At 40.3% G+C, this 72,089-nt stretch overlaps 3 protein-coding genes across 7 annotated transcripts in view; all 3 read left to right on the top strand.

Moving 5' to 3' along the window:
* The window catches only part of LOC143122626 (guanylate-binding protein 4-like), a 32,544-nt gene extending 4,927 nt beyond the window's left edge, over positions 1 to 27,617 (top strand). Inside the window, exons 1-11 of one of the 4 annotated variants that reach the window (XM_076283409.1) lie at positions 15,436 to 15,646; positions 16,190 to 16,408; positions 16,525 to 16,602; positions 19,438 to 19,487; positions 20,641 to 20,750; positions 21,433 to 21,641; positions 21,778 to 22,020; positions 22,546 to 22,826; positions 24,058 to 24,270; positions 24,705 to 24,807; positions 25,612 to 27,617. In XM_076283409.1, the coding sequence (XP_076139524.1) occupies positions 16,216 to 16,408; positions 16,525 to 16,602; positions 19,438 to 19,487; positions 20,641 to 20,750; positions 21,433 to 21,641; positions 21,778 to 22,020; positions 22,546 to 22,826; positions 24,058 to 24,270; positions 24,705 to 24,807; positions 25,612 to 26,048 (1,917 nt within the window). In that variant the 5' untranslated portion in view covers positions 15,436 to 15,646; positions 16,190 to 16,215 and the 3' untranslated portion in view covers positions 26,049 to 27,617. Of the gene's footprint in view, positions 1 to 57; positions 267 to 1,185; positions 1,429 to 2,121; positions 2,403 to 3,114; positions 3,328 to 3,437; positions 3,541 to 7,620; positions 7,913 to 9,073; positions 9,183 to 9,612; positions 9,844 to 10,447; positions 10,825 to 15,432; positions 15,647 to 16,189; positions 16,409 to 16,524; positions 16,603 to 19,437; positions 19,488 to 20,640; positions 20,751 to 21,432; positions 21,642 to 21,777; positions 22,021 to 22,545; positions 22,827 to 23,061; positions 23,987 to 24,057; positions 24,271 to 24,704; positions 24,808 to 25,611 lie in introns of those variants that run through there. The other 3 variants (XM_076283431.1, XM_076283425.1, XM_076283417.1) reach the window with 3 other exon arrangements.
* A 6,897-nt stretch (positions 27,618 to 34,514) lies between these two features.
* LOC143122593 (guanylate-binding protein 2-like) lies at positions 34,515 to 65,734 on the top strand. 2 transcript variants are annotated; one of them, XM_076283387.1, is made up of 13 exons: positions 34,520 to 34,798; positions 45,028 to 45,246; positions 47,328 to 47,405; positions 48,715 to 48,764; positions 49,880 to 49,989; positions 50,242 to 50,450; positions 50,665 to 50,907; positions 52,543 to 52,823; positions 54,267 to 54,479; positions 54,639 to 54,741; positions 60,369 to 60,493; positions 60,750 to 60,995; positions 65,398 to 65,734. In XM_076283387.1, the coding sequence occupies exons 2-13, from the start codon at positions 45,054 to 45,056 to the stop codon at positions 65,632 to 65,634; spliced, it is 2,088 nt and encodes a 695-aa protein (XP_076139502.1). In that variant the 5' UTR covers positions 34,520 to 34,798; positions 45,028 to 45,053; the 3' UTR covers positions 65,635 to 65,734. The 2 variants fall into 2 exon arrangements, with proteins under 2 accessions (XP_076139505.1, XP_076139502.1); XM_076283390.1 differs by lacking the exons at positions 60,369 to 60,493; positions 60,750 to 60,995; positions 65,398 to 65,734 and adding an exon at positions 56,099 to 60,355 and having other exon boundaries at positions 34,515 to 34,798.
* Positions 65,735 to 69,314: 3,580 nt separating this feature from the next.
* Positions 69,315 to 72,089, top strand: part of LOC143122579 (interferon-induced protein 44-like) — a 17,974-nt gene continuing 15,199 nt past the window's right edge. Inside the window, exon 1 of the mRNA XM_076283380.1 lies at positions 69,315 to 69,456. The gene's annotated coding sequence lies outside the window, so the exon portion shown is untranslated. The remainder of the gene's footprint in view (positions 69,457 to 72,089) is intronic.

Raw genomic sequence — 72,089 nt, 5'->3', positions numbered from 1 at the left:
TAAAGCTAAATAAATTCATTAAAGTTACTACAGCTACTTGTCCTCAGCCAATCACAGTTACGTGGCGGAGCTGACCGAACAGATCCAGGTAAAGTCCGCAGGGGCCAATAAACAGGACAACGACGAGATGCCGGAGGAGTGTGAGTTTGTCCGCTTCTTCCCCAGCTTCGTGTGGGCTGTTCGAGACTTCACTCTGGAGAGGAAGATCGATGGTCGCGATGTGAGTGAGGATGAATACCTGGACTTTGCCCTGCAGCTTAAGAAAGGTTTGTCTCATTGAATAAGTAAGGGATAATGGACGACACGGTGGTCTGTTCACAGAAGTTAATGCACGGTCGAGGTTGTAAAACGGCCCCGACGTGAAGCGGAGGGCTGTTTAAACCTCGTAGTGCATTAACTTCTGTGAACAGACCACCGTGGAGTCCATAATCCCGCTTATTCCACTGTTGCCACTTGCGTTGTGTTCATTTCCTGTTACAATTTAAACGTTTTAATCGCTAAAACTCTCTTGTTTGTAGAAGTAATTTCTTCCGACACATATCAACTAATTTCTCAACTCACAGGACAAACTGCCGTTACTAGTTCTAAATGGATGGTTGCTACGGCCAAAGGCCAGTCGTTAGTTCTATCTCTCCCGCTGTCAAGCGGGCGTATCCCAAGATTCTGATGAACTTTAGCTTTGAAACATCGCTATTTTACTTAGCCTGCTGTCATCCATCTAGCTAAAAGCCACCTCCGTCATATGCTACAATGTTGCAATGTTCTGATCGTCTGCATTTTACAGCTCGGATGCAACGTGACAGTTCATTTAAACTTCACGAGTTTGGCGAATTAATATAGGCTACAAGTGTGATACGGCCAAAAAAATGGATCTACTTCATAGGTGTGCAGATAACATACATGTACGGTTAATGGTCGTTCTAAATTACGTGGGCCAATGGGAAATTCAACCAAGCAGTGGAATAACACAATGTAGATTTGTTTTGTTGACAAAAGGAATTACAGTTATTGCTATTCTTTTTTAAGTGCAGCATGTTGTTTCACCTAGTCATACACGTCCTGTGTTAGTTTGAAATTATATATAGAAATATATAACACACTATTTAAATATAAAGCTTTCATTTTAAACAAGTTGAGAGTGAATTCAGTTTCAGTCTGGATGTCAATCTGGATCTGGATCCACAGGTTACGGTCCCAAAGTGGTGGCCTACAATCTCCCGAGGGAGTGCATCCGGAACTTCTTCCCAACCCGGAAGTGCTTCACCTTCCCGTTCCCGACGGAGGCGAAAAATATGACGCGCCTGGATTCCATGGCTGAGGCCGACCTGGACCCTGACTTCCTGAAAGTAGCTGACCGTTTCTGCAGCTACGTCTTTGCGGAGTGTCGTGTGAAGACTGTGAAGGGAGGTCACACAGTCACTGGCAGCCGTGAGTCACAGAGTCTTTCTTTGTATTTATGGAAGCCTGTTTCCGTCAGATGGAAAATTAACTGACAGCCCGGCCATGTGTAAACAAAAAGGATGTTATGGGGTACACTGACTATATCATTAATGCATTCTCGCCACCTACTGGTGAATAGAGAACACAACAATCCTGGTTTGCGCATAGCCTCGTTTTGATTTACAATGGCCACCGTGTTGTAAATCAAAATGGCCACCGTTTTGATTTACAATGGCCACATTGTACACATTTTGAATACTAGAACACAGCTGGAAATATGTTAGGCCTAATAAATCTACTCATGTTTAAAACTTGATGTCTTTCAAAGTGCAAATACATGAATCAATTTTACACTCAAAAATTAAAATGTTACTACCATACTACTGTTTTGGGGAATTTAAATGTATGTGAAAGCAATTTTCTAGTGTCACTTATACCTTGAATCCATTCATTGAATTTGAGATCTAGATTGAGTGACCACCCCTTGCCTTCCACTCATGGTCTCTACAGTTCAGCCATCTAGTGAAGATCTATCTATATTTGCAAATTTACACTCAGAGCTTAAAATGTTATTATGGTACTACTGTTTACAAAAATCTGAAATGAATGTTCTTATTTTACTTATACCCTGATACAATAGGATTTGAGATCTAGATTGAATGATTTGCACATTGTCTGTAGGGTTCAGCCATCTTGTGAAGATCTACGTGGACACCATCAACAGCGGCAAGGTTCCCTGTCTGGAGAACGCAGTGGTTGCCATGGCGGAGATCGAGAACCAGACGGCTGTGAAGGAAGCTTTCCAGCTCTTTGAGCAGGGCATGGAGAACCTGAAGAAGAAGTTCCCAGTTGATCTCGGACCTCTCTCGGCGGAACATCAACGCCTCTCTGCCATGGCAACGCAGGAGTTCCTGAAACGTTCCTTCAAGGACGTGGAGGGGAAGTACATGGCACAGCTGCAGGTGAGTGTTGATGAAAAAAAACCTTTTTTTATCAACCTGCAAAGTTGTAGGCCTGGCGTGCAGTGTTTTGTTTGTTTGTTTGTTTGAGTATTTATTTTGATTTATTCATTCAGGAATAAATTGAAAGACTTACAGTGGTATACAGTATATACAGTGGTATATATACCGTTTCCATCAATATGTGCTCCTGGCTAGAGAACCCATTCTCCTTACAAACTCTATTGTCCAGTTGCAATGGTGTGCTGAGGCCACATACCATTTCAATTTCAATATCTTATATGTCCAATATGGGCAATCTGTGTTACACACCAAGCAAAAGAACACATAGCAGACATGATGCACAGTAATGTCCTGTGTATTAGCCACATTGGGTATAAACCGCAGGGCAGCATTTTATGCAAGTAAAAAAAAAAAAAAAAACATATTAATATCATATCAACTGCTCTGATGTATTAACCTCATAGCTGAAGCAATTTTGCAAAATCAATGTTTAAACCTCGGCCAGTAGTTGGGAAATTACAACAACAGAACACAAAATATTTGACATAAACATGTGAACGAAGTAACTTGTAAAAATACCTATACCTAACCTATAGTACTAAGTAAATTTTTTTTAAAGGACTGTTTTATATTCTGTTTGCCATTGACTATATATATTCTAGTAGTCATGTTGACTGATTGAAAGTGTATCTTATGGCTCCTCCTCTAACAGGAGAAAGTGTCAAAGCTCTATGAACAGCTGGTCAATGAGAACATGGACGCCTCGGAGAAGCAGTGCCGGAAGCTTCTCTCTGATCTGTACGCGCCTATGGCTGGCAACATTCAGCAGGGCATCTATTCCAAGCCAGGCGGGTACGAGATCTACTGCCGCGACCGAGACGCCATGGTGGCCAAGTACCGGCAGCATGACAAGAAGGGCATGAAGGTGAGTGCCATGTGTGTGTGTGTGTGTGTGTGTGTGTGTGACTGTGTGTGTGTATGTGTGTGTGCGCGTGTGTGCATCCTCTCTAACTGTATGTCCTGTGCTGTCCCCAGGGGGAAGAGATGTTGGAGGAGTTTCTCCAGCAGAAGAAGGCCGAGGCCAACGCCATCCTCATGGCAGACGAGAGACTCACCGAGGCCGAAAAAAAGATGGCTGGTAAGTAGGGCTGTCAAACGGTTACATTTTTTAATCATGATTAATCGCTGAATTCCTATAGTTAATCACGATTAATCACATATTTTATCACATGATTAAAATTCTATTATTTTGCCTTTCTGAACTTTCCAGGAGTCCATATTAACAATATAAGGCAATTATTGTGTATCTTGATTGGGATTTAAATGAAAGCAAATCAAGTTACTTTATTAACTTAACTTTAAGTAAATACTTTATACTTTTTGCGTTCCCTCGCAATACATTTTTGAGTTCCCTCGCAATACTTTTTGTGTTCCCTCCCGAAATATTGTGCTTGACGTCATTAACATGTGAATGTGTTTTGAACGACAGTGCTTGCTACCATGTTTAACAACAACTGAGCTAACATTTGGAGAAACACCCAGTCAGCAGTCAACAGTCAGAGCACGCTCTCCCTCGATTCTGCTGCTCCCTCAGCGAGCCGCCCCACATCCCATGTCGAATTGGACAAACGATACTTTAAAATCCTCACTTTAATGTTACTTTGTGAGGCTGGTAACTATAGTTATGCCAGTTCATAAGGAGCCTCACAGCTGTGCAAGTTGCAGCAACTATTTCTCCCCAGCTCTCCCCCCACTAGATCCCACTCACTAACTGTGCGCTCTGATATAACACTGACTATGAACTTAATATGATATTAGGTACTCTGCGGTTATAAATTATGAATTCAACTAACGCGCTGACAGCGCTGCGTGAATGGGGACTGAAATGTACGAATGCCAAGTTGAAACTGCAAAGCAACGAAAAAAAATGATCCTGAGGAGCACAAAAAGGTATTGCGAGGGAATGCAAAAAGTATTGCGAGGGAGCGCAAAAGTGTTGCGAGGGAGCGCAAAACTATTGCGAAGGAACGCAAAACTATTGCAAGGAACGCAATAGTGCGGTCTAAAAATATTTACCAACGTGACCCTTCCTGGACTCTGTAGCAGCCAAAGAGGATTGTTTATAACAGAACAAGTAACGGTGAAAAAATATTTGGCGGCACACCATTAATGCGTCAGCCTAGGCTACTACTCTTTGGCCGGCTCGTAAGCCCAAACAAGTGTGTAGCATGCCTTTATGTAGCCTACTAACGGCACATCATCATAAAGATACATTTAATCTGCATCACGCCCCATTTTAACGGAAAACAAGTTAACATTATATCATTGATTCCAATGGGAAAGACAGCTAGTAATCACACGTTGACGTTACATCTAGTTACTAATTCACAGGACATTCAATCATTTTACAAACACAGCAGTTATGAAGAATTATGTGTATGTAACTTACTCATGCCGAAACTATGTACGTTACCAACCTAATTTCTTTCCAATACCCCAATGTTGAGGACAAATTTAGCACGTAGCTACACTTACCATAGCTTGCTACCTAGCTAACTGTAGAACTTCAGTAAAACATAGCCAATTATCTCACCTAGTTGTTACGTTCATATTACAAGTGATAGAATGAATGTGTGACTTGTGTTTAGTTGATGTTATGACATGTAAAGTTAAGCTTGCCGAACTTAGTTATAGTCAGCCACGGGCAGTTTGACTGTGCCTACATTCTTGACACTCCTGTTAGTAAACTGGAAAGAGCAAAAAATAGGAACATAATGGTCACATTAATCCCATAAACACACAGATAACTCTTACACCAACCTTATTTTGTGCCTTTTATTCACGTTTGTTTCAAGATTTACTTTTTGCTCCCCACTTCAATGCAGCATAGGTTTCCATTATATCCAAACAGTCATCTTTCCCCTAAAAGGGGACGTGTACGTGCAGCACACACAACGTTCCATTCCATCCGTCCACCATTCGTCAGTGCGTATTGTCAGAGCCCGTCTACGGAGAGCCTTGCCACTCCGTATTAAGTCCCATTGTACCGAATTTTGGTTGCAGTTCCACCATATTTCCACTGGGGGCGATCGCCATGAGTGCAGAATGAATGGGAGTCAATGGAGCTAGACGGCTAAATTTGTCTCTTTCACCTGATTGTCGTTGACAAATCTCAGATTTGATTGTAGTTTGTAGAACTTCAACATGGGTTATAGGTCAAAAGTTGAATGAACGAGTACTTAAGTCCTTTTGATTTCTTACAGTTTGGGTCGTTGTTGCCCATAACACGCTAGCATTGTGCTAATGAGTGACGTCATTGACACGTTTGAAAGGCTTTTTAGAACAATTAAGTGACTTTAAAAAATATAATACTCCACCAAGTGTATTTTCTTTGCCTCCCCTTTCGAATACAATGTTCAAATTACTTGAAAAAAAATTATATCCCGAGAAAAGTGGATTTTGAGGGGTATAGCTCCATAGACCTCCATGCATTCTGCACTCGTGGACGAGCGCCCTCATGTGGAACCACAGAAGGAACTGCAACCAGTTCAGAAACGGGAAGTTTTCCGAGAGTGGCAGTTCTCCCCTTATTAGACATTCTCTGGTATTGTTTAGTTTTCGGTCTAGCTAGATCCGGTGTGGTGTGGTAGTTGTTCTAACGTTACTAGTTGTTGCAACAGCCCAAATAGCAAAATCAGATTGGCAGATAGCGGACCGCTGGTGGTATGCCGCCGGTGGCGTGCCACTTGTGGTCCGCCTCTGGACCACCATCTCTTTAAATTTAACTTGTCATGAATATTTAGAAAAGTTCATGAAATGACATATGGAGTATAACTGAACAAATGAAAAAATGTTTAGACCAATAGTGGCAAAATATTGGCCAATTTGTCTGCAACCCGCCAGCGGACCGCCAGAAAACCGATGAGCAAAATGCCAGCGGACCGCCAGCTATGCCTCCAATGGACCGACAGTGGTCCGCCAGACTCTTGCTAGCATGTGAAAAAACGACAAAATTTGTCAGACCAAAAAGAATGTTAAAGGTTTACGTTAACGCCATTAATAACGCGTTTAACTGACAGCACTACTGGTAAAATGTCCGCCTCGCCTGGTTAGCACCAGATCTTATCTCAGTTGAAATTGAGATTGGGTCTGGGCAAGGTTCATTCACCTCCCTTTTCCAAGGGGCGTCACCAGAGATCAAAGCATATGATATGCAAAGCAACGAAAAAAACAACATCCCAAGCGTTTTTCAAAAACTGCAATGTCATCATGTTAAAGAAGAATTCCGGTGTGATATTGACCTAAAGTGTGTTGAAACATGATACCGAGTGTTAACGTTTGTCTCATAGCTCACCTCGGCTTGTCCCCCTGCACTCAGAAATCTGGCGCTAGTTAGCCAATGCTACCAACAGTTTTTCGTTGGGGGTGCCTCGGGCATCGGCCTAGCCATGCAAATAAATCACTGTTTTACACAATTTACGAGGCTCAAAGTAGCTCCATACTTCATTGACATTTAAAACGAGACATTGAGAACTTTGAAAGAGCACTGGTAGTTTATTTACAAGACGATTTATACAGACAGTACCTTAAGGAATTTTACCATTCGACGCCATCTTGAATTTTTCAGCTCTGTCTGTTTCAGCCAATCACAACTAAACTGTGACCTCAAGAGCCAATCAGAATGAGCAAATACCTTGATCCTATAGTTGCATGCTGATGTGACTAAGTTGCTGTAAGATGGGCCTTATACCTGTTGGACATCTAGAGTTTATCTGACTTTGGAATCTGCCAGCAACATTAATAATTGTGAAGTCACTGATGATGATAGAGCCCTGTCATTATGGAAATGCCAACAAATGTTGTCAAAACTACTTGTCATCCTTTCTTGGAAGCTTGAAAGTATTAAGTACAGGGAGCTGCTAGGGACTAGAAAGTAAATGTAGATAATGCCAGTGTCCATTATCAATGTGTGTTTTGTTACACACATACACACACACACACACACACATACTCATCCAAAAAACTCAAGAAACCAATGGGACAGTAACCCCCTAAAAGCCCCTATGAACTTTCCCTTTCTCCCACCATTACCCCCCTCTCCCTCTTATATTTTCTGGACCAATGCACCGACCCCCCTAATCAAACCCTTCTGACCTAAACCCCAAAAACTGGACCGGCACTGTGAACCCCCACATCACTCCTCTCCCTCTATCCTCAGAGGCCTGTGAGCAGGCGGCGGTTCAGGAGCAGCAGGCCAAGGTGGCGGCGCAGCATCAAGAGGACCTGCAGCGCGCCCTGGAGGACGAGAAACGCAACCAGGAGGAGCGCCTGAGACGCATGGAGGAGAAGATGGAGGAGGAGAGACGCCTCCAGCGTGAGGAGCTGGACCGTGCCCTGGAGAGCAAGCTGAAGGAGCAGCAGGAGATGATGGAGAAGGGCTTCAGGGACAAGGCCGAGATCATGAGCCAGGAGATCGAGCATCTCAAGAAGGAAAAGGAGAAGCAAACTGAGCCGGGGTTCTTCAAGAAGTACTTCATGCCTGTGGCCAAGCTCGGCGCAAACGTCCTCTCCGCTGTCCTGCAGTTCAAAGCAATGGGCAAAATGTTGAAATAGACCCGTTTACAACTTTGTTTACGCCTTTAAATTAGGGTCTGAGAGTCTGAGTCCATTTATCCCATAAAACATAATTTACTTTGACATCTGGGCCGAACTGTTGAACTGTTGATAAAAACAGAGAATAAAGTAAGTTATGTGTATGATCAGTATGTGTTTGTTCCCTTTGTATCTGCTTTGTCCTCTGAATCAGCAGCAGTTCAGATTGCCTTTACTATCGTATTATTTTTTTCTGCTCTCATGGTGAAGTGGTACCGTTATCAAGTCTAGTATAATTTTTTTTCTCCTGTCACGGTGAAATGTGGTGCCATTATGAAGTCTATAACTATTTGCCGTTGACACACTTTTTTGTTTTATTTTTTATCACCTTTCACTTCTGTGAAACAAACCTGGTTTGGAGGAGCAGTTCAGGTTGCTTCTACTATATCTTGCCTGTCATTCCTGTTTTATGTTGCAAAGCTGTCTGCACAATAAGCCATTAAGTAATTCAATTGATTTAACTGATTGATATTGCAGTGTTAAGTCCCAGCTTCCAAAGTCTACATTTGCACATGTAAACGTTCTCTGCCGGCACAACACATTTTAATAAACATGTTGAACCTCAATTTGGATTTGTATGTGTTTGGGAAGATAATTTAGTTTTTTGTTTTTTGCTTTTATTTACTTTTTTGCTATTTGTAAACTTAAATTCATTTTCATTTGGACTGAAGAGATTTAGATGAGGTTCAGGCGGCTCCTTTTTTACCATGGAAGATGTAAAGTAGTGTCACCACAGATGTGCTGGGCCCATATGGAAACCTTTCATCAAGAATTCAAGGAATTTGATTGGCTCTGGTTGAAGGGTAATTGACTTAATTCTTTGATTTGGAACAATTGTCACCCTCCTCATGAGGCAAAGTTGAAACTGAAAACAGGTAGTGGTAGTAATGGAGTTGTGGGCTGTGACTGGTTGGTGATATGGGATGTTTTGCACTTACTGGCTGTAAAGAAGAGTGAGGGGAGCTGTGATTGGACAAGTGTTTTTTTTTCCTTTCCTCTACAGAGGAGGCGCAGAAGATGGCGCTGCTGGAGCAGGAAAACAGGAAGGAGGAGGAGAAGAACAAACGGCTAGAGAGCCTCCTGGAGGAGGAGAAGAGGACTCATGAGGAGAACCTCAACCGTCTGAACGTGAGTGTGTATGTGTGTGTTTAGTTAATCTGTGTTTGTATTGTAGTGTATGTGTGTTTCTAAAACTGATAGTTCCGGTCTTTGATTGTGATTGGCTGAATCATGTTCGATGCTGTTGTAAAATCCAGCACAAACATACACCTTGACCGCATTCCGTTCTATATTACTGCGCTACCACAACTTGATACTCCGTTAGCGTGTCGTGCCTAACAACGCCCCTTAGCATTTGTAGAGTCAGCGTAACCTACAGTACGGCCTCTCGGGCTTATTGCTTAAGTTTGTGTGTGTGTGTGTGTGTGTGTGTGTGTGTGTGTGTGTGTGTGTGTATTTGTAGTGTTTATGTGACTGCCTGTGCTTATAATTGAAAACATTTAGTAGTGGATTATAAATATCTCCTCTCCAACCCACCATCCTCCCTCCTCCTCCTCAGGAGAAGCTGAAGCAGGAGTATGCGCTGCTGGCGGGTGAGCAGGAGAGGGCGCTGGAGAGCAAGCTGGCGGAGCAGACGGTGCTCCTCATCCAGGGCTTCCACCAGCAGGAGCAGGAGCTGAGGGAGCAGATCCAGCAGCTGAGGAAGGAGCAGGCCCAGAGGGAGGCCGAGGAGGCGCGCCTGCAACAGGAGGAGGAGCAGCAGCAGAAATCTGCTCAGGACACCATGCAGGTAGGAGGAGCAGGATCAGAGAGGTCGGGTGTATCGGGGTAAATTACTAGGGCAGGTATAGGGGGTACTGGGGTAGATTATATTACTAGGGCAGGGGGTACTTGGGTAGTATAAGGGGTACTGGGGTAGATTACTAGGGCAGGTATAGGGGGTACTGGGGTAGATTAGATTACTAGGGCAGGTATAAGGGGTACTGGGGTAGATTACTAGGGTATGGGGGTAGATTAGATTACTAGGGCAGGTATAGGGGGTGCTGGGGTAGATTATAGGGAGCAGCAGAGAGTTGGTGGAGGAGGTGGAGGTTTTATAATTTTCTGTGCTTGTTTTGAAACAGTTTGATCGTGTCACTATCAAATAGAGGACACTGATAAAGTTATATTTAAATGTTGTGATCTTCATGTTCCATTAAGTGCAAAGAGGTGTTTGATTTGAGACAACACTATTCTGTTTAAAACCCTCCACGAGTAAGCACACAGCACACAGGGCACTGCGTTAAAGTGCACTGGCGGAAATGTGCCGTTTGAGACGAGAGAGAGTAAGACTAAAACCAGTGAGTGAACTACAACTAAAAACAAACTGTAATAACGTTGTGTACCCACTCCAGTTGTTTGGCAGGGTCATGGAGATGTACTACAAGTTCCAGCAGAAGAGGGAGGATCGACTTCTCCAAACTGTTCTGGCCCAGAAGGAGAAAAACGCCTACAAGATGTCGAAAGACACGGCACAAATTGGGGAGGTTCCAGAGGTGCCAGTGGTGAGGAAGGTGCCAAAGGTCACGGAGGTCACTGGGTCATCAGAAGATCTTCCAGCTGGACAGGAGGAGGATTAAGATTTTTTTTTTTTTACTAAAACCAATTATGTGGTATAGAGATTTATAGATTTGCCAAGGTACTTGTGGTTAATGTTTGTCAATATATTTCTACACTGCGTTCAAAATTATTATGCATTTTTTTTTTCAGATTTTCCTAAATAGTTGATGCAAATTACAGTCAGTATAATTTCCAAGTCATCAACCGTTAGAGTATAATTCCAATTTTATTGAATTGGAGGTTTCCCAATGATGACAATATTTTTTTTTTTTTTCAAAAATAAAAAAAACTCAAAATGCACTGTTCCAAATTATTATGCACAACAACACATTTTATAGATTGTAAAGAACAAAAAATGGTAATTTGTTGAATTTGCAGCATTAGGATAGCCTGGACAATCCAGACCCTGATAATCTAGAAAGATTAAGGGTCTGGCAAAGAACAATGTAATGGCGCAACTCGAGGGGCGACAACAAGCATGCATTTAAAAATCTCACTGCTCGCAACTGGATAACACTAGACCATGTTTACTCTGAATGATTTCGGACTTGGACGCAATCGGATAACACTACGACCAATGTGTACTGTCCTCCAACGTTGCAACGCTGTCTTCATCAGTTTAGCTGGTTCCCCGGAATGTTGGAGTAAAAGTAACGTGCATCATTGCTCTTTGCCAGAGTGTCTTGCAGAGACAATTCCTTTGTGCTCTCGCGAGAACTCTGGATTTTCAGGGTAGCATTAGGAGGTGATATAAATTAAATCAAAAGTTATTTCAATCAAAAACATCTTAACAGGACGAGTTACACGTTAACATAGGACCCCTTCATTGATATCACCTTCACAATTCTTGCATCCATTGAACTTGTGAGTTCTTGTAGAGTGTCTGCTTTAATGTCTTTGCAGAATAGCCTCCCAGAGCTGCCAGAATGTCAGAATAGCCTCCCAGAGCTGAAGGAAATGTCAGAATAGCCTCCCAGAGCTGCCAGAACGTCAGAATAGCCTCCCAGAGCTGCTGCTTGGATGTGAACTGCCTCCCGCCCTCATAGATCTTTTGCTTGATAATGCTCCAAAGGTTCTCAATAGGGTTGAGGTCAGGGGAAGATGGGGGCCACACCATGAGTTTCTCTCCTTTTATGCCCATAGCAGCCAATGACCCAGAGGTATTCTTTGCAGCATGAGATGGTGCATTGTCATGCACAAATATGATTTTTCTACGGAAGACACGGTTCTTCTTTTTCTTAAGTGGTCAGTCAGAAACTCTACATACGTTACCGAGGTCATTTTCACACCGTCAGGGACCCTAAAGGGGCCTATACCAGCTCTCCCCATGATTCCGGCCCAAAACATGACTCCGCCACTTCCTTGCTGACGTCTCAGCCTTGTTGGGACATGGTGGCCATTCACCAAACACACCTACAAACACTCATTACTTCTTCCAGCAGGTGGCCTATCAGATGTCAAGAATGTCACAAGTTTTTAAAAACCTACGAGTATTTGTCAAATTGCACATTTTGTCAAATAACAAATTGCTGTTTTTGTTGTTGTTGTTACTGTTACAATTGCATTAGCTTGCATCTAGACATTGACAATTATTTACCGATTAAGTAGGCTCTTTGGCAGTCTCCCGTGACTAACCTGCAGTAGGCTATAGGCTGTTATTGAGCAAACAATTCCTTGTGCATGCGTAATAAGGGGCGGCTACTCGAAAGTGAAAGTGCGACGTCAGATGTTGTTTGCCATGTCCAAAGTGAAAGGGTTTGATTTGTGTTCAAAGCCTTCAGAAGCTAATTTCAGTTTCATGTTGCTCATGCTGCAGTAGGCCTATAGGTTGAATACATCAGTAAGAGGTCATTTGAAACTCAGAGATTCGGTGGTTGTTTTTTATATCATTCTCATTGCTGCAATGCCTTACATTAACACACTTGTTATTATTCCAAAGTAGTTGTTAAATTCTCCCTAAATGAATCAGACTGCAGTTTCAAAGATCATAGTGACTCACCCCCACCATCACTGGATATTGCACCCCTCCCCCACATGGCTACCACGAACAAAGAGGTGACAACGACCCCAGTCAACAGCCATCAGACACACAGACCTCACACAGACCATCATTGCTGATCAGGCTATCGCACCTCTCCCCCACATGGTGACCATGAGCAGTGCGACAACAATGGCTTCAGCCAATGGCCATCAGTCTCTAGCCACACGACAACCCTCACAGAAGCACCCGTCCTCCTCCTCACCCTCCACTCCCCTCATCCCCCCCATCATTTCAGCGGACCAAGTAAGTTATCTCTTAAGGAAACTCCATCCTCGTAAGGCGGCCGGGCCTGACAGACTGTGTCCAAGGCTGCTCAAGGCCTGTGCTGCTGAACTGGGGGAGCCACTGAAGCACATCTTCAACTGGAGTCTACGTCTCGGACAAGTTCCAACACTGTGGAAGACATCATGTCTCACCCCCGTTCCCAAGAAACCACACCCCAGCGAGCTGAATGACTTCAGGCCTGTCGCTCTAACATCACACGTGATGAAAACAATGGAGCGGCTGGTCTTAGGGATGCTCAGACCCCAGGTACGCCATGCACTAGACCCGCTACAGTTTGCATACCAGGAGAAAGTGGGCGTGGACGATGCCATCACTTATCTTCTACACAGGACACATTCTCACCTAGACAAGGGGAAAAGTGCTGTGAGAATCATGTTCTTTGATTTCTCAAGTGCTTTTAACACCATCCAACCCCTCAGACTGCGAGATAAACTCTTGCAGATGGGTGTGGATGCTCACCTGGTAACCTGGATTACAGATTACCTGACCGAACGACCACAGTTCGTCAGACTGAAGAACTGCCTCTCTGACACTGTGATCAGCAGCACCGGAGCGCCACAGGGAATTGTGCTCTCTCCAGTCATGTTCACCCTGTACACATCTGACTTCCGCTACAACACCGAGTCATGCCACATGCAGAAGTTTTCTGATGATACTGCAATTGTGGGGTGTATCAGGGACGAGCAAGAGGAGGAGTACAGGAGCCTGGTGGAGGACTTTGTGCAGTGGTGCAAACTCAATCACCTTCAACTTAACACTTCAAAGACCAAGGAGATGGTGGTGGATTTCCGAAGGTCTAAGCCCGCTCTGCTACCAGTCTCCATTGATGGGGTCAATGTGGAGGTGGTAAGCACCTACAAGTATCTGGGTCTCCACCTGGACAATAAACTGGACTGGTCAGCCCTGATGCACTCTACAAGAAAGGACAGAGCAGGCTGTACTTCCTGAGGAGGCTGCGGTCCTTCAATGTGTGCAGCAAGCTCCTCAGGATGTTCTATCAGTCTGTTGTGGCCAGCGCCCTCTTCTATGCAGTGGTATGCTGGGGAGGAAGCACAAAGAAGAGGGATGCTGGGCGACTTGACAGGCTGGTAAGGAAGGCTGGCTCTGTAGTGGGAGCTGAACTGGAGTGCATCACTTCAATAGCTGACAAAAGGACCCTAAACAAACTGATCAACATCTTGGACAATGAATGTCATCCACTCTACAGCACTATCAAAAACCAAAAGAGCTTGATCAGCTGGAGACTTCGCTCACTGCCATGCACAACTGAAAGGCTGAGGAAGTCATTTGTTCCTAGGGCCATTGAACTGTTCAATGCCTCACTAAAGGGGAGAGGAGAGATAGACTTCTCTGCTTAGTCTGTCTGCCTCTCCACCCTCTCCACGTCCATGTTTTTTGAGTACTGGCTGCCCACTACTGCCTACTACTGTTTTACTACTGTTTTACTATTGTACACAGCCTAATGTTCTCACTACTGTTTAACTGCTACACTGTTACCTCAACCCGTTCTTGCACTGAAATAGTTTTTATTTTACCTTGTTTACATTACACTTTTCTCTCCTATTTGACTATATTATTTATGCTGGTCTCTAGACCCTACTGTTGCACTGTTGACTAATGTTGGACTACTTTTTGCACCTTCACCATGACACCCACTCTCTTGAGCACCTTGCCAGGCACACACAACTAAGGACTTTGGTTGGACTACTGTTTGCACCTTCATCATGACACTCACTCCCTTTAGCACCTCACCAGTCCTGGCCCTGTCACTACAAGCGTCTTATGCTTGATCACCCTCAAGCACATTGGACTTTCTTAATTTAACTTATATAGTGCATTTAGTATTTAGTTAGATTCTTATCTTATCTTCTACTGACTTTATTGTACAGTGGAGTTTAGTTATATGTTTATACTTATACTAATGTTTACCATTTCTGTTGTAAGTGCATGTTGTGTGTTATGTCTTTACGCTACTGAGACCCTTGAATTTCCCCTTGAGGATCAATAAAGTATCTATCTATCTATCTATCTATCTATCTATCTATCTATCTATCTATCTATCTATCTCTGACTGTTATCACAAAATCCTTCTATACTTTTCCAGTTCTAGGCATGATAAATTGGTAGGTCAAACTCCACAATATCCTTTTAATAATTTTACTTATGATACTTAACAATACTAATAAGACAAATGTCAAGTTTTTAAAAACCTACGAGTATTTGTCAAATTGCACATTTTGTCAAATAACAAATTGCTGTTTTTGTTGTTGTTGTTACTGTTACAATTGCATTAGCTTGCATCTAGACATTGACAATTATTTACCGATTAAGTAGGCTCTTTGGCAGTCTCCCGTGACTAACCTGCAGTAGGCTATAGGCTGTTATTGAGCAAACAATTCCTTGTGCGTAATAAGGGGCGGCTACTCGAAAGTGAAAGTGCGACGGGGATTTCAATAAATCAGGTCTCTTCGTGTAATACTAACCGAAATGAAAGCACACGCTGCAAATCCTAGCCTACTGGTTGTTCAGGTCAGTCCTGTATGGCCGCTTCTTTTTTTTCCTTTTAGGCGTTGCATTGTGTGCTAAAGTAGGGTATTCTTCGACGACAGTAGGCTACGGCACTGGAGTCCGACTCTGATTCCTCTGTTAACAAGACCATTAAGCAAAGGTAGGTTATTTTGCAAATCTAAATATACAGGCTTGTGTTTCTGCAGCCTTTTATTTTATGCTCAACATCAGCAAAACCAAGGAGTAGATAGCGGACTACAGGGGCTACAGGAGAGACAGCGGCTCTTATTTCTTTGGCGGCCATGTTTCGGTATGGACGGTGAAATATACTGGCCGACTTCTACCGCAATAACATTGCGAGTATCCTGGCTTTCAGCATCACAGCATGGTATCTATGGTAACATCATCACCCATGACTGCAAAGGGTGGTCAGGACAGCACATTACAAGGACCTGAGTTACCAACTATCCAGCAGCCTACAGCCAGCGCTGCAGGAGAAAGGCCAAGTGGATCCACTCTGAACCTAGTCATCCCAGCAACCATCTCTTCACCCTCCTACCACATACAATGAAACAGCTTTTTCTTAGATATTATAGATTTATATTTAATAACTATGCTTAAAAAGTAGCTATTTTCTCACCTAACCCCTTCACTGCAAACAATCTGAGGATATATACTCTGTTTTCTATTTTCAACACTGTAGGTTATCCAGCCATCTCACAGCCAGCCATGTCCAACGGTCCACCCCCCATGCCAGCGCCTGTGTGCCTGATTGAGAACACAGACCAGGGCCTGCAGACGGTGGAGTCGGCCCTCAACCTCCTGCGGAGGATCCAGCAGCCCGTGGTGGTGGTGGCCGTGGTGGGGCTCTACCGCACCGGCAAGTCCTACCTCATGAACCGGCTGGCCCAGCAGCAGTCAGGTAAAAATTGTTTGTGATTGTTTGACTTGTCTGTTTAATTGCACATACTGTACACATGCCCGATATAAAGCACAACATCACATCACAGTAAAAGTGATGTAAATTATTTCATTCAGGCTTCGCCCTGGGCAGCACCATCGAGTCGAAGACCAAAGGCATCTGGATGTGGTGTGTGCCTCATCCCATGAAAAAAGGTGGGCAAATGCATTACTTCATTGTTTGTTTATCTATCTCAGGGGTTCCCAACATTGTTGCTGCGCAAATTTACATTTTGGCAACTACGTTTCAGCGTTAATCTCATCTAATGAGATGGATGCGCGCTATGCACGGAACACAGCAAGTCCATTCTTGGTTTAATCAGAGACTTTCTAATGTAGAGACACAGCACTCAAAAAATACTCCATAGAAATGCATGGGGTTAGTTTGTCACGCCAATATGGCCGTTGTCTACACATATCCCACCCCTTCCTCGGCAAAACGTCGACATGTGAATACATTGAGCCAATCATGTGGTGTGATGTGAATACATTGAGCCAATCATATGGTGTGTTGTGAAGACATCGTGCCAATCATGTGTTGTGATCTCGCCGCTGGAGCAAGATTGGTGTCGTGAAGCCTTGCGCACGCGCAGTTCGACCCAAAGACTGTGCCCGATGAGTGCCCATAAAACGTTGGTATATGGCCGCCGAGTGGAGGGACTTGTCTAAAAGGACTTTGGTTTAATTGTGGAGACGGCCACACGGAGATCATCCTCCACATTTAGACGCGATCTGTATTTGTTTTTAATATATGTCAGTGCAAAGAACGGCGTCAGTACGTCCATCGCGGCCTTAGCTGTGGATATTCCCTCTCGACGGAAATCCAGAACTCAGCAAGCGTCTTGGAATTAAAATGTGTCTTTAAAGTGCGGTCACATGACAGCTCAACCAGTGCGTCCTCCATGCCGGTGTTCCAGTTTAGATGGTGAGCAGGTTAACTTGTGATATTTGCATAAAATTTGTGAATATTCAACAAGACCCTGCCTACTTGTTAACAACGCTTTGCTCTGCCTCCGCCCTTCCAGTGCTGGAGATTCACATTTTCACAAGCCTACAGTGCGTGACAGAATATGAAGCAAGATGTTGTCGAAAACATGCGGGAATCGCTATGTATAATGCATGTCTGCTTAAGCATCCACACAAAATGTTGTGCAAACAGGAAATGTGTCAAAGTAAATCAGCAAAGGTTTTGTTGGGTTTCGAACATGAGTCTCACTGAGGCAGAATGTGCTAAGCAGTAAGCACTATCACCACTACGCCACAGAGAGCAACGCTTGTTATTAGTCTATTAGACTAGTCTACTAGCTTACTAGCTATCCTGATGTCCATGTTAACTGGTGATAGCCTATAACATGAGCAAACACAGCGAATGCATGCCTTTGAATAATGCAGATTAATTTTGCCTCAGTAATTTTGCATCACAAACAGTAACAAATGACCCCATCAGACGTTGCTCGTTTTTTGTGCAGAAAGCAAAAATTATGAAGATCACTTAGGCCTCGAACTGCTCACTAAAATAGCAAGCTAGCAGCAATAGTCCACCCTGCTAACCAATTGCACCACTGGTTATTTTGTATCTATGCAATAGCATGGTGTTCCTATTAAATGAATGTAGGTCTATGTTGTCTTGTGACAGCTTATTTGTCAATCGATCAAGATATTCATTATAGCAAACATCTAGGCTAAGTGAATGTTTTGCAACAGGCTGCTGAACGAGCAGTAAGTAGGCTAAACAATTTTCTAATTAAGGCTACGTGGGAATCTGAAACAGCAACATCTATATTTCTCACTTATGTTAACCTGTGTTAACTTTGACTAACAGTTCAATATATACATAGAAATCTGGCATCAGTTTCAGCAGCTCGTAGTGTAGTGGTATAGACGATGTAGAAACTAATCCAATCAACTTTCTTGTGCATGCATGGTTCGAATCCCAGCTAGATCGCTAGTTTTATTTTTTCCCATTCATTCAGTATGTGTCATATTTGTGGATAATGCTTAAACGGACATGTATTAGACATACACTGGTGATGTTTTCAGCGATATCCGTTATATTGTCTCACTTGCAAACACTTCGTGAAAATGTAGCCTAATATAAACCTGCACTATCGGAGGCAGAGCAGATTAAGAAGTAGACATGGTCTTGTTGAATATTCACTGATTTTATGCAAATATCACCAGTTAAACTGCTCACCATCTAAACTGGAACACCGGCTGACAGATGACTTGCGGTGGTTACAGTAAATGGTGATCTTATCCAGTCATAATTTTTCAGAATTTTATTTTTTCCAAATTTATTTGATTTATGGAAATCATTTCGCGACCCACCCCTCGCCGTCCCGCGACCCCCACTTTGGGAACCCCTGATCTATCTTTCCATTTATCCATCTATTTATTAACTTAATTTGTTGGTTGGCATATTTCTGATTTTGTAAAAGTAACCTTTAGCATTTTAGGCTTTAAAAAAGCACATGGCAATTTGTCAATATTAGAAAGAGGAGAAATGTATTTAGACCCCCCCCCCACCCCACCCCTGTGCGCGCAACAAAACAAAAAGGTCAAGTTGGTGTGAATATACACCTTGTCCCTCGTTGAGTTTGATGGTATACGCACATTGCGTACGGACGTACACCTGCAGGTGTGCCACAACTGAACTAGGGACTTCCCAGTTTGAAGTGGGGGCTTTGTAAGAGATTTTTTGACGTCACTCAACGTAGTGAATGCTCTCACTTGGGAAGTGGGGAGTTTAGAAGTGGGAAACTTCCCACTTCCTAGCCGCATGAACACACTATGCCCTTGTGTGTTTGGAGGAGAGGTGTGGTGTTCTAGACTTTTTAGTGAATCACTGTCATGATCTGTTTACTTACACAATCTGATTGTTCGTTTGCATGTAACCGCACTGTGTGTCACGGCAGTTACTATTTGTGTTATTGTCACTAAGTGGAGCACAGGAAGTAGAATGCTTTGACAATGGTGTGAATTCTGTTTCAGGACACACACTGGTGCTGCTAGACACTGAAGGACTTGGTGATGTCGACAAGGTAAGGACCGTAACATTGAGGACAGTGTTGCACTATTCGCATTCTGTAACTTTAGATGTGCACAGGTTATGCAGTGTAGCAAGGGCATTTCCCACAGAGGCTAACCAACAACCAAGTCTGTGTACACAACATGAGACAGGATACAATAACAATGCACAATTGACTGCCAGCTGTCGCAAATGCACCACATGTTGTACCCGCAAATATGCTGCCAGAAAAAAAGCAGGAAAAACAACAAACTGCCTTTGTGAGCAACAAGTAGAGGCTTCTTTTAGTAAACGTTCATGCCCCGCTGATGCAGGGCAGGCTCTGAGCTTTTAGCCTGAGTGCTTAGTTATAATCAACTAAATGAATACTCATATGTATTTTGGCTTACTTAAAGAATTTGCTTCAGAGGAAAGAGAAACAAATAAAATATCATGACATATAAAACATTGTCCGATGTTGTTAGCACTTGTCTTACTTTGTACACTGCTCTTCACACATAGTATACGTTAATCAAATAATTTTGCTTCAAAACCTGCTAAATACCACTCTCTACCTGGTCTGAAATATCAATTTGTAGGCAAAAACCTACAGTATAGGAGCCTAAAAGAAAAGTGGTCAGGCAGATTTAAAGGGTTTTGCATCTGAACAATTGTACCATTCACTGGTCTTCACTGGATAGAACAAATATAATTTTGACTTAATTTGACTCAAGGAGTCTTATCAACGCACTGGCAGACAATGTGCTTGTTTTCTAGGACCCATTTGTTTAACGCTCTAGCAGACAAATTTGATTGTATTCAGGATAAGATGTCTTGAAATAAGTCAAACTTCTTAAATGAAGATTTTATGAGAACGCGCTAGGTACATCTCTTTATACTGAAAAACAAAATCTAATAACACTAGATTTTATTAGATAAGCAGTATTGTTATTGTACAATGTGTGTGGGTGTTGGTGGGGTTGGTGTCATCATCAATCATCATCATCATCATCAACTTTTACTGCCAGACTCAAGGTCCATTCAGAAGACACAGACATGACATACAACATTAAAAAGACAAAGTTAAACATATATAGAAGTATATGTTTACATAAGTAGAGTAAACTGCCTGAATACACAACCAGATAAATGTTCCTCATTAAATTGTCATGAAATCTCATCTGCAGGGAGATGAGAAGAACGATGCCTGGATCTTCTGCCTGGCTGTGTTGCTCAGTAGCACCCTGGTCTACAACAGCAGAGGCACCATCGACAACCAGGCCATAGAGAAACTCCAGTATCCTTCCATCTCACATATGGCTAACACACACATACACCCCTCTCACAGACATATAACCCCCCCTCCACACACACACACACACACGCACAAACCACTATCAAAAGGGTTCCTTCCAAAATTGAACCTGCTATGTTATACAGGTTTAATGCACTCGCTAGCCTATCAGGTTTTATGTCCATTTGGACAATGCTAGCACTCGCTAGCCAAGCTAAGATCATACCATGAAGCTAAAATTAGTTGATAACAGCGGTCATGTAATGGAAATCGACTAGCTGTTAGCCAATCAGACTCAAGCAGCTTAGCTTGTTGAATATTAATGGCGCAAATCGAGCCGAGTCTTCCTGCAGCTTTTCTACATCACGCTAGAATGGCTTAAAACAAGGTAACCAAGGCATTTTTTCCACAAAAAATTTTACAGACTCCATGGTAGAACTTACCACAAAGTAATGAAATATGTGTGGCAGGGGACCTTTAACCTCATAAATGCCATTCAAATCTACAAAAGACATAAATCATTCTTTTATTTTGAAAACGTAAGTAAGGATGAACTACCTATAATTAAATAGTGTCATCACATAAACAGAATAAATATTTTGAACCAAATTTCACATTTGCTCGAGGTTTGTGTTTTTTAAAGTTAAATGCAATACTACAGCTACTTGTCCTTAGCCGATCACAGTTATGTGACGGAGCTGACCGATCAGATCCAGGTAAAGTCCGGAGGGGCCAGTGAACAGGACGACGATGAGATGCCGGAGGAGTGTGAGTTTGTCCGCTTCTTCCCCAGCTTTGTGTGGGCTGTTCGAGACTTTACTCTGGAGAGGAAGATCGATGGTCGCAACGTAAGCGAGGATGAGTATCTGGACTTTGCCCTGCAGCTTAAAAAAGGTTTGTCTCATTCAGTGTAGTTTTGTTTTTCACACATCAGGAAACACTATTGAATAATCACACTATTTAAATGTAAAGCAGCATGATGAGAGTAATTGGCCTCAGTTTCAATCAGTATTTGGATCTGGATCCACAGGTTTGTCTCCCAAGGTGGTGACCTACAACCTCCCGAGGCAGTGCATCAGGAACTTCTTCCCGACCCGGAAGTGCTTCACCTTCCCGTTCCCGACGGAGGCGAAGAATATGACGCGCCTGGACTCCATGGCTGAGGCCGACCTGGACCCGGACTTCCTGAAAGTGGCGGACCGTTTCTGCAACTATGTCTTTGCGGAGTGTCGTGTGAAGACTGTGAAGGGAGGTCACACGGTCACCTGTAGCCGTGAGGAAGAGCCTTCTTTTTACCATATTGAAGCCACCACACAGAAAAAAGAGGCCACATAATCATCTCATAATTATGACATGAGTTTGTGACCTCTTTTTTCCAGAGGCAGAAAACGGGCTTCCATATTGTGTTCACACATGATAGATTGATCACACTTTAGTTTAAGTAAGGGATAATGGACAACACAGCATTCAGTTTACAGAAATACAGTAAAATGCATGTTAGAGGTGGTAAAACGGCCCTGACACGCCAGCTTATACCACTGTTGCCACTTGCGTGCTGTTATAATTTAAATGTTTTAATCTCTAAAATTTAAATTCTATACATTTAAATCACATGTGTTGTGCTTGACTGTCTATAAAAGTGCAAATTCATATAGCAACTTTACGCTCAAAGATTAAAATGTCAATATCATGTTTTGGGGGATTTAAAATAATGTGATATCACTGTTCTAGTGTTACTTATACTCTGAATCTATTGCTATTCAACACCCCATGCTTGTCTTTTGCTCATTGTCTGTAGGGTTCAGCCATCTTGTGAAGATCTACGTGGACACCATCAACAGTGGCAAGGTTCCCTGTCTGGAGAATGCAGTGGTTGCCATGGCAGAGATCGAGAACCAGTCGGCTGTGAATGAGGGCTTCCGGCTCTATGAGCAGGGCATGGAGAACCTGAAGAAGAACTTCCCAGTTGATCTCGGACCTCTCTCGGCGGAACACCAACGCCTCTCTACCATGGCAACGCAGGAGTTCCTTAAACGTTCCTTCAAGGACACAGAGGGGAAGTACATGGCACAGCTGCAGGTGAGTGTTGGTGAGCTGTTACAAAAAAGCCCTTATTTTTAAAAATCTGCAAAGAAGAGTTGTAGGCCTGTATGTGTAATCCTGGCTATCGAACCCATGATCTTGATAACGATGTGCAAACATGTGAAGGGGCATGGTGTTAAAAACATGTAGTGCGTAACTATGTAGTGTAGTTCTGCAGTATGGTAAATCAAAATTCCTCTGTGATGGATTCTGCTTCCTGATTTTCTCTTAGAACGTCGTCGCGTCGTCGCACTTGGTAAACAACGTTTCCTCTGTGATGCTTTCCTGATTTTCCTTGTTTTCTTCCTTATCCCTACTTGAATGCATAACAACACTTCTCCTTACAAGCTGCCAATTGGAATGCCACATACTGCTTACTATTATTATTTGGAATGGCACATACTGCTTACTATTATTATTTGGAATGGCACATACTGCTTACTATTATTATTTGGAATGGCACATACTGCTTACTAAATTATTATTTGTTGAAGACTGAGAATTTGTGTTGTACAGCAAGCAAAATAACACACAACAGACATGAGGCATACAACAACAGAACACAAAATAGTTGACATAAATAAACACAATGATATTACTGGTGTTGTCCTACCTGTCAGTTGACAGCTGCATTAAACATCGTCTCCATGCATTGGCTATGTCAACAATATGGCCATTGCAATCATTAGTACATAGATTGAATAAGCTCAATAATACCTACCGAGATAGCAACACACTTTGACCCAGCAGCATAGCAGATGTTGGCTTGATGTTGTTTACTGACTTTGGGCCAATGTCATTTTAGATATACAATTGAAGAGTTTGGTTCCAAAACACTATATCTCAATTTAAAAAAAAAAAAAAAACATTAATCATATTATTTAATTGTGTATTTCAGTTAATATCAATGAAATTTGAAATTGCAGTTGTGTTTTGATTGAGCAAGGATACATAAAAAAAATCCACAATTACAGTTCCACTAAAATTACCTGGGGAACAAATTAAAAAATATGTATTTATGCAAATACATTAAAATGGAAGATAGCGTTTTGGAACCAAACCTTTCAATTGGTTGAGGGGTTGACGTTGGTGCAACGTTGAACTTCCACCTCTGACACTGCCAACGAATACCAACAGGTAGTTAAGTATTTTGAAAATACTGTTTTATAATTGGTAGCTATTGGCTGTTTTTATTCTTATAGTCATGTTATGGCTCCCACTCTCACAGGAGAAAGTGGCAAAGCTCTATAAACAGCTGGTCAATGAGAACTTGGACGCCTCCGAGAAGCAGTGCCGGAAGCTTCTCTCTGATCTGTACGCGTCGATGGCTGCCAACATTCAGCAGGGCAACTATTCCAAGCCAGGCGGGTACGAGATCTACTGCCGCGACCGAGACGCCATGGTGGCCAAGTACCGGCAGCATGACAAGAAGGGCATGAAGGTGAGTGCCAGGAGTGTGTGACTGTGTGTGTGTGTGTGTGTGTGTGTGTGTGTGTGTGTGTGACTGTGTGTGTGTGTGTGTGTGTGTGTGTCTGTGTGTGTTGGTGTGTGTGTGTGTGTGTCTGTGTGTGTGTGTGTGTGTGTCTGTGTGTGTGTGTGTGTGTGTCTGTGTGTGTTGGTGTGTGTGTCTGTGTCTGTTGGTGTGTGTGTGTGTGTGTGTGTGTGTCTGTTGGTGTGTGTGTGTTTGTTTGTGTGTGTGTGTCTGTTGGTGTGTGTGTGTGTGTTTGTGTGTGTGTCTGTTGGTGTGTGTGTGTGTGTGTTTGTTTGTGTGTGTGTGTCTGTTGGTGTGTGTGTGTGTGTGTGTGTGTGTGTGTGTGTCTGTTGGTGTGTGTGTGTGTGCAATCTCTCTAACTGTATGTCCTGTGTTGTTCCCAGGGGGAGGAGATGTTGGAGGCGTTTCTCCAGGAGAAGAACGCAGAGGCCAACGCCATCCTGATGGGCGACGAGAAACTCACCGAGGCTGACAAACAAATGGCTGGTAAGATGTCCGCCCCCATGCCAAACACAGTCGGTTACCACCATGCCAAACACAGTCGGTTACCACCATACCAAACACAATCGTTTACCACAATGCCAAACACAGTCGGTTTCAGCCAATCATTCAGCCAAAGTATTAAGAGCCAATCGACATCTGGAGTTTATCTGATCTTGGAATTTGCCAGTGACGCTAATAATTGTGATTTTTACATTTGTTCACTAATGACAGACCCCAGTATTAATAAGAGGGAAGCCAGCCACAAAATTTTAAAATTTGGTCTGGAGTCGCTGCATTGAGCAGTCTCTATTTTGCAATCACGTCTATTGTACAAGTTAAGGACATTTCAACGAATCAAATCATCAAAAACTGCATATTACAAAATTGGGGACTGTGAAAGCACATTGTCCTCTTTTTATGGAAGCTTGAAAGTATAAAGTACAGGGAGAAGTTTCCATGATCAATGTGTTTAGTCCTGTCATATTTTGCACCAAAATTCACTTCTGGTATCACAAGGGGATATGAGAACAATGGTTATTTAGATTATTTAGATTTGTGTGTCCATGAATGTATATTATGAATGTTTGTCATGTATTTGTCTGTGTGTGCACATAATGTTCTGTATGTATTCACACACACACACAGACACACACAGACACACACACAAACACAAACACACGTACATAAACCTGATTGCACTTCGTTGATGCAACTCATCCATCACATCACCTCTTGTGATGTGTGGTTCAATGATACACTTCATTGATGCAACTCATCCCCCCATCACCTCTCTCCCTCTATCCTCAGAGGCCCGTGAGCAGGCGGCGGTTCAGGAGCAGCAGGCCAAGGTGGCGGCTCAGCGTCAAGAGGACCTGCAGCGCGCCCTGGAGGACGAGAAACGCAACCAGGAGGAGCGCCTGAGACGTATGGAGGAGAAGATGGAGGAGGAGAAACGCCTCCAGCGTGAGGAGCTGGACCGCGCCCTGGAGAGCAAGCTGAAGGAGCAGCAGGAGATGATGGAGAAGGGCTTCAGGGACAAGGCCGAGATCATGAGCCAGGAGATCGAGCAGCTCAGGAAGGAAAAGGAGAAGCAGAAGGAAGCTGAGCCGGGGTTCTTCCAGAAGGTCTTCATGCCTGTGGCCAAGCTCGGCGCAGACGTCCTCTCCTCCGTCCTGCAGTTCAAAGCGATGGGCAAAATGTTTGGCAAAGGAAAGAAGCAGAAAGTCTCCGCTGCCCAGCCATGACAAAGCATGAGGGTGAGAACAGAGCGGTGTATGCTCACTAGCCAATATGTGGAGGCTCATTAGCCAATATGTGGAGCCAAATAGTCACCTCACCAGGGCCTGAATCTGGAGTAAGCGCCTCTTGCTACGTCGACCATATTTTCAAATCTATTTCAAATCACCGAGTTAAAGGCCGTTCACACCAGAAGTGATAACTATAAAGATAACTATAACTACGGTATAACAATAAATAAATAAATGTGAGGAAATAAATAATGCAATTGACTGATCTGATCAATCTATTTTAATCTATTTTCATTTTGATTAAGTTTACAGCGTTTCCAACTGTCAGGGTTCCCACAGATCATGGAATTTCTGGAATATCATTGAATTGTAGAAAGTCTATTTCAGACATGGAAAGTCAGGGAATTGTATAATTTTTGAGGCAAAGTCATGGACTATTATGGAATAGGGGACTACTAGGGAATTTTGTTGTAGCAGTTTAAAATGTATTTGCTAGGGCTGTCAAAATAACTGATTAATTTCGATTAATTAATTTGAGAAAACATAACTGATTAAAAAAAATAACGCAGATTAATCGATTCCGTATGACCTTTGACCCCGAGCCGTTGTAGTCAGTAACCATTAGACTGTAAAATGAAGGAGAGGGAAGAAAATGTGCTGCCTAGATCATTGATTGGAACATTTACTTTTAAAAAACGGCCTGATGGTGTTGATAAAAATAAAGTGTTGATTAAAATAAAGTCCTCTGCAATGTCTGCAGCAAGGAATTTGCATATCACTGGAGTTCATCAACTCTAAAGTCGCACATGTATGTGAAAAAAAACGAAGCACTTTTGAATTTATTTCCTCAGCATATTAGGTCATATCATACATTATTATGCCCATTATTAAAATAATAATAAAATAGTTTTTGAACTTTAATGTCACTAATGCTGATTATTCAATGATTCATTTGAATTTAAATATTTAAAATATGTTCACAGCAAAAAATATATATGTGATTAATTTAGATTAATTAATCACAGAGTATGTAATTAATTAGAATAATTGTTTTAATCGATTGACAGCCCTAAAAAATATATATGTGATTAATTTAGATTAATTAATCACAGAGTATGTAATTAATTAGAATAATTTTTTTAATCGATTGACAGCCCTAGTATTTGCCAGTACAAATTACCGGTTACCGGTACACTTGGTGGTTATTTGGTTATTAGCTTTACTGCTTGCGTGAGTAACCCAAATGTGTTTATTCAATGGCTGTTTATTCATCTCCAGCTCTAAATCATTGGCTAGTATATTGTACTATTCTATAGTCAGTCATGGAAATTCAGGTTTTTTGTCAGGGAAAGTTGGGGAAAAGTCATGGAATTTTACATTTGACTTAGAACCGTATCTATCCCCAGATCTCTGTCATGGAAGTAAAGCCGGGCAGACTAATTTCTGATTTGTTTTGATTTGGTATGAGCAGACATTTGTCAATCTTCCAAATCATCTACATTTCCACATCTTGTCTGTATAGTATACTTGAAGTCACATAGTATCAATAAACATGTTAAACCTAAATTTCGACTGGAGTGTAAGTGTCTTTGTGACAACAAGAAAACAGTGTTTTAGGTTTGTTTTTAAAGATAATTACATTCATTAACTAAAATTAACAAGATCTAAACCTTTATGGGTAACATCATCAGATCATACCTTTAGGAGACGGGTAACATCATCACCATGGCTTTTTCCCAAAGTCGAGGAAGCATATTATTCAAATGCTGCCTTTTCAAGATCGCCACGTCATCGAACGCCGCCAGTCACTGTTCCAATGTCGAGTATGCTCCGATATTCGCGTCCTTCGTTCTGAGAATTTTCAGGGATGCATCTGTGGCTCCTCTGCCTTGACAAGCATCGGAGCAGCGCCCCTACTGAAACAGAACCGTGCAGTTAAAAGTGGAAGTACTCAGACAGACCATGGTGACGTGCACGTTCACACTAGCTAGTCTCTTCCAAAGTAGAGTCCGAGAACGCTAGGGAGGCCTCTAACCTCATCTTCATAGAAACCGACTCGCAAGGAAGCATGCTTGACTTTGGGAAATAGCCCATATGGACTATGTATGTAGGTAGGTCATCATCATCACCACTGAGATCATGCCTTTATGAGGATGGGCGTTATTAGGGGGTGGACAAGGGGGACCCATAACTTTCAAAACAGTGGTGTTTGTCCCCCCCAACATTGTCATCTAAAAGATGGAGAAATGCCAGCGACAGAGACAAATCAGTTCTAACTACTGACCAATGATTTTAGCAGCAGGCTATGCGCGTAAGATAGCCTAAATAAAAACGAGATCACAAAAGGAAAGCAGATAGAAAGTATTATACAAATCTACAACACGCACACAGTTTTCATGCACACGGGAGAGAGAGAGCACGCACAGGTCTTACATGATTGTTGGTTTCTAGCTTGCTAATCACTGAAGAAACAGTCTTAAAGCTGCAGTTGGCAAGTCTGACAGATTTAGGGGACCCTCTCGTTGAGTTTGTGCTCGTCAATGTGCACCAGACTGTGATTGACAGTCAGATCTCACACAGCCCTGCTCTGATTGGACCAGAAGAACTGGGAGCTGTGGATTTTTGCAAAACAAATAACAGGCTCTAGGTGGAGGTAGAAGTGCGTTTTTTTTTCTAAAATCGGCTGATTTATGTTGTTCTGTCGGAGCATAGTGTCGGTTTCAGTGAATATGATCAAAAAAATCTTGCCAACTGCAGCTTTAAAGGTGCCATGAGTAAGAATTGAGGTAAAAATATCCCAAAAAATGAGCTACACGCATCAAAAGAATAAGAAATAAGGGTGATGTCATTAAAAAAATGCAGCCACAGCCCAACAGGTGTATACTCTTTGATTCAAGTATGCCCACAAGCTGTGCGAGTTATTCGTGCATTGCAGTTTGGCTGGCGGTTATGTTGCCCGCATACCGCCTCCCATGGCCGAAACTGGTATTATGAGACCTGTCGGGCTGTGGCTAGTAATTTAGCATGCTAATTCAGGTTGATATCTCTGCAGCACTATACCTTGTCATTCTTTTAATGACATTCTTATTTCTTCTCATTCTTTTGATGTGATAGCTAATTTTTTGGATATTTTTACCTCAATTCTTACACATGGCACCTTTAAGGTTTGTGAATTCTCCCGATTATCAAGGCAATGAGGAGTAGGATGGAGGACTCTCCTGACTCGACTGGCTATAGATAGATAGATACTTTATTGATCCCCAAGGGGAAATTCAAGATTGGTGAAGGAGAATGCTTAATTGTAGCCAGCTAGTTGAACACAATGATTCTATGCTTTTGTGAGAAAGCACACCATTTATGAAAGCAACGATTTCCCTGGCAGACCTTTATGAAATATGACAGCTGTGTAAAACATCATAATATATGTATTAATACCAACACCAAGCACATGGCTCTCACTCAAGCACACCAGTGTGTGTGATCATAGCAGTTGCAGGACCACTGTCCCCACGCATTGTCGGCTAGTGCGCTGAGCTGGAAATCTGGTCGGATAGGCCCTAAATCTCAGGTTTTTTTTTTTAACACTTCCCTTGTGAGTTAAATGTTTTCATGCAGATATCTGGATAATAGGTGAGGTAACAGATCATGCAGATCATTTAAGATTAGCATAGGTTTTAACCTTTGTTGTGGCATCCATGTTTTTCACACATTCCGCAGAGCGCATGAACACGCCTTTAGGATCATCATCATAGAGATCTAACATCATCAAAATAGACGTCATGCCTTTAGGAAGAGTTGGCTAACAACATCACCATAGAGACCATGCCTTTAGGAAGAGTTGGCTAACAACATCACCATAGAGACCATGCCTTTAGGAGGAGGTGGGTAACATCATCAGAATCGGGTAACAATACAAGGAGTATTATTCCCTCTCCTGACTCAATGCATGTCTGCATTTGCTAGATCAAGCCTTTGCTCAAAACCCGAGACACTTAAAATGAGACTAAAACTAGTTAGTGCACAACAACTGAAAATAATCTGAAATCAAACACCAAACTGTTACAACCTTGTGTACCCACTCCAGTTGTTTGGCAAGGTCCTGGAGATGTATCTATACTACAACTAGCAAGCAGAAGAGGGAGGACCAATGGTAACAGTCGGGGAACTACTAAAGGTTCCAATAGACCTCTGAAGTTTACCTACAAAAAAGATCCAAAACGGCCATCTTTGCCCATATAAGGAGATCCGGTTGTTAATTGAAGCTAACTACCTATGGCAAATTGCATTGCAAGTTAGCTCTGGAGTAGCAAACATCTAAGTGTGCCGCCTTCACTTACCGGAGATCACAGTATCCACTCGAAGGCAGAGGACAAAAGTGGTTCAGGAAAGTGGTGTTCAGGAAAACGTCTGCATTTCAGACTTTTTCATCCCCACGAGACTTTAACAGGTGCGATTATTCAAAATCCCCATGTTATTTTCCCATAGGAAAAATCGCCAGATACCGGATGTCAAAGATGGCAGCTTTTTTGTAGGCGAACTTCAGAGGTCTATGGAGAAGGAGGTGTCAAAGGTCACAGAGGTGCCAAATGTGTAGGAGGTCCCTGGGGCATCAGAAGGTCTTCCAGCTGCCCATAAGAAAGCTATAGGTTTTATTTTTTAATGTTTTTTTTTTGTTTGTTTGTTTTTACTAAGACCACAATTACAGTATATGGAATAGATGTATAGATTTGCAAAGTAGTTTATGTTTAATGTTTACAATTAATGTTTGCACTAGGGCTTTAGGGTTGGGATGCAAATGGTACCATGGTAAAACACAGAAAGTTGTAAATAAATAGAAACATACTGTTGTTGGTATAGTGTGTACAGAAATAGACATTTGTCTATACATTGTCATAATCATGTTTTTTTTGTCACATATTTATTTCTTTATTTATGTATTTGGATGAAACACTGTATTATCAAAAAAAGCCTATTCAGTGAACTGTGATCTAATCATTTTACTATACCCACAAACAAAATACCCACTTGACTAACTCTTCACAAAGTTGACGTGCACAATGGATGTATCCATGTGGACTGGTTTCCTATTGGGCTCGGAGGTGGGGCTACACATGTCAGGCATATAGGCAGGGTGCGATTTGTAGGGGGGGGGATGGTTAGGATTTCCCCCCCTCTGGTTTTCCTATCCCTACCTCTGCTAAATTATTTTTATCGTCGGGGGGGGACAACATTTATCCCCCTCTGCCCCTCATATTGATTAATGCTACTTCATATAAGTAAAGCGCTGCAACGTGAGAACAGTCTAGTAGGCTAGCCTACATAATAATCTGACATCAGAAACGCACCGTCACCGTCAGCACTGATGCTGCTGACACAGTGGCTGCGTGATAACTTAATTTGGCCTTGATCGTGGAGGACATTTCAGAATGTCGAGTGTGTAATCCATCATAAATGGCTAGGTTCAATGGAAAAGTTAGCTGGACAAATGAAAGAAAACGAGAAGGATTCAGTGAAGCATAATAATGTTTTAGAACCTTCAAAATTAGAAAACTGATGCAACTGAGATGGAGGACAACTGCACGTAGAGTAGAACGTAGGCCTATTGTCCGAAGGAACTTACATTAAATGAGGAGATATTTGCTGAATGTCACAAAAAGTGTTACAGAAATTGCTTGGCATTGCTTATTCAATGGCTCTCTACCGAAACACCTGTAGTTTGCGGAGGACGAACGAGAAAGCATCGTTTGATAAATCAGCCAGTAGTAGACAAATAATTTTTAGAAATAATCTGTACTGCAAAAACGAATGTTGGTGGGTATTTAAACTATCTAGCGGGTGTTTTAACAGTTGCAAGAAATAGAAGCTTCATGGTCTTTATGTTCTGGTTCGTAAATTATTTTCATAAAACTTCAAGTTGCCCTATAACTTTACTCTCCAAACTCTTCACTGCACTGTAGGCAATTAACTGACAGTATGATAGGCTATTTATTTTCTGTAGGCTACAATAAACACATTTCTTTTGTCAACTTCTGCAATATTACACACTTGGCTACTGAACGCAAATCAGCAGGAGAGAGAATGCACGTAGCCTATGCAGAGTGTAGCGCAATGTGTATGTAAAGGGGCTACAGCGGAATACACTGCCCCCTGCAGGTTTCTTTATTTGAACACGGGCACTGAGCAAAGGAAAACACCAGTCTACTAGCTATATAGAAAATAGGTTTATTGTACAATAAATTTCACATAGAAAGTTAAAACATTTGGGGGGAGAGCAATCACTCCAGAACTCTGGCTGTTGTAAAGTGCTATGTGCCGAGTCATAAATAATTAGGCTACATGAATTTAAGTAACAACTATGCCGGACCACCGGGATAAAACATAATATAAGTTAATATAAGTTAGCAGATAATTACACATAGAAAGTGCACACGTGCTCAATGGAAATGACAGTTCATCTCATAACACAGTTCATCACAAATTCAATCATAAAAACGAAGGTACAGAAACCACTGTGCAAACACTGCAACAATAAATACACAAAGGCTACGTATATCACCCCCTCATTCCCGGCCACCGCCAAGGCTCAAATTAAATTATTCAGCACCAGAAGGAGCGTTTGTTTTCTCTCCCCCCTCTCACACATATACCTGCCGGGGAGTAGGCCTACACTTCCCCGGAAAAAGTACAAAGAACACAGGATTAATATATAGCCTACATTAAATCACCAAATTACTGCTGACTCAGTCACCACTGCTGCCGGACGTGGGGTTCAACGAAGGACATAAAACAGAACAGCGATCGCACTAACAGGGCACAAACTCCCTAATTTAGGCCTAATGGCACTTACCCCGAATGATTGGTCAACCACACCGACGCTAAAAAGGATTGCCCGCGTCCCAGCACGGCAGCCGTTGGTTCTACTCAGCTGTCCCTTCCACCTGTTCAACAAAGACCTTAGCCATTTATCCCATCCCTCATTAGCAAATGCAGCACAGGTGTGCTGCTGCATCCACCCCAACACCACAGATCACGGGACTGGACCACGCCCTCATCCACAGCAACTATTGTTGCAACACACCCGCTTACATGTTGGCTATTTGTTTACCAACTAACACTGTTAGCCAATTCACTAACTTAAGACTTCAGTGCCATACAACGTTTTTTTACACAACAAATACAGAAAGGATGGAGGCAGCAAAAGTAGAGAAGTCCTTTCAGATGGGGCAAGAACAAGGTGAATTTGTATGCTTGTCAAAACGTAGTCCTACCCGGCATTAGAGGAGCTGATCATCATACCAAGCACACTCGCTGTTTAAAGTCATACACCACGGTAAACTAAAACTAAAATGTTACAAAGGTGGCAAAAACAATATAGGGTATTATTAGCCATGACATTACTAGGCTATGAATCGTTCGTTCTTTTTTTTTTGGGGGGGGGGGTTACAAACTTATTCAAAATCATCCCCCCCTCTGGTTTTTACACAAATCGCACCCTGCATATAGGGCTAGGTCGTTTGCTGTTTATAAAGTGTGTGGATAATGTTTTACGTTCTCAGAGGCTCATTTGCCAATTCCATTGTAACATTCACGTTTAGCAAGTTACACATTGATCTCGGTGGAGTTGGCCAGCCCTATAAGCCTCGTTCAAAACCAGGCTGCTACGCTGTTTGCAGACTCCGCAGAGCCGTATCGCAGTCTCTGAGGACATCTAGTGGCGGTTATCAGAAAAGGCTGTTTTATGCCAGTGAAAATGTCCTGTGATGATACATTGGTAGAATATGCTCCATAATATCTGTTTCATATTGTAACAAGATAACGTAACAACTTAACAATAACTTAACAAGATAAACTTTAAGGTTTATATATATTTTATATATATATATATATATATATATTTATTTATTTATTTTATTTTTTAACATGGATTTGTCAAATTGCACATTTTGTCAAATGGTGTCATATTTTAGCCTACACAATATTAGTAGGCTAGGCTATTATTAATATGTCATTGTTTTTGCATGTAGCTTGCGTCTAGAGTAGACATTGCGACATAGTACACATTGATATTTCTCAGTGAATAGCATCCCTCCATTCACTTTGATATTTCTCAGTGAATAGCATTTCTGTGCCATATTTGACGTGCTCCTAGTAACTGAAATTTGCGTCATAGACTGATGGTTTCGATTGTGGATGCGCTCTTTAAAGTTAATAGCAGCCTCCTCACATTCCCTATTATTTCGGATTTAAAACATACACCATTGCATTATATTAGGCTACAATTTAAATGGACATTTTAAAAGCTGTCCATCTAGGCTACAGTGAAAACACATTATCTTTTGGCTATTTTGCAATTTCTGTGCCATATTTGACGTGCTCCTAGTAACTGACCCGGCGCGTAGGCTATTTTTAATCTACTGAGCAAACAATTCCTTGTGCATGCGCAATAGACGCAGCTACTCGAAAGTGAAAGTGTGACAAGGATTTCCGAGAAATCAGGTCTCTTCGTGTAATGTAGTATTAATTATGCTCCTATAGCCTACGATAACTGGGGCGGAGATTCTACACTGTGTGCTAGATCTTCAGCGTTTTCACTGTCCTTTCCTAAAGGCGAATGCTGCACACCTAACCGACTTTAAAGCACAGTCGACGGTCGGACAGTCCTGTTTGGACTTTCCCTGTTAGACTTGGACTGCGCGCTGAATAGGTCAAGAGTCTGAATCTTCCGTCAACAAGATCTTCAAGTAAAGGTAGTTTGCATTTTTAAGATAGCCTTAAAAGGTAGGCTACGTTTATTCGGTCCTTTTCCCGAATTGTTAAGCTAATCGTTAGCCTCTCTGTAAAGCTACCTACCGCTATGGCTCGTGGAAAAACCTCAAACATTAGGCTAAACGTTTCGGCTAACCTAAGTCAGGTTTATCCATTTATTTAGCACTAATTAGGGCTACGTTCAGACTTGGGTTCTTTTTTGAAGCTACCAGCTTTCGTTTTATAATCCTATGAAGTAGACCGTGCTTTCAAAAAAGTCCTCTGCTTCTTTTAAAACGCTACCGCGGACGTCGTTTTCGGCAACTCGAAGCTGTTTTTAAAGTTGAGAAATGTTCAACTTCTAGCTATAAAATGCCTTACGTCACCCTCTTTTTGACAGCTGACCAGTCACAAGCGGATAACCGAAACCCTTCCGGCTGCTTTTTGGAACGAAAACGAAGGCAGAAAACAGAGGTCTGCACAACTTTTCTTGTCAAAAAAGAAGCCGAATCTGAACGTAGCCTACTCGGCAGCCAAATTAATCTTTTCGACCATCGTGGCAAACGGTAGCCATACACTTGTGGTGATTTGATTCAGATGTAAAGCAGATAACAATCACCACAACATCAACCGGCAATGTTATTGCTTGCCTACTGTCCCGCGCCACTGAAGCCTACTCGCTTAAGACCGTGGTAAAGTTGGTTTTATATTGGACGTTGGATATTCGACACATTCGAAAAATCTATTTAGCACTGACTACGAGGGTCGAGTTTGTATCAAACCAACTTTAATGTGTTTAAACAAGGCCTGCCTATATTACACAAAGCTTCTTTTGTCCAAAAACCCATGTTTTGATTTTATGAATTTTTTAGGCTGATAAAAGATTTCAATCTATTATGCGGCTTCACCTTTTGACTTACCCATACTAAAACACATCTCCTGAACTCGGCTTACTGCCCTTTCTAGTACACAAAGCTTCTTTTTCCCTAAAACCTACTCTTTGATTTTATACAATTTTTAATGTTAAATGTTTCAAATCTATTATGCGGCTTGCCCTTTTGACCTACCCATGTCAAAACACATCTGGTGAACTCGGATTACTGCTCTATATAGTACACAAAGCTTCTTTTTCCCAAAAATCCATTCTTTGATTTTATAAATATTTTTTAATGTAAAAAAAATGCTTTAAATGCTTTAAATCTATTATGCGGCTTGACCTTTTGACCTAACCATGTCAAAACACATCTGTTGCACTCAGCTAACTGCCCTACATAATACACAAAGCTTCTTTTTTCCAAAAAACTCACTCTTTGATTTTATATTAATTTTTTACTATTCAAAAATGCTATAAATCTATTATGCGAATTGACCTTTTGACCAACCCATGTCAAAACACATCTGCTGCACTCAGTTAACTGCCCTACATAGTACACAAAGCTTCTTTTTTTCAAAAACTTACTCTTTGATTTTATATACATTTTTTACTATTCAAAAATGCTATAAATCTATTATGCGGCTTGACCTTTTGACCTACCCATGTCAAAACACATCTGTTGCACTCAGCTAACTGGCCTTCATAGTACACAAAGCTTATTTTTTCCAAAAACTCACTCTTTGATTTTATATTAATTTTTTACTTTATAAAAATGCTATAAATCTATTATGCGAATCGACCTTTTGACCTACCCATGTCAAAACACATCTGCTGCACTCAGCTAACTGCCCTACATAATACACAAAGCTTATTTTGTCCAAAAACGTACTCTTTGATTTTATATTATTTTTGTATTATTCAAAAATGCTATAAATCTATTATGTGCCTTCACCTTTTGACCTACCCATGTCAAAACACATCTGTTGCACTCGGCTAACTGCCCTACATAGTACACAAAGCTTATTTTTTTCAAAAACGCACTCTTTGATTTTATATTATTTTTTTACTATTCAAAAATGCTATAAATCTATTATGTGCCTTCACCTTTTGACCTACCCATGTCAAAACACATCTGGTGAACTCGGATTACTGCTCTATATAGTACACAAAGCTTCTTTTTCCCAAAAATCCATTCTTTGATTTTATAAATATTTTTTAATGTAAAAAAAATGCTTTAAATGCTTTAAATCTATTATGCGGCTTGACCTTTTGACCTACCCATGTCAAAACACATCTGCTGCACTCAGCTAACTGCCCTACATAATACACAAAGCTTATTTTGTCCAAAAACTTACTCTTTGATTTTATATTAATTTTTTATTATTCAAAAATGCTATAAATCTATTATGCGGCTTGACCTTTTGACCTACCCATGTCAAAACACATCTGCTGCACTCGGCTAACTGCCCTACATAGTACACAAAGCTTCTTTTTTCCAAAAATGCACTCTTTGATTTTATATTAATTTTTTATTATTCAAAAATGCTATAAATCTATTATGCGGCTTGACCTTTTGACCTAACCATGTCAAAACACATCTGTTGCACTCAGCTAACTGCCCTACATAATACACAAAGCTTCTTTTTTCCAAAAACTCACTCTTTGATTTTATATTAATTTTTTACTATTCAAAAATGCTATACATCTATTATGCGAATTGACCTTTTGACCAACCCATGTCAAAACACATCTGCTGCACTCAGTTAACTGCCCTACATAGTACACAAAGCTTCTTTTTTTCAAAAACTTACTCTTTGATTTTATATACATTTTTTACTATTAAAAAATGCTATAAATCTATTATGCGGCTTGACCTTTTGACCTAACCATGTCAAAACACATCTGTTGCACTCAGCTAACTGCCCTACATAATACACAAAGCTTCTTTTTTCCAAAAACTCACTCTTTGATTTTATATTAATTTTTTACTATTCAAAAATGCTATACATCTATTATGCGAATTGACCTTTTGACCAACCCATGTCAAAACACATCTGCTGCACTCAGTTAACTGCCCTACATAGTACACAAAGCTTCTTTTTTTCAAAAACTTACTCTTTGATTTTATATACATTTTTTACTATTCAAAAATGCTATAAATCTATTATGCGGCTTGACCTTTTGACCTACCCATGTCAAAACACATCTGTTGCACTCAGCTAACTGGCCTTCATAGTACACAAAGCTTATTTTTTCCAAAAACTCACTCTTTGATTTTATATTAATTTTTTACTTTATAAAAATGCTATAAATCTATTATGCGAATCGACCTTTTGACCTACCCATGTCAAAACACATCTGCTGCACTCAGCTAACTGCCCTACATAATACACAAAGCTTATTTTGTCCAAAAACGTACTCTTTGATTTTATATTATTTTTGTATTATTCAAAAATGCTATAAATCTATTATGTGCCTTCACCTTTTGACCTACCCATGTCAAAACACATCTGTTGCACTCGGCTAACTGCCCTACATAGTACACAAAGCTTATTTTTTTCAAAAACGCACTCTTTGATTTTATATTATTTTTTTACTATTCAAAAATGCTATAAATCTATTATGTGCCTTCACCTTTTGACCTACCCATGTCAAAACACATCTGGTGAACTCGGATTACTGCTCTATATAGTACACAAAGCTTCTTTTTCCCAAAAATCCATTCTTTGATTTTATAAATATTTTTTAATGTAAAAAAAATGCTTTAAATGCTTTAAATCTATTATGCGGCTTGACCTTTTGACCTACCCATGTCAAAACACATCTGCTGCACTCAGCTAACTGCCCTACATAATACACAAAGCTTATTTTGTCCAAAAACTTACTCTTTGATTTTATATTAATTTTTTATTATTCAAAAATGCTATAAATCTATTATGCGGCTTGACCTTTTGACCTACCCATGTCAAAACACATCTGCTGCACTCGGCTAACTGCCCTACATAGTACACAAAGCTTCTTTTTTCCAAAAATGCACTCTTTGATTTTATATTAATTTTTTATTATTCAAAAATGCTATAAATCTATTATGCGGCTTGACCTTTTGACCTAACCATGTCAAAACACATCTGTTGCACTCAGCTAACTGCCCTACATAATACACAAAGCTTCTTTTTTCCAAAAACTCACTCTTTGATTTTATATTAATTTTTTACTATTCAAAAATGCTATACATCTATTATGCGAATTGACCTTTTGACCAACCCATGTCAAAACACATCTGCTGCACTCAGTTAACTGCCCTACATAGTACACAAAGCTTCTTTTTTTCAAAAACTTACTCTTTGATTTTATATACATTTTTTACTATTAAAAAATGCTATAAATCTATTATGCGGCTTGACCTTTTGACCTAACCATGTCAAAACACATCTGTTGCACTCAGCTAACTGCCCTACATAATACACAAAGCTTATTTTTTCCAAAAACTCACTCTTTGATTTTATATTAATTTTTTACTATTCAAAAATGCTATAAATCTATTATGCGAATTGACCTTTTGACCAACCCATGTCAAAACACATCTGCTGCACTCAGCTAACTGCCCTACATAATACACAAAGCTTCTTTTTTCCAAAAATGCACTCTTTGATTTTATATTATTTTTTTACTATTCAAAAATGCTATAAATCTATTATGTGCCTTCACCTTTTGACCTAGCCATGTCAAAACACATCTGTTGCACTCGGCTAACTGCCCTACATAGTACACAAAGCTTATTTTTTCCAAAAACTCACTCTTTGATTTTATATTAATTTTTTACTATTCAAAAATGCTATAAATTTATTATGCGCCTTCATCTTTTGACCTACCCATGTCAAAACACATCTGCTGCACTCAGCTAACTGTCCTACATACAGTAGTACACAAAGCTTTTTTTTTTCCAAAAACTCACTCTTTGATTTTATATTAATTTATTACTATTCAAAAATGCAAAAAAACAAGCTACCTCTTTGTAGGTAGACATACATCATTTATATTTATTAACTTAACTATATTTTGTTTTCCATCCAAAGTTCCATTTGGCTGTATAAATCAACTGGATTTTTTTTACATTTTCAATAAATGTATAATATAGATTTATAGCATTTTTTGATAATAAAACATCTATAAAATCAAAGAGTGGGCTTTGGAAAAAAATAAGCTTTGTGTACTATGTAGGGCAGCAGATGTGTTTTGATATGGGTAAGTCGAAAGGGGAAGGCACATAAAAGATGTATAGCATTTTTGAATAGTAAAAAATTAATATAAAATCAAAGACTGCGTTTTTGAAAAAAAGAAGCTTTGTGTACTATGTAGGGCAGTTAACCGAGTGCAGCAGATGTGTTTTGATATGGGTAAGGCGAAAGGGGAAGGCACATAATAGATTTATAGCATTTTTGAATAGTAAAAAATGTATATAAAATCAAAGAGTGTGTTTTTGAAAAAAAGAAGCTTTGTGTACTATGTAGGCAAGTTAGCCGAGTGCAGCAGATGTGTTTTGATATGGGTAAGTCGAAAGGGGAAGGCACATAATAGATTTATAGCATTTTTGAATAGTAAAAAATGTATATAAAATCAAAGAGTGCGTTTTTGAAAAAAAGAAGCTTTGTGTACTATGTAGGCAAGTTAGCTGAGTGCAACAGATGTGTTTTGACATGGGTAAGTCGAAAGGTCAAGCTGCATAATAGATTTATAGCATTTTTGAATAGTAAAAGAATTATATAAAATCAAAGAGTGCGTTTTAAAAAAAAAGAAGCTTTGTGTATTATGTAGGGCAGTTAGCTGAGTGCAACAGATGTGTTTTGACATGGTTAGGTCAAAAGGTCAAGCCGCATAATAGATTTATAGCATTTTTTAATAGTAAAAAATGTATATAAAATCAAAGAGTAAGTTTTTGAAAAAAAGAAGCTTTGTGTACTATGTAGGGCAGTTAACTGAGTGCAGCAGATGTGTTTTGACATGGGTTGGTCAAAAGGTCAATTCGCATAATAGATGTATAGCATTTTTGAATAGTAAAAAATTAATATAAAATCAAAGAGTGAGTTTTTGGAAAAAAGAAGCTTTGTGTATTATGTAGGGCAGTTAGCTGAGTGCAACAGATGTGTTTTGACATGGTTAGGTCAAAAGGTCAAGCCGCATAATAGATTTATAGCATTTTTTAATAGTAAAAAATGTATATAAAATCAAAGAGTAAGTTTTTGAAAAAAAGAAGCTTTGTGTACTATGTAGGGCAGTTAACTGAGTGCAGCAGATGTGTTTTGACATGGGTTGGTCAAAAGGTCAATTCGCATAATAGATGTATAGCATTTTTGAATAGTAAAAAATTAATATAAAATCAAAGAGTGAGTTTTTGGAAAAAAGAAGCTTTGTGTATTATGTAGGGCAGTTAGCTGAGTGCAACAGATGTGTTTTGACATGGTTAGGTCAAAAGGTCAAGCCGCATAATAGATTTATAGCATTTTTGAATAATAAAAAATTAATATCAAATCAAAGAGTGCATTTTTGGAAAAAAGAAGCTTTGTGTACTATGTAGGGCAGTTAACTGAGTGCAGCAGATGTGTTTTGACATGGGTTGGTCAAAAGGTCAATTCGCATAATAGATGTATAGCATTTTTGAATAGTAAAAAAATAATATAAAATCAAAGAGTGAGTTTTTGGAAAAAAGAAGTTTTGTGTATTATGTAGGGCAGTTAGCTGAGTGCAACAGATGTGTTTTGACATGGTTAGGTCAAAAGGTCAAGCCGCATAATAGATTTATAGCATTTTTGAATAATAAAAAATTAATATAAAATCAAAGAGTGCATTTTTGGAAAAAAGAAGCTTTGTGTATTATGTAGGGCAGTTAGCTGAGTGCAACAGATGTGTTTTGACATGGGTAAGTCGAAAGGTCAAGCTGCATAATAGATTTATAGCATTTTTGAATAGTAAAATAATTATATAAAATCAAAGAGTGCGTTTTAAAAAAAAAGAAGCTTTGTGTATTATGTAGGGCAGTTAGCTGAGTGCAACAGATGTGTTTTGACATGGTTAGGTCAAAAGGTCAAGCCGCATAATAGATTTATAGCATTTTTGAATAATAAAAAAATAATATAAAATCAAAGAGTGCATTTTTGGAAAAAAGAAGCTTTGTGTACTATGTAGGGCAGTTAGCCGAGTGCAGCAGATGTGTTTTGACATGGGTAGGTCAAAACTTCAAGCCGCATAATAGATTTATAGCATTTTTGAATAATAAAAAATTAATATAAAATCAAAGAGTGAGTTTTTGGAAAAAATAAGCTTTGTGTACTATGAAGGCCAGTTAGCTGAGTGCAACAGATGTGTTTTGACATGGGTAGGTCAAAAGGTCAAGCCGCATAATAGATTTATAGCATTTTTGAATAATAAAAAATTAATATAAAATCAAAGAGTGCATTTTTGGAAAAAAGAAGCTTTGTGTATTATGTAGGGCAGTTAGCTGAGTGCAACAGATGTGTTTTGACATGGGTAAGTCGAAAGGTCAAGCTGCATAATAGATTTATAGCATTTTTGAATAGTAAAAGAATTATATAAAATCAAAGAGTGCGTTTTAAAAAAAAAGAAGCTTTGTGTATTATGTAGGGCAGTTAGCTGAGTGCAACAGATGTGTTTTGACATGGTTAGGTCAAAAGGTCAAGCCGCATAATAGATTTATAGCATTTTTGAATAATAAAAAATTTATATAAAATCAAAGAGTGAGTTTTTGGAAAAAATAAGCATTGTGCACTATGAAGGGCAGTTAGCTGAGTGCAACAGATGTGTTTTGACATGGTTAGGTCAAAAGGTCAAGCCGCATAATAGATTTAAAGCATTTAAAGCATTTTTTTTACATTAAAAAATATTTATAAAATCAAAGAATGGATTTTTGGGAAAAAGAAGCTTTGTGTACTATATAGAGCAGTAATCCGAGTTCACCAGATGTGTTTTGACATGGGTAGGTCAAAAGGTGAAGGCACATAATAGATTTATAGCATTTTTGAATAGTAAAAAAATAATATAAAATCAAAGAGTGCGTTTTTGAAAAAAATAAGCTTTGTGTACTATGTAGGGCAGTTAGCCGAGTGCAACAGATGTGTTTTGACATGGGTAGGTCAAAAGGTGAAGGCACATAATAGATTTATAGCATTTTTGAATAATAAAAAAATAATATAAAATCAAAGAGTACGTTTTTGGACAAAATAAGCTTTGTGTATTATGTAGGGCAGTTAGCTGAGTGCAGCAGATGTGTTTTGACATGGGTAGGTCAAAAGGTCGATTCGCATAATAGATTTATAGCATTTTTATAAAGTAAAAAATTAATATAAAATCAAAGAGTGAGTTTTTGGAAAAAATAAGCTTTGTGTACTATGAAGGCCAGTTAGCTGAGTGCAACAGATGTGTTTTGACATGGGTAGGTCAAAAGGTGAAGGCGCATAATAGATTTATAGCATTTTTGAATAGTAAAAAATGTATATAAAATCAAAGAGTAAGTTTTTGAAAAAAAGAAGCTTTGTGTACTATGTAGGGCAGTTAACTGAGTGCAGCAGATGTGTTTTGACATGGGTTGGTCAAAAGGTCAATTCGCATAATAGATTTATACCATTTTTGAATAGTAAAAAATTTATATAAAATCAAAGAGTGAGTTTTTTGGAAAAAAGAAGCTTTGTGTATTATGTAGGGCAGTTAGCTGAGTGCAACAGATGTGTTTTGACATGGTTAGGTCAAAAGGTCAAGCCGCATAATAGATTTAAAGCATTTAAAGCATTTTTTTTACATTAAAAAATATTTATAAAATCAAAGAATGGATTTTTGGGAAAAAGAAGCTTTGTGTATTATGTAGGGCAGTTAGCTGAGTGCAACAGATGTGTTTTGACATGGTTAGGTCAAAAGGTCAAGCCGCATAATAGATTTAAAGCATTTAAAGCATTTTTTTTACATTAAAAAATATTTATAAAATCAAAGAATGGATTTTTGGGAAAAAGAAGCTTTGTGTACTATATAGAGCAGTAATCCGAGTTCACCAGATGTGTTTTGACATGGGTAGGTCAAAAGGGCAAGCCGCATAATAGATTTGAAACATTTAACATTAAAAATTGTATAAAATCAAAGAGTAGGTTTTAGGGGAAAAGAAGCTTTGTGTACTAGAAAGGGCAGTAAGCCGAGTTCAGGAGATGTGTTTTAGTGTGGGTAAGTCAAAAGGTGAAGCCGCATAATAGATTGAAATCTTTTATCAGCCTAAAAAATTCATAAAATCAAAACATGGGTTTTTGGACAAAAGAAGCTTTGTGTAATATAGGCAGGCCTTGTTTAAACACATTAAAATTGGTTTGACACAAACTCGACCCTCGTAGTCAGTGCTAAATAGATTTTTCGAATGTGTCGAATATCCAACGTCCAATATGAAACCAACTTTACCACGGTTCGCTTAAGCTAGGCCTACTGTCCGGGGCCACACTTACCGACCTGTCCAGTCTGGTACCACTCTAGTGTGTCCCGTAGGCCAGTGTTTTTCAACTTTTTTTGTGCCACGGCACTCTTTTGACACTTAAAATGTCCCACGGCACACTAACATCCTGTGTGAAGAAAAAATAAACATACCATAGCCTAAAACTTCAAATAATACACAGATATGGCCTTATTATGGCTTCTATGCAAGACCTGCAGAATAAAACAAGCGCCATCTGTTTCATTTGTAGGTGACTATATCTAATTTAATTGTTGTTATGAACTGGATATGTGATACATGTGATTGTATGTTGTACAATGCCTGCATACCACAAATAGTGCAATCCTACAATCAATGAGAGCATGTGGTTATAAATTCTTTGATGCAACAGTTGCTTTTCTGGACCAGTGAGTGACATTTGGGTAATTTTCTGCGGCACACCTGATGAACACTAGTGTGCCGCGGCACAGTGGTTGAAAAACACTGCCGTAGGCTACTACCACTGGCACCTATGCACTTGCCAGCTGTTCCATGGGTTATGATTGAGTTAGCCTCAGGTTGGAATAGTTTTTGAGTGGCATATGGAACAGTGGCGCAGCACAGTAGCCGAGTGTTGTGGGACCGCAAGTGTCGATTGATATGTCTTCTGTGCCTGTAGACTAGGCTACTTCTCCACTATCTCCACATTATCCTCTTACAGGTTGTCATCTAATCAGGCATGTCACAGCCAGCACATTGGATATGTAGGAAGATCTTACATTCATATTTTAAAAGTAGCTATTTCGTCCCTTATATCCAGGTTGCCTCACCTAACCCCTGTCCTTCACTGCAAACAATCCGAGGATATACTCTGTTTTTTGTTTTCAACACTGTAGGTTATCCAGCCATCTCAGAGCCAGCCATGTCCAACGGTCCACCCCCCATGCCAGCGCCTGTGTGCCTGATTGAGAACACAGACCAGGGCCTGCAGACGGTGGAGTCGTCCCTCAACCTCCTGCGGAGTATCCAGCAGCCCGTGGTGGTGGTGGCCGTGGTGGGGCTCTACCGCACCGGCAAATCCTACCTCATGAACCGGCTGGCCCAGCAGCAGTCAGGTAAGCTACTGCAAAACATACATGCAAACACACACACACACACACAAATTACACTCACATACATTCACACACACACTCACACACACACACAAAACGTAATCTACACGTATGCCAGCAGACACACATACATTGTACTGTACACACACACACACACACACACACACACACACACACACACACAGACACATACACATACAAATTAGACTCCATTTACATACTGTAGATTTGTGCCTACTTCTCACGTGGGATAGCAACAGCATGCTTAGCACGGTATATTTGCACATTTGCCACTATTGACAGAAATCAGACAGAGTCTTATGACTGATATGTCTGAAGCTTAATGACTTTTATCAGATTCCAAGGACAGACTGGAATTAGTGGTTAGCAGTTTGTGAAAAAAGATACATAGCCTAGTGCATTGGTTCCCAAAGACTGGGTCGTGACCCAAGGGTGGGTCGCAGGAGATTTTATTTGGGTCGCCAGCACAATTTATGTTGTGTAATTGGCCTAGCGTATACCATTTAACCAGGAAAGCTATCCGTTTTCTATTAGGATATAGTTTGTATACCACAGTCACGGCCCTAGAATAGCTCTGAAACTGGGGGCGAACGCGTCACAGAGGGGACAGTGTGCATCTCACTCGAAACATTTGAAATTTGAAATGAAACATTTCTGTGGGGCGCCTGCTATTGACCTCGCACTTGCAAAATGCAAGGGACATGAATCAGCACGAACATTAACGGACAGCTGCTTCCGTTGACCGATTAGAATCTAGTTATCATGCTGTCAACTAAAGCAGACATCAGTATACCGGGCATGACTATTCAATTTGCGTCATAGACTGATGGTTTCGATTGTGGATGCGCTCTTTAAAGTTAATAGCAGCCTCCTCACATTCCCTATTATTTTGGATTTAAAACATACACCAGTGCATTATATTAGGCTACAATTTAAATGGACATTTTAAAAGCTGTCCATCTAGGCTACAGTGAAAACACATTATCTTTTGGCTATTTTGCAAAAGCCTCTTGTTCTGATATTTATTCATTTCACATTCTTACAACAATATAGCTTGTCACAACATCAATACAGCCTATCCCCAAACTATCGGATGCGCATTAAAACTTTATCTTTTAGGTAACTTTCCATGCTGATGGTGCTCAAAATGTAACACAGCTGTGTTCAAAGCAGGATGAGGAAAATCTGTTGTGTGTTTGTACAAAACTGAGCGAGAATTTATAGCTTTGAAAATATTATAACATTATAACATTGTTTTCACGTAACACACACTCACACACACACATACACAAACAAAACACACACAGATGGTGATTCATTGGAGGCTTGTCCTTAATGACAAAAGTTCCAGCTGAACAACAGCATAGCTGATGAAGTATAATTACTTCACATCCACACCCATACACATGCAACCAGAGGTTTGAGAGATTAGTAATCAGGTCAGAACTGTTTTTTTTTTTTTTTTTAGTGTGTCATGGTTGTCTCATGAAAAGGTAAGATAGCTGACGCTGCAGGTCTATTTAGATTGTATTACTACGCACTTCATACAAGCATTACCCCATTTCCCTCAATATATTGCACACATATGAGGCTATATATTGTACATGCACACACACTCACACAACCTCTTTCCTATACTGTGTACACATAAGAAAAACAAGGAAAGGAAAAAAGTAAATAGGTGAATTGACAATGTCTGTGCTGCCAAGGTACTCCAACGGCTATGTATTTAACTGACCCCTGACATCACTGATTTCAGTGGCAGTCCATCCACACAGATTCAACAAATGTGGTCGTCCTTTGGTGCTTGATACTGTAGTTTGCTTGTTGGCTCAGGTATTGGACAAACATACTATACATACTAGAGACTTAGGGCGAATTGATCATGCGATTGCATTTTTGTTTGAATTCAAAAGACTTTGGTTATGATTCGGCCTCCCGTTCACAGTTCAGTGTGATAAATGACACATGGAAATGGAGATAAATGATATATGACACAACATCACGGTAACACTAAAGGTGACAAAGCTTTATTTTATTTTATAATGGATTATTTCATTCAGGCTTCGCCCTGGGCAGCACCATCGAGTCTAAGACCAAAGGCATCTGGATGTGGTGTGTATCTCACCCCTATTCACCAGGTGAGCAAATCTAGTTATTAATCTATACGTCTACTTATTTACTGAATTTGTTTGTTGACATGCTTTTTATTTGTCATTTATTTTTCTCAGGTTTTAAAATAGTACATGACAATCGGCCAGTAAGAATGTCAAGAAAGACCATAGACTGTATAGAGTATTACAGGATGCTGTTTGTTACTACTGCTTTGTGTTTCCATTGGAATTCTGTTACCACACTGCACTTCTCTTCCAAACACACACAAACATTGTATATGCTCTAGAATCTGTGGTAAATACAGTGGTCAATCAATGTATTTACAGTTACTATTATTAACTGTTGTCATTATGGTGACCATGTGTAACAGGGGAAGTAGAATGCTGTGACAATGGGGTGAATTCTGTTTCATGTTCTTATAAGTCAGTTTTCAGTTAAGTCAGTTTTTTTTTTAAAGTGCATTTAACATGCACAGAGAGCAACCCAAAGCGCTCCACAAACAAGACACATAACAAAAAGACAAATGATGCCAGATGGAGCGGCGTAGTCACCAGTGTGCCCGTGACATCAAGACATGACAAATACATTTAAAAAATAACAAACACAAAAGATGCCAGACGGAGCGGCGTAGTCGCCAGCATACCCGTGACACCAAGACATACAAAAAACAAATTAACAAATAAAAAGTAAAAAGAAAATCAATTTCAAAGCAAAAATCAGAGCCCTATTTGGTTATTAAGTGATGATGCAATAATGGAATTATAAATAACTTTACGGTTCAATGGCTTTCAGAGTCTCTTTTTTCACAGTCTCTTTTTTCTCTTTAGACAGTGTTTTTTTTTTTTTTTTCGCAAAAAAATCCTATTTTTCACGGAAGCCTGGACTTTACCCTTGATTGTATCATCTGGCTGCACAGTAGTTAGTTTGTTGAAGTTAAGCCATTTTGTTTTACTCTCACTAAAATGGAGATGATGGTAACAAGGTTTATAAGTTGTGAAAACCGGCTGGCTGAGCTGGTAAACGTTTGTTGACGCAAAAGCTGTTGGGCCTGTGACGTTGAACCTAATAGGGCTCTGGTTATATCTATTAATAATCTGTAAAGTCCAACACCCACTAGCAGCGACATTCACACCTATGGATTTCACGCTCAAGAGGTGAGGTGTGCTCCTCTAGAATATTTAGTGGTGAATCACTGTCAGTGCATGATCTTGTTTGATTTCATGTAACCACACTGTGTGTCACGGCAGCTACTATTTTTGTTAGTGTCACTATGGTTACCATGTGAAGTAACAAGGAAAGTAGAATGCTGTGACAATGGGGTGAATTCTGTTTCAGGACACACACTGGTGCTGCTAGACACTGAAGGACTTGGTGATGTCGACAAGGTGAGGACAGTAACATTGAGGACAGTGTTGCACTATATACAGTTCATACTAAGAAGTTACACTGAGTATGATGTTTATTGCACTGGTATGAAGAAAGTAAATGTTACCATATTTTCCGGACAATAAGTCGCTCCGGAGTATAAATCAAAAATTGTGTCATGAAGAGGAAAAAAAAACATATATAAGTCACACTGGACTATGTCACATTTATTTAGAAATGTATTTCACGAAATCCAAGACCAAGAACAGATATTTAATCTGGCAAGTTATTCAACTACACATTAGCACACAGAACAGGCTGAATAAGTGTCTGGTAGCTATGTTAACATGAAACAGTTTTTCAGGTACCCTATTTAGCCAGCTTAGTGACAAGGGAGCTTGGTGACAAAGAAATTAAAATGTCAGTTCCTGGTTGCACAGTTGTATGTGATGTCTCCTTTCTGCCAGATGTGGAATATTAACGATGACTAGATGTTTGTTTGCTTACCCTCGTTTGAACTGCCGTTGTCCTTTGTGTAATTTGTTAGCCGGATGCTAGCAATTAGCGAATGCTAGCGGTTGGCTGTGTTGAACATCGGCCTGGGAAGCTGAATAGGCTGAATTAACATGACAAGCCAGCGTGTCACAAGCCTAGAGCACCCTCTCGCAGCTGTAGACGGTCATGTTACCTTGGTTTGTGCAGAGATTCATGTCAGTCAGCAGGAATTAACATTTAACAACATGTTATATATCAAAATATATATAATTTAAGTCGCACCTGACTATAAGTCACAGGACCAGCCAAACTATGAAAAAAAGTGTGACTTTTATTCTGGAAAACACGGTAGTTTTATTCAGTGTATTCAGTGACATGGCTCAAATGTATTTAAGTATAGTAAGATACAGAATAAATGAATGAGTGCACAACCAGGGGTGTGTTTTGATTCCGAAACCCACCGTTTTGCGTCTGTGTCACTTTGGATAAAATCATGTGTTGAATACCAGTCACTTTTTTTACATTAAAATGACATGAAATTGCACTATTATTCAAGAGTATTTTATCTCACTACAGTAAATTGCATAAATACACAACCAAATTAATGTTTCTCATTAAAATGTCATCTTGACAATCATAGGGCGACTCGAAGAATGACGCCTGGATCTTCTGCCTGGCTGTGTTGCTCAGTAGCACCATGGTCTACAACAGCAGAGGCACCATCGACAACCAGGCTATAGAGAAACTCCAGTATCCTTCCGTTAATATCTCTCTCTCTCTCTCTCTCCACACATTCACAGCCCTAGCAGTTTTTTTTTTACATATTGAACATCACACACACACACACACTCACATTGTCATTGTCCTCAATGACATTAGTATCCTGATACAACAAAAAAATGAATGTGATGTATTGCCAAATCGATATTTTGTCTTGCTCATAACACACACACACACGCACGAATAAAAGTTATTGCAGCCAATTTCCTCAGCCAATCACAGTTACGTGACAGAGCTGACCGATCAGATCCAGGTAAAGTCTGCAGGGGCCAGTAAACAGGACGACGAAGAGTTTCCAGAAGACAGCGAGTTTGTCCGCTTCTTTCCTGGTTTTGTTTGGGCAGTTCGGGACTTCACTCTGGAGAGGAAGATTGATGGTCGCGACGTGAGTGAAGATGACTACCTCGACTTTGCCCTGCAGTTGAAAAAGGGTTAGTGAAAAATGAAAATAGCTTATTATTTTTTCACTCATCTAGATAACATGAAAAGAAAATACACATTAAAATAAAAAAATAAAAAACATTTAATGTTGTTTTAGCTTAGTTGTATCATAATATTCTTCTCTATGCTTGTTTTAGTTGAACATTTGTCAAATGTAAGATGTAAAGTTTAGACGACATTGAGAGTCTGGATCTGGATCCACAGGTTTGAATCCCAAGGTGGTGACCTACAACCTCCCGAGGCAGTGCATCCGAAGCTTCTTTCCGACCCGGAAGTGCTTCACCTTCCCGTTCCCGACGGCAGCAAACAACATGACACACCTGGACTCCATGGCTGAGGCCGACCTGGACCCGGACTTCCTGAAAGTGGCTGACCGTTTCTGCACCTACATATTCGCAGAGAGCCGCGTGAAGACCGTACAGGGAGGTCATAAGGTCACCGGCAGCCGTGAGTCACAGAGCTTTCTTTGTATTGTGTTTCAAACTGGCAGATATTGTCCATATTTATGTCTGGTCTCTTATATTGTCCATATTTATTGCTGGTCGCTAGATTTTAATCCTGCACTGTTGCATCATTGGACTTGTTTGCACTACCACTAGGGCTGGGCGATAAAACGATAGCGATATGTATCGCAAGACATGTAACCGATATCAATAAAAAAATACGTTCGATAGAACATTCGATAATTAAAAGCAACACACACCTCCCGCCTTACGTTGTCTATAAATAAATAGGCTACATATAGCTTGCATTGTAGTATGTGCAACTCTACCAGAGTAGGCGATAGAAGTAGGCCTACCTCAACACAGACTCTCAGTGAGTCCTTGCCCTGTGCACTCTCTCTCTGTCTCTCCCTCTCAACAGGCGCATCCCTCCTCAGCATACACATATAATCCAAACATTCACAATCATGCAAGACACTGGCTAAATTGCTATTAAATTCGGTTAGCATCATTAGCACGCTGCACAAATTTGTTCAAAACTTTTGCATTCAAATTGACTGCTAAATTCTAATAATCCCAACGCGATGCAAATGGAAAAGTATTTTCCAAGACTCAACGGGCCTGTCCCAAGGAGAAAAAGTATTCACGTGGGGAAACTGAACCGTCTAACCAGTAGACTATGATAAACTAGCAAATTAAGCTACTTTGTTTACAATATTTCCAGGCTTCAACCAGTGCTGCTTATCATTCAGACTTAAGTGCACATTTATTTTATGTGAGTTTTTTTCATGATTATGTTGCTATTTCTTTTCCCTGTTTGCTTTGATTGATAACTGTGGTGATTAAAATCAGAGGAAGGTTAAGTTTAAAATAAAAGTGTTTAAATTGAACTTTTTTCCCCCTTCTGGTCCTTAGGCCTATCTGAAATAGATTTTTTTTAAAAATCAATAATTATCCATATCGACTGATATGAAATATTTATATCGTGATACAGTTTTCAGCCATATCGCCCAGCCCTAACTACCACCATGACCCACACCTCATTGAGCACCTTACCACTGCATACTGAAACACTGGGTCAGTCCCTGCCCTGTCACTCACTGCAAGCGCCTCATGCTTATACATCCTTAGTACATTCATGTAGATCCTTGTTTTGTTTTCATGTGGATTTGTTATTTTTATCATCCTTTTATGTTGGAGTGTATGTTGTGTGTGATGTCTTAAACTACTGGGACCTTGAATTTCCCTCTGGGATCAATAAAGACTCTATCTATCTATCTATCTATCTATCTAAATGGTATCAAACGAAGAGTTAAATAGATGTAGAGGGGGAAATATGAAGGAAAAGGATAACATGGATGGATGGAAATTTGGTCATGCTTAATTCTGATACAATGCACCTAATGAATACACAATAGCACATAGTTATAATGTAAATATGTTACTAACCCTATTCATGTTTGACTGATATGTCTTTCAAAGTGCAAATACATGAAACGACTTTACTCTCAAGGCTTAAAATGTTATTATCATACTACTATTTACAATAATGTGAAATCAATGTTCTAATTTTACTTATACCCTGATTCCGCATCTTGGATTTGAAATCCAGATTGAATGATTTGCTCATTGTCTGTAGGGTTCAGCCATCTTGTGAAGATCTACGTGGAGACCATCAACAGTGGCAAGGTTCCCTGTCTGGAGAACGCAGTGGTTGCCATGGCGGAGATCGAGAACCAGTCGGCTGTGAATGAGGGCTTCCGGCTCTATGTGCAGGGCATGGAGAACCTGAAGAAGAACTTCCCCGTTGATCTCGAACCTCTCTCGGCGGAACACCAACGCCTCTCAGCCTTGGCAACGCAGGAGTTCCTGAAACGTTCCTTCAAGGACACAGAGGGGAAGTACATGACACAGCTGCAGGTGAGTTTGGAGCCGTTAGAAAAAAAAGCCCTTTTTTTTTAATCAATCTGCAAACAAAAGTTGTAGGCCTGGCCTGCAGTGTTTTGTTTGTTAGTTTGTGTATTTCTTTTGTTTATTGAATTGTTTGTTTTAATTTGTTTGCTACATTCACATATATTTTGTTGCTTTGTTTGTGTATTTAGTTTGCTTATTTGTTTGTTGCATTCACATATAGAATACTGCATTAGAAGACTGCATTTATTTGAAAACTTAAAATAAGAATTGTGAAAAGCGTTTGTTTTTTGTTCCTGCATTTACATTTATATGTATTTTATTAAACTATGGTGTACTATACAAGGATAGATCAATACATGTGATACTAGATATCAAACCCATGATCTTAATGATGATCTGCAGATCCACAGGTTTTATAGATGTTCCAGATGTACAATTAAGCTCACAATTAATCATATGCATGGCAAATTATTTATGAAAATTCATTCAAATGGTGGATATTGCATTTTGGAACCAAACTCTTCATTTATTCATGCATTTTATCCAAAGACTTAAGCACTAGAAATAATGAAGTGGCAGTGGCAAACATAACTGAGACCATAATAAGTTATTTCTCGTTCCTAAGTTACACAAATGGTTTGCCTAAACTGACAATTCAATTCGCTCGCTTTGAAAGTTGAACCAAGTTCAACGCTAGCACTGCCACTGTTCCGCTGCTGAACCATACAGAACAATAGGAAACCTGCCGCTTGCTGCTGGTCAGTGTGATCCCAGCCCTAATATAGGTTTTCATCCGTACACGTGGTACTGGATACCTAACACATGATCTTTATAATGATGTTGATAAACACAGGTTTATAGATATTTCAGATGTACAACTAAGCTCATAATAACTAATCATATCCATACCAAATTACATGTAATGTGAGATTTAATGTTATCTTGTGTTTGACAAAACACACATAAATATCTTTTGTTTAGTTGTTTGTGGTTGTTGTTTTTTTTATTCATACCTCTAGCACAGTGACTCATTGTTTTATTTGGGGGTTTTTGTTCCAATGTATGAATTGCCAAGATGGATTCCAATGTCTAATTGGAATGGTGTACAACAAACACACACTGTTGCACTGTATATTCTGGTAGCCATGTTGCTTTGCTGTGGTTGAACATGTGACTGAATACTGTGCAAATTCAATGTATTATTTGTCTAAGATGTGCAATTTGTGCTGCACAGCGAACATAAAAACACATAGCAGAAATGAAACATACAAGAACAGAGCACACAACAGTTGACATACTTGACAGCTTGTAAGAACACCCAGTATAATGCCAAGTTAGTAAGTTAATTAAATTACTGTTTTATACTCTGGTAGCTATTGGCTGTGGCTGTATGTATTGGTGTCGTGTTGCATTGATTGAACATGTGTGCTGTGGCTCCCCCTCTGACAGGAGAAAGTGGCAAAGCTCTATGATCAGCTGATCAATGACAACATGGACGCCTCGGAGAAGCAGTGCCGGAATCTTCTATTTGATCTGTATGCGCAGATGGCTGCCAACATTCAGCAGGGCATCTATTCCAAGCCAGGCGGGTACGAGATCTACTGCCGCGACCGAGACGCCATGGTGGCCAAGTACCGGCAGCATGACAAGAAGGGCATGAAGGTGAGTGCCATGAGTGTGTGTGTGTGTGTGTGTGTGTGACTGTGTTTGTGTGTGTGACTGTGTGTGTGTGTGTGTATGTGTGTGACTGTGTGTGTGTGCATGTGTGTGTGTGTGTGTGTGCATCCTCTCTCACTGTTTTTCACTTTGTGTCGTCCCCAGGGGGAGGAGATGTTGGAAGGGTTTCTCCAGGAGAGGAGTGCCGAGGCCAACTCCATCATGAAGGCTGACGAGAAACTCACCGAGGCCGACAAACAGATGGCCGGTAAGATGTCCGCCACCATACCAAACACAGTCGGTTTCAGCCAATCAAAGAAACAATGTGACCCTAAGAGCCAATCAGAATAAGTCTATCAGCAAATACTTTTTCTTTAGTTGCATAGAGGTGTGAGCGGAGACTTTCTAATGAGGAAACACAGCACTTAAAGAATCCTCCATAGAAATGCATGGGGTTAGTTCATAACGCCTACACATATCCCGTCCCTTCCTATATGCCTCCCCATTCAGTTGAATAGGAAAATAGCTGCCCGATAACTTCCCAAAGTGCATTGCAAGATGGCTGTCGAGTGGGGAGACTTGCCTAAAAGGGATTTGGTGTGAATAATGTCAAAGTCCTTTTAGGCAAGTCCCTCCACTCGGCGGCCATATGGCAATGCTTTTTGGGCACTTATCGGGCATCTATTTCGGCAGAAATGCGCGTGCACAAGGCTTCACGACACCAATCTTGCTCCAGCGGCGAGATCACAACACATGATTGGCACTATGTCTTCACAACACACCACATGGTTGGCTCAATGTATTCACATGACAACATTTTACCGTGTAAAGGGCTCAACATGCTACAATTTTTTGGAGGTGCACGTCGAGCTACGGCGGAGGGGTCGGAGAGGGGTCTGCTGGGGTACGCCGTCGATTTGACGCAGAAGCATAAAACAGGCTGAAGGGGTGGGATATGTGTAGACAACTGCCATATTGGCGTTACAAACTAACCCCATGCATTTCTATGGAGGATTTTTGGAGTGCTGTGTCTCCTCATTAGAAAGTCTCTGCTAAAGTTAGATCGGCCATACTCTGGGTTGGACCATGTTGCCAAAACTAGTCAATACTGAATTGGGGGCTGTGAAAACAGATAGCCCTTTATTCATGGAAGTTTGAAAAGTTCTGGCCATAAAGTACAGGGAGATGAGGAACTCGGGGGAAGAGAAACCAGGAGATGAAGCCTTGTTTGCGTCTAATATGGTTTTAGTCCACAGTGTCTTGTGAATATTTTGCGCAAAAATTTACTGCTGGTCTCGCAAGGCTATGAGGACATTGACTATTTTGCATACATACAAACATACATGAACACTCATCCACATCCTTCATGGTTACAAGTAAACGATAGGACAGTTTTCCCTCCAAAACGCCTCTCTCATATGACCCTTTCCTTTCTCCCCCACCCTGACCCACACTCCTCCCCTCCCTCTTTGATTTTCTGGATCTCATTGATGCAACTCTGTGCACATCATCTCTCGCAATGCGGACGGATTCACCGACCTCCCCTAACTGAACACTTGCGACCCAAAACCCCAACTCTCAATCCTCCCCCCACCCCCTACCCCCACCCTCGCCACTACCCCCAGAGGCCCGTGAGCAGGCTGCGGTTCAGGAGCAGCAGGCCAAGGTGGCGGCACAGCGTCAAGAGGACCTGCAGCGTGCCCTGGAGGACGAGAAGCACAGCCAGGAGGAGCGCTTGAGACGCATGGAGGAGAAGATGGAGGAGGAGAAACGCCTCCAGCGTGAGGAGCTGGAACGTGCCCTGGAGAGCAAGCTGAAGGAGCGGCAGGAGATGATGGAGAAGGGCTTCAGGGACAAGGCCGAGATCATGAGTCAGGAGATCGAGCAGCTCAAGAGGGAGAAGGAGAAGGAGAAGGAGGCCGACCCGGGGTTCCTCAAGAAGTACCTCGTGCCTGCTGCCGAGATTGGCAAAGAGGTTCTGTCCACCTTCCTGCAGTACAAAATGTTGACAAGATTGTAATAGGTTCCCTGAAGATAGGGCAGTCATGTCAGAAACAGACCCGTCAGCAGAAAAGAACTGTTACATTCATTCACATTATTTAACAAACATCATTAATAAACTAGAAAATGCAATTCCAGGGAATTACCATTGCATGTAAATGCAAAAAAGCTGCTGTGTATAACATTATATTACTTACAGTATGATTATTCAGATTACACAGTCTTACAGTATTCTTGAAAACCACTTACTTGGTTAGATGTTAGCTTAGAGTATATGACAGTCAGTAAAAATAAATGGTCAATTCAATATTGATCAACATTATTTGTTTTAATACAGCAGAATGATACTCAGAATACACTAATGAACACTTACCAATGTAAGCTTGAAGTAAAAATCACAGTTGTGTATATACAGAACTTGATAATGCCAATCATATTATCCTAAGACAGATCTATTTATCAGTGGTAACTCTGAACTGGCAGCAACAGCTAGAGGCCTCAATTAATGGTATTAGGTCAAATTTGATGGTGATATATAGCCTACACTGAAGAATAAAAGAGTCAGCCCTTCAGATGATCAGTTTTAGACAGAACTTAGGTTAGAATCTTATTTTTCACACAGCACAGCTCAGGTCTAAAAAGAGAGGTCTAACAGCACAGCTATGTTTCACAGATGTTACAGCACAGGAATGATTCAAAGGTATGAATGGTTGACAAATATGATTCACAGGTATACATGTTTCATATAGTTAGTGAGTATAGTCCTCACACAACAATATAGTTCTCAGAATGTCTCAGTGTAGATCTCAGATAAGTCTCAGTATGGTTAAATGGTATGTGCACAGATATGGTTACATGTTTGTAAGAATGTATGTTAGTATGTTGCTAGCAACATTGTCAGAGATGTATGGTTGACAGGTGTGCACACAGACAGGCACACACATAATGTCATACATGGTCATCACCACTTGTCTGGTCTGGAACCTAAAAGACAAAAGCAAACAAGTTTAACAGTTATGCCAAAACAATTCAAGGAATGTCTGCAATTGTCCTAACAGTAGCCTATTCATGGCTTTCATAAGGTCCCTTTCCACAGGAGTATAATCAAGCACCAAATGCATTCATAATCTAGGTGCTTGATTGTATACACCTGTGGAAAGGGACCTGATGAAACCCATCAATAGACGAACTATGATAGCATACCGTGATAGTGTTTACTTAGGCTACGTAAGAATCAGGAGCTTAGAATGAAAACGTAGCCATGGCCTATTTGATACACAAACAAGCGGTAAACAACGTTACAAAGTTGGTAAAAATAAAAACAGGAGCATATTTGTTAGCTTTAACTAAAATGTGAACGGTGGAAGCTATAACGTTATGACCATCAACAATGAGTCACGTTATTCATGCCCTTCATGACACCCATGATGGGTTTCATCAGGTTCCTTCACACAGTATAATCAAGCACCAGTTGCATTCATAATCTATTCTTGGTGCTTGATTCTATATACCCGTGTAAAGTGACCTGATGTCGAATAAAATCAGAGCCATAGTAGGCCTATCTGTAGGCCTACTTACTTCTCTGGTTTACGTTAACATTCTAGTTAAAACGCTGCTGGTTAGTAGGCCTAATGAACAAATGTAACGTTAAATTTGATTGTCGTTAGCTATCGAAACCTACAGCTAATAGGTCACTGTAAAGTTGACAACATATTAACGTTGATTAACAGTGGGTTTCCTTACATAATACATATCAACGTAGCAAGGTGCTAACGTCAACTATTTCACTAACGTTAACGTTACCTAACATTATAACGTTAGTTTAGTTATGTGTGACCCATCATTTCATATATATAACGCTAACGTTACATAATGTTTGACGACATAAATTACTCAAATACCAAAAACCGGAACACTTACCTTGTCTGTAATTAGAGAAATGTGCCCCTGAAGGAGAGTTTTACAAAGTGACCACGGAACAGCAGGCGAAGACGTTCAGCAGATTCACAGCTCCAGCTTTAGCTCGCGTTCAGCTGTTGATTGCTTATTTCTTTCAGCTGCAGGATCACGTCATAATGCTAAAAGTTGCCGCCAAGGCGGTCAATGTTAAGTCAATGGGAATTTATTGCTCTTTTATCGTAAATATCTCAAAAAGTATAAAGTTTACAAATGTAAAAATTATATTGTACAATTGTCCGTTACAAGACCTTTGTAGGAGTGTTTGAATGACGTCAGACGGTTCAGTGGTTTTACTGTCATTAAACGTCGAATTTGGTCGGAAGAAGAATAATAATAAAAACAGATAAGAAGAACAGTGATAATAGTCCATTGCATTTACATGCAATGCAATAATAATAGATCACTAGTAGATGATTAATAAACAATAATAGATTAATGATTAACATAACATGATAAATGGATTTGTGAAGAATTGAGATATTAGAGCAGGGGTGGGCAAACTGCGGCCCGCGGGCCGGATCCGGCCCGCCAAGCACTTTCATCCGGCCCGCCAAGCATTTCATTTGGTTATCAGGCTGCTCGCTATTTTTTTTGCTGCGATAGAGACGACGTTGGTTAGCTTTACTGCAAACTGCTTTTCACTCTCCTTAGAGAACGTTTACAATGTCAATGTCAAAACATCATGTTAAATAGAGATAACATCATGTTAAACTAAGTTAACTCTTAGTTATCTCCTTTGCAGCAGATCTAACGTGAACATTATGCGATCCATTTAATTGGGAACGCGTCTGCACTCACGAGAGGGAGAGAGAGCCGCAGGTTCCAGCTGGCTTGTCATTGTTGATAATTGATATCTCCTTCTTATAAGAAACTTTTAGGAAAGGAAATCATGAAGGCAACAGTAGTTCCCACTACTGACCATTTAAAAAACTGTGAGAGGGCCCAGCCGTAGGTACAGCACTAGCCATAGCGGAGCAGGCAGAAGATCATTAAGAAATAAACGTGAATTAAAGTGACTGTCTTAAAGCGACAGTGCACAATTTATACATTTGTTAAACAGCATACAATTAGCAGTATTTTAAAGCAATTAATATTTTTAAAAGAAATACTTTTCATACTAAATTATAGGCTATAAAAATTTTTTTTTTAATGTGTGTGTCGTGTGTGTGGGGGGGGGGTTGTTGTGCGGCCCGCCGGCCAATTTTCAAAACCCAATGTGGCCCTTGAGCCAAAAAGTTTGCCAACCCCTGCATTAGAGTAACACGAGGGGGAGTTTATATACATACAGCGTTTACATGCCTACAGAAAGTGGTCAGCTGATCAAAAATGCGTAGAATGCCAAATGCCCTGGAGCACCTAGCATGTCTCTAAAGTAGGTTGCGTGCCTTTTTTGTTGTTATTGTCGTTTTTGTATTTAATTTCTGTCACATTTCAGGTCTCCAGATTTCGTAAAAAGTTCTAAAGGTTCTACATCTTTTTGTATTATCTATCTGAATGGTGTATTTTAAGTTGCATATCAATAAACATGTTGAACCTCAACATGAATTTCAGTGTATGTGTTTTTGTGACAAGTTTTTTTGGAGCAGCTTCTGTTTATCACATGTATCACCGCCGGTGTAGAAGAGATTTAGAGAATTGCATGTGGCTATCATTGGATTTTCTTTACCTTACAGTAGAAGAAAAAAGTATATAGTATAATTGGGTCAGAAGAATCCAGACCATTACAGAGATGACACAAAAAAGGAAGAAATAGGAGTTTGATTGGCTCTGGTTAAAGGTAAAGTGATTCTGATTGGCTCTAAGGAGAATAAAGGGGCTGGGATTTGACATTTATCCAACCGTAGAAGTTCTATGATTTACCCAGAAAACCATTGGCTGTTAAGAAGAACGAGGCGAGCTGTGATTGGACAAGTGTGTTGTTTTTCTCCTTCACAGAGGAGGCGCAGAAGATGGAGCTGCTGGAGCAGGAAAACAGGAAGGAGGAGGAGAAGTACCGACGGCTAGAGAGCCTCCTGGAGGAGGAGAAGAGGACTCACGAGGAGAACCTCAACCGTCTGAACGTGAGTGTGTATGTGTGTGAGTGTCTGCGTGTGTAAATGATTGCATCTTTAGAAACATTTTATTACTGAGATTCTAAATTGAGTGAATTTAGTGTTTTGTCTTTGTCTGTAAATATTGTCTCTACTTATTATTTCTCTAATTATTTCAACCACTAATTCCATACATAGTTGAAAACATTTAGCAGTCAATATCTTATGAATATATTTCCTTGTTTCTCCCCTTTCCTCACCCACCATCCTCCCTCCTCCTCCTCAGGAGAAGCTGAAGCAGGAGTATGCGCTGCTAGCGGGTGAGCAGGAGAGGGCGCTGGAGAGCAAGCTGGCGGAGCAGAAGCTGCTCCTCACCCAGGGCTTCCACCAGCAGGAGCAGGATCTGAGGGAGCAGATCCAGCAGCTGAAGAAGGAGCAGGCCCAGAGGGAGGCCGAGGAGGCGCGCCTGCAACAGGAGGAGGAGCGCCTGCAGAGGGAGCAGCAGCAGCAAGCCGCCCAGGCCACCATGCAGGTAGGAGTAGCAGGGATGTGATACCGACAGGAGGGGCAGAGGCACACCACCACATACTTTTAGAAGTTCAGTACCACCACAGACTTTTAGAAGTTTAGTACCACCACAGACTTTTAGAATCTCAGTACTGGCACCACAGACTTTTAGAAGTTCAATACCACCACCACAGACTTTTAGAAGTTCAGTACTGCCACCACAGACTTTAAGAAGTTCAGTACCATCACCACAGACTTTTAGAAGTTCAGTACTGCCACCACATACTTTTAGAAGTCCAGTAACACCAACATAGAATTTTTGAATTTCAGTAACATCTTCATAGACTTTTAGAAGTTCAGTACCACCACCACTGTAGACTTTAGAAGTTCAGTACCACCAACACTGTAGACTTTAGAAGTTTAGTAACCCCCTGAAGACTTTAGAAGTTCAGTACTGCCACCACTGTAGACTTTTAGAAGCTCAGTAAAACCACTGTAAAATAAAAAAAATAAAAAATAAATATGTTGTTCGCAAACAGAACGTGTCTCACTTTACTTAGAGCAAACAGTTACGTCAGGGGCGGAATGAGGCACTAAAATCCACCGGGAAAATTCTGACGGCACCGGCTACATCATATCAACATAAGCTAGCTTGCGCTAGTTTCTCCCTAGCAATAACGTCAATGCTTTAGCTCCGCTAACCTTTCTCTCTGCCTTCCATCCATGTGTAAAACAGCAAGCAACCACGCAAATCCGTCGACTAGTAATAGTTTTCCTCGAAATTGATCGCTTGTAGGGTCATGCCATTAGACGAGGGGCCGCTCATTTATCCCCTTACATTTCTGTAAATAGACTTGACCTGCAATCGGTTCATTGGATAAACCAGAGACACATTCCCAGGAGGCTTTGCTCCATTCTAGCCTAGGCCTACGTTAACAACAAACAAACAAATTAAATTGTCTTTTTTTTTATTTGTGACCATGAAAGTTCTGTAACGCCTGAATAAGACAAAAATGAATTAAGATAAAAAATTAAGGCTAGCCTACACAAAAATCAGCATGGGAGAGATGAGTGTGCAGGGCAGTGTTGGGGTAGTTACTCAAAAAAAGTAATCAGTTACTAGTTACTAGTTACTTCTGTAAATTGTAATGAGATTACTTTACTAGTTACTGGATTTGAAAAGTAACTTCACTACTTATTACTTTACTTTCCCGTTTCTTAATTTACTGTGTAGATACATGGACAAACATCACTTAGCCTGCCCACCAGTGTTGCCAACTCTCGCGAGACAAATAAGCAACTCTCACCTCAAAAAGAAGCCCAAAAGAAGCCCAATACCGCTTTAACCTGTCACAGCCTTAACAGCGCCTATTTGTATAATGAGTGAAACAATACTTTCCAAAGCCAAAACTATCATTTATTTTACATTGTATTAAAATATTTGCCCCGCAAATGTAACAACATAGGCTACACATTCGCACAAGTATGTGTGTGTGTGTGTGTGTGTGTGAGTGAGAGAGAGAGAGGTGTGTATGCTATTCCTGTGGTTTATTACGAATATGAATCAAACAGTAACAATAAAAAAAATCAACAATAAAAAAGTTGACCAATAGGCCTAACCCACATGGAAATTATTACCCCGGCTTGTATTTGGGGACCGGTCTTTATTTGTTCGAATCAAGATGCCCCTGGCTATTATCAGAGGCCCGGCTATAAATAGAGAATATAATCTCGGCCATAATTTGAGGATTTGTATGGCCATAGGATCTGCTGAGTGTTCAGGGTATAACCTACATTGAAGACAGGTATTTTTGTACTCCTGCATTTGTGAAAATAATTCCGTTCACACCTGATGATGAAAACAGCCATAGGTTCCGAACTCATTGATCAAACAGGTGACCAAATCAGAGATTCCAAACCAACAAGGGAACAGTGTGAAGCAATGCAAAACGTCGCAAAAGTTCGAAAAGATTTCGGTGTGTAGTCCTCGAACAGCTGTAGCGATTGTCTGGAAAAAGAATAATAGTTTTAGATGTGCAAACTGTTACACGGGAATCATATACGTAGGCCTACGGAAATTTTCATTCAGCTTTGCGCAAGAAATGCTGGTGAAACATGGAGTCGCATTTTCAAAGTCTCGCCTTTTTTCTCGCATTGACCTGACCCTTGTTCTGACTTAGACCTCTCCTTAAATTGATTATTGTGACTTCATTTGAGCAAAGTAAGAGTCTGCAACCCTCAAACACCCTCAAATATCATGCTAGAAAAGTTCCATCAGCGCTGGCGCTCGTTTAGCATGGTTGATGTGCGCAAAGGTTTGTCCTGACCATGCACGGCATTTCAGAATGTCATTTCAAGACAGCTCGTTTACCTGGAAAAGTCGGAATACTATGACGTCTTTTGCCGGGATGGAGAACAACTCCAGTCCACGCAGAGCAGAACAAGGAGGTAGTTATATGAACTCTTATTAGCCCGCGCTGCCATCCTCAGAGAATTTACAGCGAATTGCATGGGCAGCCCCTTTGACAGCACGTCAGTCCATAATTCTTTGAATTCGCCTTACTGTCACTTAATGTCACGATGTAGGCAAACGACCATGCATGGAAATAAATGGGTTAGACAGTACAACAGGTTGTTCAAATGAAAATTTTAGGCTATGGTATATGGGCGATTGATTAGGATAGGCCTATGCGAAAATCGGAATAGCTGTTAATTTAACCTACACTATGAAGTGTTTTACAAATAAATAATAAAACATCCAGAAACAGATTTTCTATTAACTCTGCGCTCATTATGTGTATGATAGAAATTTCATACAAACTAAATTGGAGTCGATTAAGCAAAGTTATTGCAGAGTTTAAGGACATCATAAGCACAACACGATGATGAAACGTCTCGAAAATCGCCTCTGATTATCACACACATCACAGTCTACCCTGATAGCATAGGCCATATAGGCGAAATCTTAGCTGAATGAGGGATATAGGCTAGTCGGCGCAGCGGGCTGTATTGTCTCACTGGATTCACTCATACAGGCTCAGACGAAACATGTGTCGCCCGACCCATCAGTTTGCGCGTTGTATGGGCAATCTAGAAGTCAGGGAGAGGACCAAGCAAACAGCTTCGAAAACCTCACAAACAAACTATGCCTGGAAATGTTCCAGTCAATTGAAATGTAAAAAAAACCGAGTCGCGTATTATTATTTTTTTTAAGCAACCACGTTTTCAAAAACAAGCCCAAAAAACCGCAACCGGCGACTCCACATTTTTCCAAGCGACTTTCTGTAAAAACAAGCCCAAAGTCGCGTATTATAAGCGGACTTGGCAACTATGGCAAAGATTCTAGAGCGTAGTCAAGCACACACACAAGCAGCACGGCATGCACACACCACCTACTGTAAACAGATCAGAACTTTAGCCTACACCAAGGCATGGGTAACGCCGAAAAGCGCGTTCCTATAGTCTAGTAAAGTAGTGTAGTTACCAATATTTTTAGTGTAATGCGTTACTTTACTTCGTTACCCAAAAAAGTAATATCGTTACTGTAATCCGTTACTTTGTAACTCGTTACCCCCAACACTGGTGCAGGGTAACCATGAATGACATGTAGACAGTGAGCGAGTGGTATAGATATTGGTTGGACTTCTTTGAACTCTGAAGTGTAGATCTCGGAGATTTTCGCGGACAATTTTAAATGCATTTCTCATGTACGAATCACGGCCGCGATAATAGCTCTGAAGGCCGGCCCGCACCTCGGCCGTCCGACCGGGAAAACTCCCGACTGTCCCGATTGCCACTCCGCCCCTGAGTTACGTCTTACAATGTCCTATATTTAGTCTATACTTCTTTATGCCTGCCTATGATGTTTTATACTGGTATGGACATTTTTACACTTTACTTAAAGCAAGCAAAAACATGCTGTCACATTAAAAATGATTATAAGGTATCATTCCATCTTGTGAAATCACTAAGCATAAGTTGTATAATGCATTAGCACAGTGCCAAGGATGTGTATTTATGAGTAGGTAGGGTTGGAGGTATAATGCATTACACAAAATGACCTGAGATTTTTTTTCCACAATGATATAATCTGGTTACCATTAGTTACAATTCATTAAAGCAACAGTTCATAATGCATTATGAAGATTGCTATAGAATTGTATGCTTGTTTGTAAACTATTGTAATTATTATTATTATAATGACTTATGATCACATTATAATGTTTTCATAGAAAGTGTTACCAACAAAACACTGTGTGGAGTTTCTCTGGGTGTTTTGTTTTGTCCTTGAATTAAAAATATAATGTACCTAGTTTTAGACAAAAGCATCTGCTAAGACATTTGAATATACATACTGCATAAACATAAATAAACACAATGTGCAACTGCTGACTTCACATTTAAATGTGTTGATGTCGTCACTGCAGGTCTTAGGCAACACCCTGGAGACATACTACAACTACAAGCATAAGAAAGAGGATCGTCGCCTTCAACAGGTCAGGGCCCAGAAGGAGAAATATACCTACAAGAACAGGTTGATGGCTGCGGCAAAGAAAGTCGGGATGGAGTCAAAGGTCACGGGAGTGCTGAAGGCCGGGGCAGCTGCACAGAAGGCCGGGGCAACTGAACAGAAGGCCGGGGCAACTGAACAGAAGACAGATTAAGATTTTGCCACCAGATATGTGGCATAGATTTCCAGTCACTTGTAGGCCTACTATATATATTATTTTACTCAACAGTCTTCATTACTGTTCAGGTGTACTGTTACTTCTAAGGTGGGAAGAGTTTTTTTTTTTTTGACAGCATCAGTAACTCGCTGATTTATTGAGCTAGAATTCTCAAATTTTTACAGAAAGCGAGTTTTCATATGGGTAAATAACATTTTGAATGGGAATTTTGAACTATCACACCTGACCCAGATGTGGCACAGTCTCTGATTTGACCCTTTTACACTTTTGGCTTTGAGTCACCTAACAGCTCCACATATAGACAACACACACACACACACACACACACACACACACACACACACACACACACACACACACACACACACACAATCTTAGGTTTCAGAATAGTAAAAAATGCTATTGCAATCATTCCTTTGTTATAAATATCCCGTTTCCCCTGAACTCAGTGGTTGGGGGTTAGTTGGGGTTTTCGAGCTGTGTGATGCACTGAGCAGTCAAAATAGATCCACAATGTTGGTCTCCTGGCAAAACCGGTGGTAGTAGGCCTACATATAAATAAATAAATAAATAAATATTTTCCATTCTGTGTTCATCTCAAAACCCTTCAGATGTATCTGCTTATATAGTAGTCAGAGGTATGATTTCCAGATATTGGACCTAAAGTATCGTGACAGACAGAATGACTAAGACACGTGCAGTTGGCCGTTGTTGCTGCTTGTGGGAAAGCCAGCTAGTGTAGAAATAGCACAGGGGACAACTCTCAGGAGAAGGGCTCTCATAGCACAGGGGACAACTCTCAGGAGAAGGGGTCTCACTCATGTCAGGGTATCAGCAAGCATAGATGAGCGGAAGTTAATGTAATTGTTGCCGTAATGATATCTGCAACATGTGTGTTTTTCTCAATACATAGGGTTAAAAACTGTTTTCTCTTTCTTCTGATATTAGTCATTTCTTGTGCTGTGATCTAATAAAAGTTATTCTCATTTATGTATCCATCAATCCCTCTTCCCCACTATTAGGAATTAAGTGCAATTGCCTGCATGGATTAAGCTACAAAAACTCTGCGTTAGAATCCTAAACCCACCTCTCTCACTGCAGTCTGCTGATAATGGGCTGTATCAAGGCTGATTTTTGAGAAACTGGGTAAAACCGAAAGTGAAAATTGGGTGCAGGGGTGTGTTTGCGGGTGGAGATTGCAGAAATCATCTGTCCACCCAAGATATGAGAAATGATGACCACATTAACCCTTAAATGAATAACTCAGGTCAAAAGTGAGTTTTCTATATCAGCAATAAATTAGTTTCACCCTTCAGTATTCAATGAATTCCTCATTTAACTTGTTTTTGACCATCACAAATCTCTAGTTTAATTTTTCCTTTCTTTCTTTTTTTTTTAGAAAATGTTATTGATGTAGTCCACATGACCCCATTAGAAAAAGTTGGGTTGTGTAAAATGCAAATAAAAACAGATTGTGATACAAATCTTGTAAACCCGCATTTAGCTGCAAAAAGGACATAGACAACATATCAAATGTTGAAAATTAACATTTTGACTATTTCATGGAAAATATATGTTCATTTTGAAGTTGATAGCAGCAACATGTTTTGAAATAAGTTGGGACAGGGGCTTGTTTACCACTGTGCTGCTTCACCTCTTTGTTTAACAACATTCTGTAAATGTTTAGGAACTGAGGAGATCAGTTGCTAGTTTTGATAACATATCTGTTGCTCAACAGTATGGGATATTCTTAATTATGTTTTTCATTCCATGATGCACCTAATTTGACAGGTTTGGACTGCAGACAGGCCAATGTGTAGAATGCATTTTGCCATTGTTTTCCTGAAATATTCAAGGTCTTCCCTGAAAAAAGACATTGTCTGGATGCAAGTATATAGTGCTCAAAACCTGTGTACATCATTCAGAATGTCTTGTGTCTTGTCAGATGTGCAAGATGCCCGTGCTGTAAGCACTAATGCTCCTCCACACCGTCATACTGTAGATGTTGGGTTTCAAACTGAGCACTAAAACAAGTTGGATAGGTTGGATTGTCTCACTCTTTAACCCAAAATAGTCCATGATTTCCAAAAAGACTTCCAAATGTTGATTGGTGTAACCACAGGACATTTTTCCACTTTACCTCAGTCCATTTTAAATGAGCTCAGGCCCAGATAAAGACGGTGGTATTTCTGTATCATGTCTAAATACAATTTATTATTTTGTACGGTAAAGTTTTCACTAGAATTTGTGAATTGAGTATCAGACTGTGCTCATAGACAGTGGTTATCAGAAGCTCAGTACTGTCACCACAGACTTTTAGAAGTTCAGTACCGCCTACACATACTTTTAGAAGTCTAGTAACACCAACGTAGAATTTTAGAATTTCAGTAACATCTTCATAGACTTTTAGAAGTTCAGTATACCACCACCTCTGTAGAGTTTTTATAAGTTCACAGAGGTCATTCAATGTAGGCCTACTATACATAAACACAAGCAAGCAGGAATAGCTACTAAAAGCATAGAATGTCAATAGTTAAAGAATAGTTTAAAAAGTAAATAATAATAAAAGAAAATATAAAACATGCATTAATAGTACATAAAACATAAAAGGGCAATTAAACGTGTTTAAGAATAATTAAAACACATACAAATGGCAATAGTTTAAAAGTGTTTAAAAATTAATAATTACAACATGTGATTATACTAGACACGCACCCAGTGAACACTTTATGGAGATTCTTGAAGTACTCCAATCAAACGACAGACAAACCCTTACCCTAATACCAATTAGTGCACCTTCTACAAGGCTCCCATTGGGGAGTCACTAGAAATGGGTGTGGTCCCATCAGGAAACTTATTGACATTCAACACAAAATACAAGAAAAACAATATATACAATTTGACCAATTTGATCAGTTCTAATGAGCATAGATAACTTTGCATTCCTAATAAATAAACCTTAGACTACAAGAAACACCTTTTGTGTTGAATGTTGAGTTGCTTCTAGGTTATGTAAAATATATTTTACCAGACAAATAGAATGTATTCAGCCTTTCTGGATTCTATTAGGGGATGGAGGGGGAGCTGTGCATGTGCGTGTCTGGCAGTGCGATGTAGAAAGTAAAAACAGATCTAAAGGGGAAAAAAGGTTCTTACCAGGATGGCATTCGTCACTTTGTGAGCAGAACATATGATGGATTAAATTCAAGTCAAAAATAACTTCCTCTCCTTTCGGTTTTGCTTTCGATTTCCTGCCCGCTTCACACTTCCGAGAAGTAGCCTAGGCTATGACCTCTGGCACCAAGCAGGAGACGCGGCGCAACTCAGACAGGCGCAGCCTCTAGATTAGGTGTCAAATGTCTTGTTCCATTTTGCTGTATGAAATCTGGATTTTTGTTTTAAGCATCATGATTGCATGCACACATATTTTAAGTGCAAGGTGCGACTCTCAACTTGCATAGGCCTATGGGTTGATATCCAAATAGATCATTTTTTCTATTTGCAATTATATCAGTCTGATAATAGCCTAATAACAAGATAAAGTAGAATAGGATGAAGACGATGACGCTATCAAATAAGCTAGTTATAGCCTACAGCGCATGTCCCGGATAGCGACACCCATGGTTTCATCTATGAAGTCTGATTTCCGAGAAGTCAGATGGTAGTAGGGCTAAAAGCAAAGTTAATTATTTTCACATGGCAGGCGGCCAATCTGTAGTCTATAAGAGTCTCTGGTCACCGAGGCCAACCGTGAGAGCCAGACTGCACAGAGAGACGGACAGGCTGATCGAGCTTTGGGTGAGTTGCGGATAAGACCTATGGCTATAGCCATACTCTTCTGTTTCTTCTTCGTAGCCTAATGTTCCATTAGGACACTTAGTACACGGATCATGTTTAGCGCAATGTCTGTCCGCAGGGTTGAATTTATGAATAGGATTTTTTCTTTCATCAGATCAATGCATGACGAGTTGTAGCTTAGGACGGCTTTTTTGCAGGGTGAACGCACGTCAAAATGATAATGCCATGCTACAGTAGCCTATTGTAGACAGTGTTGGGGAGTAACGGAATACATGTACCGGCGTTACGTATTCAGAATACAAATTATGAGTAACTGTATTCCGATACAGTTACAAGTTAAATAGTTGGTATTTAGAATACAGTTACATTGTTGAAATCAATGGATTACACGACGATACTTCTGTTTCATAAGTTTATTCACTCTCTAAATAAATTAAGGCAACTCCATTTCCCAGAAGCTCCTGAAAGCAATCTATTATGAAATTGTTTCCATGTTTAAATCCAAGCCCCGCCGTCTTGCACTAGCCTCAAAACGCAGCCAGCGCGCATTATGGACGCGTCATGGGAGACCCTGAAATTACTGTTTGCGCAGCAAATTAGGAGTAAAGTAAGTGGAGGTAACTCCTGTTCCTCACTGATTGTGGTTCCTGATGTCTGTTCAAAGGATATTTTCCCAAGTATTAATAGCTCAGGCTACTTCAGCCAATCGGTTAAACAGTTTGCTAATCAATAAACAAAGCCTAGTTCACGTGTTGATTTAGACCTACAATAAAACCAATCTCTAAAATAGGCACTGCATTCTAAGTTTTTTATTCTAACTTAAAAATAGCTTTATGGATTTTTTTTTCTAATTAGATCTACATTTACGTTTTAAAATGAATTATATGGTGCAGCCATGAATTATTCTTGCGAGTAGCATATTTTAACGTGCGGTTTTTGATTGTCATTACGCGATCACGTCCATTTTGAGAGCCCTGATATACAGTAGCCTAGCGCAGGGGTTCCCAAACTTTCCCACGACAAGGCCCCCCAAATACCAGGTTCTGGCCAAGGACCCCCTTGATGTGTTATTAAACCCATCGACAATACCACGGCAAATGTAAAAATACATTAAGCCAATCCTAATAATTATTTTAGCCACAACCACATCGCGATGGAGCATACAGTGTGTAAAAATGTTCTTTGGGGCTTTCTGCTATATGAGAGCCATCACTCTACTATTATTCCAAGTCATTATCATGGGAAATATGTTCAGATATGCGTCACATTATTATAATGGCATTGTATAACAACCCTCATAATATATTTTAAATGTTTCAAATGTATTTATTTCTTGCTTTTATTTTTCCCTCCAACTTGCTGAGGCCCCCCTGGCACCCCCTCGCGGCCCCCACTTTGAAAACCACTGGCCTAGCGTATTTACATTTACAGGTCATTTGCGTTCCACCTGTAATATGAGCCCCTCGTACTGGGTTGATGCCGCCGAAAAATCAGGCACACCTTAATTATAATTTCTGGCTACGCCCTTAAAGTAGCCTATTTATTTTGTTTGTTTTAATTAGCCTAGTTGCCTGCTGTAGTTTTAGTGGTCACCTTGCTATTTTAAAGTTGTATCAGGTAGCTTAGTTGACTTTACATTCTCCTATGTGGGCCTAACACTTCAGCTATTTGGAACAGAAGAACACACCAGAATAGGCCTGTTTAGTAAGTAGGATTTGATGGCCGCATTCCTACACTTATAAAATGCAATTCAATGTAGAAGTAATCTAAGTATTCAGAATACGTTACTCAGATTGGGTAACGTAACGGAATGTTACAAATTACATTTTTGGACATGTATTCTGTATTCTGTAATGGAATACGTTTTGAAAGTAACAACACAGACTGTCTTGTTCTATTTGCAAATCTTGCCAGACAATTTCACTTCTTTGAAGTAATCTTTCCACAAAACAAGAAACTTTGAGAGTGAGTGTCCACTTGCACTGCTCCGGCACTTAGTTCAATACACATAGCCTATTTAAGGACTCAGGATTGCATATTCGTGAGTGTGCCTGACCGATTGTAGTGGGCCGTTTGGGGCAAAAATGCCCGGGACGATTTTTTGTCCCAGTCCAGCCCTCAAAGCCTAGCCTATAGCCTACTCCACTACCGGTGTTCTGTGCTTGCATGGTAGCATAACTCGACAGGTAGCCCAGTTTGACAGAACACCGCGGCTCAACATGCCTCGACTCTTTACACGCCTTTTTGGGTTTTCCATTAGCAACTGGAAGGCTACCTGGCCTGTAGGTTATGTTAGCTGATATAGCCCATACCTGCCAACACTCCCGTTTTTCCCGGGTTTCTCCCGTTTTTAGCCCTATCTCCCGGACCCCTCCCGGTTTGTATTTTCTCCCGGGAAACTCCCCTAATTTGCATGGCCCAAACTCCTTTATGAATCGGACAAATATGTTTGTCTAATGTTGACCAGTTGCCAGATATTGTATCAAATGCATTATATTCACACAACCCACACACACCATATACAATTTCAACCCGTTTGTCACCTTAACCTGGCAACCCAGATAGCAAAACCACACTGGGGTGGATCTGGCCCACACCTACCATGCGACTCGGCCCAGATCCATCTCACGGAC

The sequence above is a fragment of the Alosa pseudoharengus genome, unplaced genomic scaffold (genome assembly GCF_046254945.1).
Source record: "Alosa pseudoharengus isolate Yale_2024_CS ecotype anadromous, Long Island Sound unplaced genomic scaffold, YU_APseudo_1.1 YU_APseudo_1.1_scf_1, whole genome shotgun sequence".
In the NCBI taxonomy this organism is placed as follows: Eukaryota; Metazoa; Chordata; class Actinopteri; order Clupeiformes; family Clupeidae; genus Alosa; species Alosa pseudoharengus.
Note: the sequence above shows the minus strand (reverse complement) of the source record. Positions and strands in the feature narration are given on the sequence as shown.

Coding starts and splice junctions, on each gene's coding strand:
- LOC143122593 (XM_076283387.1), top strand. CDS start 45,054: ATGTCCAACGGTCCACCCCCCATGCCAGCGCCTGTGTGCCTGATTGAG. Junction 49,990..50,241: donor CAGGCTATAGAGAAACTCCA/GTATCCTTCCGT, acceptor AGCCAATCACAG/TTACGTGACAGAGCTGACCG. Junction 50,908..52,542: donor TCATAAGGTCACCGGCAGCC/GTGAGTCACAGA, acceptor CATTGTCTGTAG/GGTTCAGCCATCTTGTGAAG.